This window comes from Argopecten irradians, chromosome 3 (assembly GCF_041381155.1).
Source record: "Argopecten irradians isolate NY chromosome 3, Ai_NY, whole genome shotgun sequence".
Taxonomy (NCBI): domain Eukaryota; kingdom Metazoa; phylum Mollusca; class Bivalvia; order Pectinida; family Pectinidae; genus Argopecten; species Argopecten irradians.
This window is the reverse complement of record NC_091136.1, coordinates 13,039,690-13,095,074: the sequence shown is the minus strand read 5'-3', so window position 1 is coordinate 13,095,074 and position 55,385 is coordinate 13,039,690. Positions and strand designations below refer to the sequence as shown.

Here is a 55,385-nt window from a genome sequence, read left to right as displayed (position 1 = left end):
GTGAATCCGCGTACTCACAAAAGTTTGCAAACAAAATTTCCTTTAAAAAATATTCAGAATAATGCTTATACACGTAATTTGATTTAAAACCTTAATCAGATGGTAATTAGGCATACATTTACGCGATTTTACTTATTTTTACAATATAACAAATTGAGGTGTGGCGCATTGATATCTTATCCAAAAATTCAGTGTGGCCAATGACTGTGCCGCTTTTAAAATTTCCTGCGAAAACGTTCTAAATGTATGACGTCAATAACTTCAAAGATTTAACCAATAGGAATAAGTGTAACAAATAGATTTTAATTACTATGCGATGTCGCTGTATTGTTCGTTGTATATAATAAAGTAGTTGCGGTTTCTTCTTTCTGTTATCATCACGTAACGATATTGATATTTTAGATCCAAACTAGTTTATACATTCTTTCTCTTTGCTTGGCGGTGATTTCATAAAAAAACGCACAGGCATTTTTTCTAAATACTGTATCAACATTTCTGATAATTAACGATTCATATTTTAAAATACTTCATTTGACGAAGGTATTAACTGTTTAGGAGTTTGTTAGAGTTTGTTTGTTATGAGACTGCTCACATTGATACTTTGAAGCAGAACGTGCATCAATAGACACACATTGACAATTATCTTGTAAATAATTCAATTTTGCTTGTTACGGGCATATTCATTGACTTAAAAAAATACTTTATCAGCCCATAAAGGAATAAACGGCGTCGCCGTTTGTAACGTTGCTTCTTATTGGCGGAGAGGATGGCGTAATGATTTCATAGACAAAAGAGTCCCAAAATGAATTTTGAATATTGAAGAGATTATCTTTAGTAAACTGAATGATAAGAATTAATTTGAATATATTTTTATGTTATGGAGATATAACACAAAAATCTGAGTGTTTAAAAGTATTTTGTTCTAGTTTGCAATAAGTTTTAAAAATAGCCGCCATAGCCGTCTGCGGCAAAAACCGGTTTGGATTCCGTCCTGAAATAGCTTGTAATAGTGAGCCGAATTTCATACCTGTATCACAAAGTGCATTATTTTATGCTGAAGCCTCCGGACTTTTGTCTTTAACGGAAGAGTATAAACACGCAGAGTGTCTTTCAGCGTGAAATGCGTTCAACTTGACAGGTGGAAGTGTTTTTGTAGCATCATAAGTTGTCATTGGAGAGGCTTATTATATCTCCTTTTAGATACCTCCGGTCACTCGCTGGACATTCCGCCCAGGATGGACAATGCCGGACCACTTCACCAACACTGGTCACCAGTTGCCGTGACGTAATTGTCGCGTGCTCATGATGGCAATACAGCTAATGCCACACCCCCTGAAATGGTCGCTCGGTAGGGGATCTCACTGTCTCATGTTAACCAAATAAAAGAATACGGTCTTAACATCTGTCCACTGTCGGCCCACTCTTAACCAGCATTGGCCACCACCGGCTGACAGATTGAAGCTAAGGCAATGATGGATACGAAATATTCTGTGGTACGCATCTAAGTTTGCTTAGAAATAATCCATCAATCCATATCATATACAGTCGACTCTGTCTTAAGGGACCACTTAACAGAAATCAAAAAGAAAAATTTCTCTTGATATGGTTGGTTTTATTAGTTTTACGTCCTATTAAAAGCCAGGGTCATGTAAGGACGTGTCAGGTTTGTTGGTAGAGGAGGTCGGAGTACCCGGAAAAAACCCATTAAACGCACCAAAGCATTATTCAGTGCATGTTAATAAAATTATACAAACGCTTATCAATATAACTGGGTGTGCGCGGAAAGGAAGCGTGTCAAGTTTGGAGGTAGATAATCATTTTAAAAATGAGTTTTTCTTATTTAAAACGCAAATTGGAACCAACTATATTTTGTTCTGTAATGATATTGCAATATAAACCAGTAAAAAATATACACTGTCACATTTATGAGACAAAATTCAACACTATAATTACATAAACCATTCTTTTCAGCCGGTGGGAAAAAAGAATGAAAAAAAACAATACATGCACCTTTAAAAAGCAACTTTAAAAACTAGTTTATTGAAGAAAAAAATCTCTGGTGACGTTTTCCGTGTACGTAGTCGATTATTATTGAGCGAAGTCGGTTATATATATATTTAATTAATTCATGCATTTCTATTTATCTAATAGGCGAAGAAACATTTTCACCGTCTTCTAATACAGAGGTTCATTAATCACAATTATCATGTCGAAAATCTCGCCGGGTTTGTAATGCAGTCAGACTTATTTTGTGATACGAGACTCTAACGAAGCCATCCTATTTCACGATCCTCTTCAGCACAAATGATTTCTTTCCCGGTATCATTTATAGATACAAATTGCTAATAGTTTTCTCGTTTCCTTTTCCCGTCTGAATTTATCGATTGGCTGGTTCAGTTTATTAGAATTCCTGTTGACCTTTGGTGACCCCTGTTATTATGTTCCCGTTATGTTGACGATCATGAATATTCACGGTTAATTAGCCTGACCTGTAATTCACGCCGGGCATTACTTGGTATTATTCTTTATGATTGTAACATTTAGATTCATTACGAACAAAATTTTGCGGATTTACAAAATGATTGCCTTGTATGAAGCGGCGTTTTGTCATTAAACAATAAATGTCTGCATACTTGCGGTATATTTCTATCAATACGCCCCGTCGTGTAGTAAATTAATGTCAATATCGGTACATGCCAAAAATCCGAAAGCATTACATATTGAAATTTTGCGAATTTGGCCCATTCACTGCCCATCAAAATGACTTTCCCTAACATTTTTGCTTTAATGTTTGCAATTTTCACTCTTAGGCTTGTCTCGTTGTTAATGTAGAGTCAAAATTCGATCAGAAAAACTATATCACAAACATTTCACAAAATCCCTGCACGTTGTTTTTGCTTTTAAAGTTACGTTATTTTTAAAAATATTTAGCGATGTTGATATGAGTGTTATATACATGGTATATATATTTTTGTACCATCAATAGAATATCCGGAAATTGCTGTTTTGTGTATTATTGTATTCCGTCTCCGTATCTTGTTTTCTATGTAGTTGTTAACTTCCGGTTTCCGGGAGAATAAAGAAAAGTTGAAGACAAGAAGGTATTTGATTCTCTTCATAATATCCCTTCACATCCTCTCACATCGCCAAGCCAGTACATGATGGGGAATCTAAATTGGACATTATGTGGAGTGTACATATTTTTTTCGTGTTGTTAACCCGGCATTTTGCCGGTTGTGTGGATTCTTTTTAAAAAAATTATGTCGGATGTCAGGAAGATGTGGACCACGTTTTGTCCCGTGATTGACTTTTCTATTCCTTGTGTATCATTGCCATTATGAAAGTTACTTGACTGTTTTGATATTGAACTCACCATCATGATTCCTGATAAAGTGTTGAACATTTTGAAAACTTACTCGCTAGTTTAGACTGTTCTTTTGTTTTGAGTGAGAACACGGACAGTGTTTCCCTGACATTAAAATGGACAAAAGTAAGCATGCCATGTCGTGAATCCAGTGCCAACATTTCCAAGGCGAGTGACAATGTGCGAACACCTCCGGTTAAAATAATCAGGAAGCACAAATCACCATCCCAACTCCGGTATGACAGAAAACGAAGAAGGGAGTGGAAACAACGAAAAAGTTCTTCCCGAGAACAGAAACATGCGTTAACTGACCGCTCATCCAATCTGCGAGAATCTACTGGTTAGTCGCAAATACAACATTAAGATAAATAGTATTCATGTAATACTGTGAGTGTACCAGTTTGTGAGAAATTGGGTGCTAAATCTGAGGTTCAGCAGCCAGCAACTATTGCCCCAGTAATACAGAATGCTGATGTTAAACATAAACATGCACATAGTTCATCTGTATCTGTGACGTCTGCGGAACCATGCTTGGAAGCAGTTAAATCTGTGCCGACATCAGCTCCCGAAACGTATGTTTCCATCAACGGAAAGGACATGTTTGCATTTTTAACAGGAAAGCGACCAGATCTTCCCCAGAAGTTGGTATATAAGTAGACTCTGTAACACTTTCATTATAAAGTTTTTTGGTGACTCTTGGATTATGACATTCTAGAGCATACATTCATTTTTGATGGACACTTGTTCCCCAATGAAGCCTATAGATGCCTGGACCAAATTGACCATGAATGTTTTATATGGTTTTCGTTATATTTGCTGAAACAGAACTGTGTCCTATCTCGTACATTGTACTACTACGTGTACTTATGAATATCACTTATAGTATAACATAAACATTGGCTGATACATGATTTCATCATATTGATAATTTTCTAGTAATTAACTTGTGACAGATTTAAGCTCTAAAGCATCCTCTATTGTTTTGTTAATTTCTTTATATGTATAATTTGTTTTAATTTTCAAAAATAGAAAAATATGTCAGTTTAGCATACATGTGTGTGATTTTGAAGTATAACTCTGTACATTCAATTGATGGTTTGTGAAAAAAAAGGTGTTTTTTTTCTTTTTTTTTTTGCGGGGCGGATGTTATCATCAATAGAATATTGTATTCCGTCTCCTTATCTTGTTTTCTATGTTTAGTTGTTACCTTCCGGTTTCCGGGAAAATAAAGAAAAGTTGGGGACATGAAGGTGTTTGATTCTCTTCATAATATCCCTTCACATCCTCTCACATCGCCAAGCCAGTATATGAGCATAATACAATTTTAGGCAAAGTCTAACTGAGAGCGCAGCAGCTAATCCATTTTTTTTAAATGTGTAACTGAATAGAAATATGCCAGGTAAATAAAGGATATCCAACGACAAAAGAGTAATCTCTCCTGATCTATCAGTCTTATCGATATTGACATGTGTTTTGTTTGTATAGCTTATTGGGTGCGCTAAATAACTGTACTGCTAGAAACCATTTATAGAATTATTAATTATTAGAATCATAGCTTTGCTGAATTACTGGTATTGAGTTTATAACAAGAAAAACAATAATGAACACAGGATACTTCTACTTTCACTTTCTGCAAAAATACGTAACTGTGGCCACAAATTATATATCTCAACGTTATTCTACGTTGTCAGGCGGAAAATTCCGAAGAAATTGCTCACGTAAAACAGCTTTCAAGTTAAGATTCAGGACAAAATGCAATTGTCAGATTCAGGTAAGAATGAATTGGAAGGTTTATCTTTCACTAATGTTTTCATTTTGAATTTTTCCAAGCGTTACTTGTTTTTAATCACGCAAAAGTGTGACTTTGGATACTGTCTTGCGCGATGCTGGATCTTGTGTTGACTTCCTGTTTCCGATTTTTGACAAAGTTTTTACATAGAATAACGTTACCGAGACACCTCTATCACAAGAGTTCGCTGCGCTCTCTAAAATATCAAGTAATTGAAAAATATCCTACATTTCTAACTTTCTATGCGTGTGTCAAGGATCGGTAAATATAGATATAAACTTTATTTATTTTACATCGATTGTGAAACAAGTTATACAACTTATACAAATCAGTTTCGATGTTCCGAATGAAAGTGCTCGAGGGGACTTAGAGTGGGAGGAAACCGGAGTGCCCGGAGAAAACCCACGTGATCGGGTAGGTGAACCCCGACCTTTTCATGTCCGTGCTGGGGATCGAACCCCGGCCGGCAATGTGAAAGGCGAGTGGCTTAACCTCTACACTACCCGAATATTCGATAGTTTTCTTCCACCTCCTGTATCAATCATTTCTTACACTTTCGTCCACACGGAGAAATCCAAGAAAACATACTCAAATTCAGTTGATTTCCCAAACTACTGCGAGTTGGTGTCCAAAACATATTAACAATTTAACATGCAAAGTTCAGAGGTCATACGGTTATATAGTACAGGGGTCGTCTCCGCATACTTTCGTGCTGAAATCCAAAGTTGATAATTGGCTTGCAGTTTATAATTAAAGTTTCTGTAAGGTTGCCAATCATTATTGGGCATATTGATAACATAAGCCATGTAATTCACTACATACTGAATTAAGCTGGATCCAAATTTTGGCGAACGATGACCGATATTAGGTACATTGGTTATTGATACGGTATAGACACACGATGTACCTAAAAACTTTCTTCATGGGCTTTCATTTAGTACTTCACGAAGTCAACCAATACTCAGAGTTTAGGATCTTTAGCCCATGCGACCTTGAATGAAAAAAAACTTGGTAGCCATTTATGTGACAGACGGCAAAACAGCGAAATGAATCTTCACTATTAACATAAATTACACAGGGAATCTTGCATTAACTTCATCTTAATGCATCAATATACATTGTTATTCTTTTTATGTTATTGTTTTTCAGAAACTTTTAATTAAACTTTTGTTTCGGGAGGGTAGTGGGCCATTAAGATCTATATTCCACTCACAGTCTTTTTCTCCCCTTTCTTGCCTTCATTATTCCCCTCCTGTCTTAGTCCCTCCCCCTATTTATGTTAAATCTTGTACCGTATTCACCGTAATTGACGCACAGGCGCTTAAGAATTGTAACAAAGCGGGCGCTTATTAGTGAACCAAAATTATGTTGTGGACGAAAAAAACCACCGCAATATCTTTTTGTACTCATGACACATTAATCTGTTGCAGTAAACATGCATTATCATGTCATGTTTCACATTACAAGACACACAAATTCATGTAATATGGGATACAAAGCCGATGTCAGAGGAAGACATCACATGTTGTAAAACATTGTTAAGTCCATGGGATGATGGCGTTAAATTAACTTCAATTTCTTCTCTAGAAAAATAGGGAGGGGCGAATACGGCCTTGTAAACACGCACGTTCTAAGTATTGTTTTCTTCTGAATTCGTACATTGCAAGAATTTGTTCTTTATGTATTAAATTGAAATAAACTAAAAAAAAATGCTTGATTCGTTCTCTGCAGATGGTCACTCTCTGGCCCCAGGGCACTGACCATCGTCCAGATTTATTTCTGCCCTGTCCAAGTAACCCCTCGTAATTAGGTATGGTGAGAAGTTACATTTGCCGAAAGGAGACGCCGTGCTGATTTTAACTGGAAACTATACCGTTACGGTTTTACCACAGGGACCTGGCACGAGTTTCTAACCAACAATAAACTATATATGTATATGTGTAGTATGGTATCGATAATACATACATATCTACTGTTGGTTACACATTCATGCCAGGTCCATGTGGGTTTTACATGCATTCAATTCATTACTTTTCAGCAGAAACATATATACATAAGATAATTATTTCGATGTTTCAGTCTAATATTTCATTTCCAATGTGTTTTACCACAAAACATTTTGATTCTTAAAATTAAAACTTGATTTTTAGTTTTTTGGTTAGTCAATCAAAGAATTAATTGATTAATTATTTGATTCATTCATTTATTGATTTTCTTTGATTTAAAATTTGATTTTGTTTAGTTTTTGTTTTGTTTATCACATGTACCACTTACATGGTTGTGCTTTTTTTTATTTTTTTAGGCAAAATATTTGATGGTATTAACTTCAACTGAAGTTCGTATGTATGCTTATTCTATTTGTGAACTCCAGAGTATTTGTATTATGTAACTGTTTTTTATGTGCTAGCCTTATATATAGACTTTTGATACGTATATATCTGTTATTACAAACTGTATGTATCATTTGTCTCGTCTACATATGTTTGTAGCTAATTATTATAAGCATTCTCCGCTATTAGATAATGGCGAAATGTAGTCGAATATCTAATGGTATTTTCTTGTATTGATAGATATGTATATGTGTGTGTAACTTGTGTATGTTAGAATGTTTCTTTCTTTATTTATGTATTATTTTCTGTAAACTCTTCAATATTGGAGGAAATAAAGGAAATAATAATGCATTCAATTCATTACTTTTCAGCAGAAACATATATACATAAGATAATTATTTCGATGTTTCAGTCTAATATTTCATTTCCAATGTGTTTTACCACAAAACATTTTGATTCTTAAAATTAAAACTTGATTTTTAGTTTTTTGGTTAGTCAATCAAAGAATTAATTGATTAATTATTTGATTCATTCATTTATTGATTTTCTTTGATTTAAAATTTGATTTTGTTTAGTTTTTGTTTTGTTTATCACATGTACCACTTACATGGTTGTGTTTTGTTTTTGTTAATTGTTTTATTTTAATACGCGTGGGTGTGTTTACGGTATACGTGTGATTTTAACACATATGTCGATAGTGGCGCGTGCTAATTTCCCGTAAACAAACACTCGATACCATCTGTGATCTAATTAATCAACACGTAATTATAAACACAAGACGGATGGGTTGTTTGTCTAACTGTCGCTCTCTCTGTCTGTTTTATCACTTTTATTTCAATTCAATCCTTTTATTATTTTCGGTCTATCAGTCAGACAAATATTGAACATAAATTTCAGTATGATGATTACAATACGTAAACCATACACAGAATGTAATATATACATGTAGCTATATAGGTAACTTACAACATATACTTTCATCTAATAAATGAATTGTCTTTTAATTAGGGTCAATCTAAGCAAACTATATAGATAGATTTAAATTATTTTTGAAAAGCTTCATAGCCAATGGAAATCAACAAGATTTTGTATCCTTGTTTAGGTCACAAACTCTGATAGAACTGTACTGCATGTATAATATATTATCATCCGGGCAACTATTAATGATATCAAATTGTATATATAGTCCCTCAATAGAGAGACTTATAATGATAATGATGTTTTCAACATTATTGAACTTAAACAGAGAACATCCAGTTAACCTTACTCGTACATATAGATTACTAGGTATTCCTCATCTCCTCCCATTTCCATCTGTAATCTTATTTTTTCCCCTATTCCGTCTTTTCTCCTAGTTTTTACCCTTTTCCGCCCTTTATTCTAGTTGTTACCATTTTCAGTCTTTTTACCCTAATTTCCCCTTTTTTCTGTCTGTTATTATAATTTTCACCCGTTTTGGTTTTTATCCTAATTTTCAACTTTTTCTGCCAGTCTTTCCGTCTGTTTACTATATAAGCATTGCCTCTTTTCCTTATGAACTTTTTCTAAAATATGTTTTATTTGTAGAGGTAAGCTGAAACCGATCTGATCGCTGTGACACAAACTGTCTAGAAAAAATATCTTGGATTTTGTTACTTAAATGAGCTCTCGTGGAAACTTACTGTTTAATCTTAAAATGTATGTATATCTAATAAAATATATCACTCAATTGATGAGCGCGTCAAAGTACCAAAGATGTTTGTCCAATGGCCACGAGCTACTCAAGAAAACACCCGTGTCGGTTCTAGACGTTTGCACTCTATTCATTTAGACAGAGTGTTCTATTTACATTATTTACTATTTACTGAAAGGCAGAGTAACTTAATCTGTTCCTGGTTATTATTTTCAAATCATCTTTTCTAATTTTTCATTTTAACTGACAGCTAACTTATTTCCTCCCTTCGAAAGAAATAACTACGGTACAGTAAGAGATTCCTAAGCGGGAAACAGACATTATACCGCTGAACATATTACAGTATGTATAAATATCGCGTAATTTTGAAATATTTAATAAAAATATGTTTGATTTTTTAGTGATTTTCAACATTTTTTTCCCAAACAGACGGTTGTGATTTGCATTGATATGAAACCACTGGAAGAATATGGCATTAAAAGGAATATGCCTTTCTCAGAATTATTTCAATCACATAATAATACATTCTGTAATCCTAATTACTAAGTCACTTTACTTTGTTTGACTTATGTAACTTGGTTGTGATCGATATTTAATAAAAACTCATTGGTACATGGGATATTTTACTAGAATATTTCAGCTAGGTTTCAACAAAATACCAAAAGATTTGTATCGACTCATCCGGGCTCTGTTCATGTCTATATCCGACTCTATTGTGATCATAATGTATACCTACATATATACAACATGTACTTACGTCACCAGTTAGTTTGATACTACAGTAAATCTGACATTTTCTGAGTGTGAAATTGTTGTTATTTGTTTTTAGTGATGTAGTTCATTAATTTTGATAATTTTGTTCTATGGCCCTGAGTTGTATCTATTAAACATACTATTACATGTAAACGCGAGATATTTAAAATTAAATACGAATATAATTGTGTGCCGAAGTTTCTTTTTTTTTTAAGAAATTTGTGTTGTATCACATTAATTCGCTTTATTACAAATAATTTTCCACGCACTACTCTGTAGACTTTTGGTAAAGGAGGCGGTGCCGATATTTGTTTTTAGTCTGAAAGCACACAGAAACAATACGTTGAATTTAAAAGTACAACATCTATTTACTGGTATATATGTTTTAAGCTCGATGTATATGTACATTAAATTCCCACAATGAGTGCATTATTTCTGAAGTTATCTATTTGTAGTTGGTAGATGATGTACATAGTCTATCTCGGATATGCCCCGGTATTGGGTTTTTGTTCCATCATTGACAAAGTCTGCATCTGACCTGTTTGTGTCGGTAATTATCCTACATTCAGACGAGAACTCGTCAATACCAAAATCAATTGTATTCTAATCGACCGAGGCTCGGTATCAGATAGAACGAAGGCCAAACTACATACAGAGGACAAAAATGGTAGCGCGCCGAGCCTCGTCACGCCTTCATGAATATGGCGGTCGCTCCTGATCATCGGCGACCAATCAGAGAACGGTATGGCACGCGACCCGATAATGTGATACCAATGCATAATATTTTCAATAAAAACAAACGTGATTGGTTAAGAAAACCAAGGAACGAATCGGCCCTCGGAATCGGTATAAATATAGAGAAAGAAAATCATATTAGTCACTTAATTTTCAAACATCATCTCTTAGAAACGACACTTTTTACACAAATTTCCGACCCATCAAAATGGCAGATGAAACACGGGTGTCTTTGGGTGATGAACGTAACGACAAGAGAAAAGTAGACGATTTCACCGCCCTGTACAACCTGGACGCTGCCTCGACAGCGAGGAGTCTAGTCGACAACGGTACGTATATTCTTATACTATCTCATTAGACAAAACCCCACGGCAAATTAAATTTATTCACACAATAATTCATTTTAGTAATTAACCCAATTTTCCAGCATGGCGGTTAATAGAAGAAGGGGGTGAGCATTGAAATAAAAATTATGGATTAATGACGGGATGATCAGGTAAAGCACTGACAATGAACAGACAACAAATTTTATTACTTATTGACGGAGTAATGTGATTTTGTTTACAATAGCTCTAAGTAAATGAGTACTACAAGACTTCATTACGGCGGACACCGACTGAATATGAAATAATGCAAGAGTTGATACAATTGTCAGCAATTTGTTGGCGTTAACCGCCTCCGACCAGCACAGGTAATTTGTACTAAAGCCATAATTTTGTTTTCTCCTAACCAAATTTACGGCTCCTGAATGCTTTCAACGACTAGAGTTTTTCACAATAAAACTACCCAACATGATTAAGACACGATCCTAGGAACGTCCCATTTCTTTAATATCGTCAAATTAAGGAGATTTTCGCTTTAGGTGTCCGTCTTAAGTTTATACAAGTGAAGCAGTTTATAGTTCCGTCAGCCGGATTTACCAGGACGGAATAAAAGTCCGGAACACCATTTAGTTTTACTTCGCATAGTGTGGATTATCTACTCGGTGTAACTTTTATACTTCTTATATTTTATTTTGCTGTTTCGGTAAGTTTGAATTTTCCACAAAATATTCTATTTTTTGTCGTACAATATATAGCTTTGCTTTATCAAGAATGCATTTAGCTTGAAATTACCAAATGTGCAATCACATAAATAAATAGATATTTAAATATTTGAAATATACATATGTTTCCATACATTTTTTATTTGCGCGTAATGCAAAGGATTTTCGTTGCAAAGAAATTTTAGCTTTTTCCGTTAGAAAAGGATTAATATATAATTGGCAAAACTTGGGGAAAATCATCAAATCATAGTTTTGAAAACATTTGTGATAGAGTATGTTGAAACAAAAAGTTATAATGTCTAGAACATATGTCATGCTTACCTATAAGTTATAACAGAAAAAATATAAACAATCTAACTTTTTGACTTTCTCTGAATCGAAATGATAGTCGGCATAATTTAAAAAAAAATGATGATTTTGATATAAGCACTTCATCATTTAATAGTTGTTAATAATTTTAATATTTCTATTTTGTTAAAAATGTATATAGACAATTATCATTCTTTCATAAGAGATATATTATTTAATGCCGTTCCCTCTAATTTTTTATTTGAAAATTTGAATTATTTGGTCATAACAAACTTCGGCATTTTAGTTTAAATATTTGATAACGCGCCCTACTTGTATGACTCTATACGCTTGTAAATTTTAGTAAAATTTTATAAGATATATACGTTATTTTTTTTACTTACGTACTATATCAATGGGATAACTATAGATAATATGAATCTATAAGACAAACGATTATATTAAATTGTTTTGATGGAAATAAAACCAGTAAAACCACTCGGTTTTCGAATGCTTTCAGAAATACAGAGAACTGATTTTGCAAAAATTACAGTACAAATATTAACAATTAAAGAAATAAAATTTACATGAAATGAAATGATTTTGATTGTAGAAATTATTTAGATACCCTTTTCAACTACAGTATGTTTATCATTTTACGTATACATTTGATAAAGTTTTTGGCATGTTGAGTTCGCCGAGAGTTACTCGGGCTTTTGTCCACATAACTCATTATTAAAATGATTTACATTTTACTGTTTCATATTTCAAGTTGTTTATTAATGGCAAACTATAAGAAAAGTACAGAATAAAGCTTTATTCATCTGTTTTATACCGTTTGAAAACAGCGAATTGTCATTTACACTGTTCTGCGACAATTTTACCACACATACACATATATAATTATTGAAATGCTCCACCGCTGACAAAGCATAAACAATACTAATCGTTTGGACAATAATTTGATCATGTACATTTATGTATGTCTAATTAATACCAAAATAATATAAAAACTTTTTTTTATTTTATTGTCTGTGCAATCCTTACCTTATTTCATATAGGGCATACTGCCATGGATTTTTTTCGGAATGCATTAATTACTTTAGATCCTTTATTTATTTTAATGTAAAACAAGAAGAAAATTTGCAATGACGGTAAAATTGTTAATTACATAACTTTTGTTATTTTAGAAAAATACTAATTCGTCTGATTCTGTTTTTGATATATAAATATCATCATCAGTATGCTGTGTAAAAAAAATAACATCAAACACGTATATATTCTTTAAACTTTATAACTAGAAACACTCACATTAGAAGCTTTTTAACTTTAAAAATCCTTTATTTAATTTTCTACTTGGGAAATAATTACAGATGTCAAGGAAAAATCTGAAAGTTAGGTACTTCTTTTAGCTCCGATCAGATAGATAAATAGTACAATTAAATTATCTATGTCTCTGCTCATATGAAAAAAAATAGCGTAGTAGCGTACACATGTATACACAGCGATAGTTTCATTTCATTTCAAAATATTTTATTATCAATAACAAAAGTATTACATTTATTCATACAAGAAGGTATATTATATATTAAAAATATTGTATTGGACAACAGGCTTGACCTATAGTCTTTTTCATGGTAATTTGGTAATTTGTGGATTTCTACGGAATTTTGTTTATCCAAATAACCGTGACTTTTGACATAAAACATATGGTTCGAGTGTTTTGTACCCGGTAAAAAGTGTCTGTCACAATTTCAGTCATCTGGGCTAGGATCAAACGTCAAAAGTGACCGTCCAACTTTTTTTTGTCATGAATCGAATTGCCACATCGCTGTTGTAACATGGTCACTTTCAGGTGAAAGGTCACACATACAGATCGACCACCTGACTTTATCTTAGGTGACAAAACAGCAGTTTCGTTTGACCACGGCCGAAGGTGTAAGTGGACACAATCTTTCTCGCCATCTGTTATCACCTTCACACCTCAGCCGCAATGACCAGTGGTCAACGTAAATAATTTAGATGGTGTCCACCGACAACCCCGCTCAATCTGTTATTTTATGTAAGAACACAATACAAGTACTACGCATACTTTTATGTATGGAAATAGTAAATATAGCTTTTAGAGAATCGCTTGTGTGTGGTGCATTTAGAAAATATAATATAAAAGTAACATAACAATGTAAAATTGTAACTAACGCATGATATTCAACAGCGAAAGGAATTTCTCATGACGAAATTTACTTCTGGTTGACGGCTATGGATATTGAAATGAATACGGGTGACGAAGGACTTTTAGATTTTGATATTGACAGTTTTGGTAAGCTTGAAAAAAATGAACTAATACTAAATTATGATTTATTATTATTTATCTATTTGATTATATTTTTTGTATTGACCTATACTTATCACAGTTGATTTAAAATGTATCGTTTTTCGTGATGCGTATTTTTACTTATTCACATGTTTTACAATATACATTGTTTATACATGTACGTAACTTTTTTTTTATCACAGGTCAGGAGGGAGCATTTAAAAAGATAAAACATGAGCCCGGATCGGGCTCAGCCATTGGTGCCGTGGGGACGGGCCACAACCCGTCATCCTGCCCCACCCCCGCGCGCCGAAGACACAGGACAACATTTACACAAGAACAACTACAAGAACTAGAAGCTGCATTCTCCAAATCACATTATCCCGATATTTACTGCCGAGAAGAACTTGCACGTATAACCAAATTAAACGAGGCTCGGATTCAGGTATGTGACATGTTTGATTATTTGTATGTGTTATTTATTATTTAGAAAAATAAGTTCCATTCAGTTCTTTATTACACTAAACCAGATTATTTACCCGTGGTGTAAACTGATTATAAACAATACATCAAATACACTACTAAAGTATATAGTCCTAACGAGGTATGTTATATAACGTTCATACATAAATTCACATAATTGAAAATAAACATATATTCTTTATTTACGATAAAACAACCTTTGTTTATTTTCTATTATCACACCAAAATATTCTCACCATATTCTCACACCAATATTCTACCACATTTATACAATATTCTACCACATTAATACAATATTCTACCACATTTATACAATATTCTACCACATTCTACCACATTTATACAATATTCTACCACATTTATACAATATTCTACCATATTTATACAGTATTCTACCATATTTATACAGTATTCTACCACATTTATACAATATTCTACCATATTTATACAATATTCTACCACATTTATACAATATTCTACCACATTTATACAATATTCTACCATGTGTATACAATATTCTACCACATTTATACAATATTCTACCATATTTATACAGTATTCTACCATATTTATACTGTATTCTACCATATTTATCTAATATTTATCAAATATTCTACCATATTTTACCAATATCCAACCATATCTATCCAATATTCTACTATTTTTATCCAACATTCTACTATATCTTTCCAATATTCTTCTTATGCAATACCCGATATTCTACAATATTCATACAATATTCCATTGCCCAGTATGCTACCATATCTATCCAATATTCTACCATATTCATCCAATATTCTAAGTTGTATAGCATCTACATTAGCTCTCATCCCTAATTGTTTTATCACAATTATTTTTTCTCTGATGTTGTGTTTTGTCTAGCGGCCTTTTCTGATATGCTAAATTAATTATGCAAAGACAATAACGTACGATATAATCACCTAATATCTTAAATTGAGTCAACTTAAAAAAGCTATAATCTCTCACAGAAACTCAAATGTAGTTTTTCTATATTTGCCGCTTGATGAAAACTCCATATATATTACTATGATATTAACGTCTAAAACTCTATTACATTAAAATACAACGCATCAGATTAAAAGAGATATATTTCGTAGACCATGCATATAGATCATATAATTTCAATCAAAAGATACATTCAATAAATGAATTATTAATAGACGATGAATACAGTCTATCAATAAACTGCTTAAAATATAATAATAAAAGAAATAAATTTTATCACAATATTTATAAGCATTAGAGTACTTTAAAATAGATATTTTTTCAATTTATCAATAATAATAAACTTTGTAACTCATGAATACTTCACTACGATATTTAAAAAAAAATACAGGCAACGTCTCAAACATATATGTAGTTGCGTTTCCATCTATAGAAAGTTGTTTCCACATATGAGAATATAATGGTAATTGTTCGAACGATCGGACTGTTGGGTCCATCTGATGGCGTGACGTATCCCCACCAATTAAAGACCTTGTTAATCTAACAAATGTCCCAATTAACGTATACATTGATTTGACTGCATCCCCGATCTCCCGTGAACTCAAGTCTGTCGACATATTATCGGAAAATGTGAGGAATCCTCAGAAAGATTCCAGCTAGACAGATGGATGTTTGATGGGGAGTCCTACCCTTAGCAGCACCCAGTCAGTACTACCGTTACATTCGTGCTTCATTGAACTTAAAGGTTTGTGTTAAAAGCGTGATTTTGCGCCGCTAATGACCACCCACCAGTTCCCGAAGTACTCGAAAACTTCTTTGAAATGTTTGTTTTGTTCTTCCCTAGCCAGAAAGATGCACAATATCCACTGAGTCTCAAAAACGTATCAGACTTCCAACTTATGGTCTCTAAATTGTAAAACAAAATGTAATATTAGTAACCATGCCTTAGCAACTATAAAACCTATTAACATTTACCTTCAGTTGCAATATATGTTTCGCTTTCAACGTGTTAGATCTATGTATGTTATGTAGCAGTTATCAATTTCAATTTTCAATTTATAGTCGGCTTTACATATCCTTTACTTGGAATCCACATGTGTTTTCCAACATTATACGGGTTTTACATGAGTTCTCTCACATTTCATTATTGATTTTACATGCATTTACTTAATGTTTTAATTTTTTCTACTTTCACCATTATTGTCCAGTATGTACAAAGTGAAGGGTCTAAAGCAAGAACACAAATTTAGAATAAATGTGTTCATATTTTAGTCCCTTCAGTTTGTCTTTGTGGACCACCTCCATCTGTATGATTGTCCAGAAGGTACTGTGCCTACCAATAGACAATGACAATAATTTTATTCTCGTAAACAAACAAACAGTAGTAGAAAATATAAAAAAAGGACATATACATTTAAACAGTTTCAATAATGAACTAGTGCAGTACATATTACACATCTACTATAATTTACACATGATAAACTGGTTATATTAATTAACTGAATTAAGTCTGTCTTGTATAATAATTATAATTTTGTAAGTGAAATAATTTCATTGTCGTCTACATAATTGAAAAGAGTATCAACTTAAAAATTATTTGGTCTTTCATGATAGTATCTAGATATAAATTTCTTTTTATTAGATACTAATTGATCATCAGTAAAGTTGAATAAATAATGGAACTCGTCTCCAATTCAATTTCTTTTAAGTTACATATGCTACAAAATCTGACTCGCGTCAGACCGGGTCGATTGGTTTTGATGTGTTGTTAATTAAAGGTGTTTTTTTTGAAGACATTTTGCATATCAAAATAGTAACCTCTTTCTAAAATGGGCAAATTCAAAGTACCCAAATTACACTAACGGGTACAACGCTACTGCCGAAATCAAGTTATTTCCATTGCAATGCAATTCTGATGATAATTAACCTTTTAAATATTACCAATAGAAATCAAATAGATAGAGCTACATTGTATAATGCGCTGTGCCTCTGATTGTAAGGTAAAATAAGTTAAATTCTGGCTTTACTCAAAGCACAGGAAACAAGTTATCAAAATGGACGCCATTTTTTTAAAATTTCTTTCATCAAAACTATACAACAGACAAAAGAGATGTTTTGAAAAAAATCGTTCACATGATAACTTGCTAAAACTTTTGACAAAACTTATTTCACAATCGAACGATATATAAACGAAGCAGTGCTGCAATTGATATTCAGATTAGTTAGATTATAATTGGCAAAGTACATAGGTAGAACTGGTTACAATCACATCACTGTTTGACACAAACACTAGTTATCAAAATATTTTACCGATAATTTTTATACTTTGAATGAAAATGAAGGTATTCTTTCTTGAAATAAAAATGTTTCTGAGTGCAGTACGGTAGCAAGTGCACTCATGTCATTTCAAAATTTCAAGAAAACGATGAAGTTGTTTTCTTAGTGATGTGATTATTTACGTGCCCAATTAAAAATAAATAAAAACTTTAAAAAAACTGCGTTCGCAGCAGTAAAATTGCCATTTTCACTGGTCTTATAATTTTCAAAAAATCCTAAAGACACAGAAAGCTTTGAGTGTATTGTGTTTTAAGATTTTTTTTCGTTTTCAAGTAATGGTCATTGTTGAAAAATGAAAAACATAAAAATAAAGTCAAATCTTTTAATAATTTGGTTTTCTTTTTACTAAAATTAAATTACCCAGTTGTATAAAGTAATGGTAATGATGATGACCGCTTAATATGTTAAATTGTGTTACGTCATGATGCATGATAATTATCGTTATCTTATTGAAGTAGAAAGCTAAGTAAATGGATGTGATGCTCATAAACTAAAATTGGATTTTTAAGTAAGACGTTAGATAAAATTGACGAAGGCTTACGCAGAAATTATTATTCATTCTAAGTAAAAAAGGTTAATACATACATTGCATTGCGGCTTGCACATGAAATAATATTCTAAGAAAAGCTTGTTGAAATGGATAATGGCCTTCACAGAAAATAATTTTGATTCTAATAAGAAAATAATTAAAGTAAATGAGAGTTTACACAAAACATATTATTTGATATGTGTAAGAAAAAAAAGAAAAAATTGATAAAGGCCTACTCAGAAATTGGTGTCTAATTTAAGTAAGAGAGCGCTAAATGAAGGAGAGCTTACGCAGATACATGTATTAATATTTGAGCAAGGATGAAAATTAAAATAAATGAGTGCTTACACAAAACAAACATTGATTGGTCTAGTCAAGATGGACAAGGACCTACAGATACTTTGATCTAAAAACACATTAGTTAAAATGGATTAAGGCTTAAACAGAAAATTATATTTAATGTAAGTAATATAATGGATAAGGGGCTTTTACAGAAACACTAAGTAAAATCATAGTTAAAATGGATATGAGCTTACACAGAAATGATTATCTTGAATTCGAGCTTAGACAAAAATTATTATTTGGTCTAAATAAGAAAATGTAAAAAGGGATGTCAGCTTTCACAGAAATTATTTTTTGGGTAATTATGACATATGTAAAATAGATGTGAGCTAACACAGAAGTATTATTTGGTCTAAGTATGAAACTAAGGAAAATGGATGAATTGACAAAGATTTTTTTAATTGCTTATTTTTTAACATGAAATGGTCAAAAATTAAAATTGAAAAATTGAAAAATTTTCTAGAATATATTTTACAGATTTTCTTTATTTCTGATACATATTTGTCGATACATGTCGATAAAGGTAAATCCTGACATTAGTTACAGTCTGGGATTTGCTCTTAACTAAAAGTCATATGCTTTGATATAATGGATGTGACAAGGCAGCTTTTTATCTATGCATTATCTAGTTAAACCATATTAAACACTATAATGGCACTAGCAGAAATCCGAGTAGGAGGTCGGTGATAGGACAGAGATAAAAGCATGATACCACGCTGTTTTCAACGCGACTGAAACAAGAAATTTGTGCCCTCCGGTTACATTCGGTGGTTATGAATAACGTGAACACTGTAAAGGAAAGCTAAGCTCATCGTTAAGAGTAAAAACCCCGAAATAGCTTGGAATGTTGACAGATGTATTGGGTATCTCTGGGGTGAATGTCTCGGATCAAACATGTTTCTTCCTTTTTAAGTAATTTAGGTTTTCTCTTGTCCTTCAAAGCTTATTTGTGTAAAATTAAGATGCTCCGGAGGAAATATTGAAGGAAAGTTTTTTTTGAAATAACTTCAAATGGAACCATCTTTGTTTTCTTTGGGGAAGTATTGCAAAAGCAGGTTAATCTGTTCTGAAATATAATTATCGTTTCTTATCCATGTATCCGCATTCCGATTCTTAATCATCAAACAATTGATACGACTATTGTTTTGTTGCTTTTCTAACCACAATGATAAAAACAGATGTACTAAGGGTGACTGACTTCCGAAAGTGCTACTTCCGAAGGCCGAGTAGTCTAAAGGAATTGTATGACGAATGTAAATCTGCGAAAAAGAGCTTTTACGTGTTTTAGACCCTATTTAAACTAGTGAGAATTTGGTATACCTAAACATGTATATCACTTCCTAGGTGTACTTGACATATCTAAGTTATCTCTTAATATATGCCATATTTGTCTGATGTAACATACAGCCGCCATTTGCATGACGAGGTCAAAAAGGACTCGATGTTTATGCTTTTGTAAAGTCGAATCTGGCCAAACTAGCGCTCCTTGTACATTTTGTAATTTTGTAAATTTAAACATACTGGTATGGCTACTTGGTGACAGAAATATTTACCGAACCCTGTGGACTTACTTAACTGAAGTGTACATTATTTTGCATATTTTTGCCAAAATTTACAAGCAACTCAACAAATTAGAACGAATATACGTAACCGTCCTACTATACCTTCTAAAGACGATACCATTTTCTGTCTAAAAGTCTTTTGAGTTACAATATTGCAACTACTCAACTATCTACGATTCAACTGTAGTTCCTAATGTTTGTACTAATGCATACACATTTTTTTATCAATTTTGTTATGTTGTTGTACACCTTCGAAGTGGTATATACCACCAGTTTAAACAAGGCTAAAACCTTTAGGGTAATCTTGAATCACGCACACGTATCTAATATTAATGCTAATCTATGTAGACGGAAATGCTGTTTAGCATTTTCCTAGAAATATTTATTTTGTGATCCAGTTTCAATATTTGAAAGACAGATAATCAAATGAAGGAAAGAGAAAATGATATGCAAAAGAAGCATCTATCTGGTAAACACAACTTCCACAAGTTTTTGTTGTTTAAAACAGCAATTATTCATTAATTAATGACGTTTTGTTGTCCGTAGATATCGGGGGAATTCTACAAACAGCTTTGAAATGTAACTAATTTTCAAACTAACAGGCGTTCAGACTAACGGTCTTCGGAATATAAGGATGTCACCATCTACCAAGAGTTGATAAACAGTGACATAGAAATGAAACTGCAAAATGTAACTTTATTAATTACGAGCTAGTGTAACGCATTTAAAAAAAAATGAAAACGATATACATGTTCATAATATAAGTCATTTTGCAGTGATAGAGTTCTTCTTCAGCACCGGTTCATTATAGTGTCTTTACTACAAAAATAGCACATGTATCATTCACGACGAGGTTGAAAATATCACCATGTACACATCATTTGATGAAAAATATCCATAATTTAACAAATAAATTTTGAGTATTTCTTTAGAATAAAACTCCTTCCCCATTATCTTCAGTGAATTACGAGATATGGTGACGTCATATTAGTAATTAAAGTTAATAATTAAGTTTATTAATTAAGGATATTTTGAATTAAAGTATACGGAACAATTTTTATCCATAAGCAATTAATCATAGGTATTTTTATTTAAATTTTTCAAATCAAAAGTAACAAACCACCAAAGTTTCTTTATTAAAACGTAAAGATATAATTGCTTTGGAACACATTGCTATGGAAACCGTGACATTATAAGGATTTACTCAGTTGAATAGTTTCATCATTATACTTATCATTTACCAACCATATTTCTAACTTACGAAATAGCAAATTCCAAAAATATCATGTTAAAGATACCATTAATCTGTAGTATGAACCATATCAAATGGATAATAAAAAATAAACAATAATGAATAAATAAAACGAAATAAATTTATGAAATAAAAAAAAAAAAAAAAAGATAAAATAATATATAAACATATATACTACTTTGCTCCTGAAATCTGAAGAAATTCAGTAGAGAAGCAATTGTATGCAAGAGGCTGTCATTTCTTTAAAGACTCCCCTGTTTTTCATGCGTACATGTAGGTCTAACGTTTGACAAGCCGTTCCCATTTTTCATTGTAAAACTCCCAGGGACACGTACTAGCAATTTAGCTATCGCGTATTATACCCTGAAAAATAATTTTACACCTTGTAAATGATGTTGTGATGGTTTTTCCGAATTTGTAAGCATGGTTAATAGTCGAAGTGTTTGGCATGTCTACCTTCAGGCTCTAAATATATTCCTATAAATATAGAATCTAAACTCTCTTTTTTATTTTATTTTAATATAAGTGCAACGGGATGCCATTATTTTTGTGCTCAGAATAGACTCGTCATCTACAAAGCACAGTCAAGATCATACCATGTGGATGAAAATATCTTAAGATAGCATGGATATAGATAAAAACTTTTGAAACATTATGCTTTTAATTTATCTCAAAAACAACTCGATATTAAATGTTGTGAAAATCATAAATTTTTCTTTTAATATTTTTCTAATAGAGTAACTGGTATAATTGTTATTTTCATTTTGGTAATGGTTTAATTTTACATTATTACAATTTACATTCTAATCTTTCTATCAGGACATACTCAATCATTCTGATTCTATCAATGTCATTCACACTGTCTTGGTTTGTTCTCAAATGGGATATTAAAAATGTGTTAACTCGTGAATTATATAAGAACTAACAGGGACTGTAACCGATTGAAATATTCACCATGAACTATATTCAACTTTACTGTAAAATATGTAAGGTATCTAAACGGTTTACAATATGAAAAGCAAGGAGAAGTTTCAGCGGTTGGGGCCTTACCTGCATGGATAATCCAGAATTCATTTATGAAGAAGAGAAATAAAATAACGAAGATGTTAACATTACACGTTTACGTTTTTCTCACTTTTGTAGAATACTATATAAATTGAATAACCTATAACTTAATAATGTTGTTGGCATATCTTATACGATGTATTAACAATGTACTTTATTTTTCTAAATCTATTGTATAGGAATTGATTGCTTCCCTAATTCCACCCAAAATACATCAGTCTCCTTTTACTGAACTGATTTTGTTTAATTTTTGTATATTATTTTACATGACAATATTTTTTTATACAATTTCCATCGAAATAATTTATGCTTGTTACCATTCAATAAATATAAGAGTATTTTCAGTGCTAAATGTCCGTTTCTAAAGCTCGTTGGTGATCGGGCGCATGCACGATATTTTGGAAACAGCAAGATTACATATTTCATTTTATCTGTCAAATTTGTTATCTTAATTTAGTTTCCCCTTTTATGGTGTTGCAACGCGTATTTAATGGTATGTTTTACTTACTGTCGTTCTGGTAGAATTTTCGTTTTAATCGATACTTAACAAAATAATTATCAGCAACAGACTATGCAGAAAGAAAACTCAATTGAAGAAAATATACATGATACAATTAAAACATGACTTCATGTGATATCATAAATAGGGATTGACGAATCTGTTATTAAACCGCAAGTTGAACACATGATGGTTGAATGAAATATTTTTTTACATGAAATAACACTCCCTTCCTTTCGGAATAAACTAAAATAATGTACATTGTATAATCATATACTATAAAATGTCAAACAACAAGTAATACGGTTGTAGCCTCTAATTTCTGTTTAAATTCTAAGAAACGTTTGTTCGCTGTTTTTGGTACATTAAATTCACGAGAGCGCTATATGCTTGTTAGTCGTAGGAGCAACAAGACTACGACATTATATATAATCCTTATCTTAACTAAATATATTATTATATTCCGTGTTTATAACAATGCATGTGATTAATTGAAACAGATCACAATGTCAGGAAATACTTTCTTTCGCGTGCGATTTATTTTCGCGAATTTCGCAGTCTAAATCAATTCGCGAAACTTTACTTCTGCGAATTGAAATCTTCCACAATTCTTTCACAATTAAATGCAAATGTATTTCCATTTAAATTCAAATTCGCAAAAATAAATCCCCGCGAAAATATTTTTGAATGGAATGCGCAAAATTTAGTAGCCGCGAAAGAATGTGTGTTTACAGTAAAACATTGTCTTTCCATCTGGTGTATGTATGTGTTTCATGTTGACCGCCCATTCCTTTTTCACACGCAGTCATCTCCCTTCATATTATTCACATAATTGGCAGCGAACAAATATAGATAGGTATACAATTGTTTATCTTTGCAAATTCTTAATTATAAAACTAGATAAAAATGAAAACTATTTAATGGAATTTTACGTATTTAATGAACCATTTCTAGGAGTATCTAAACGAAAAATGTTCTCGCTAAAAAGGTCAACCTGCTATATTAGAATCGATGTATGCGAGCGTCTCTGTCAATTTTGTGTTTTGTTTCGGTATTTGCGAACAAAAAATTGTTAATAACATTTGAAGATATTGGTTTTCGAAAGCAATATAGACTTCACAGTATATATCAACTTTGATATATATAATAAAGTATTATAGAAATAAAACTCATCGACATTCCTCTAGTACTTTTGCCGTTTCTTGATGGCTCTTCAGGAATATAAATGTTCATTACTTAAAAAAATATTATATACGTTTACGTGACACCAAAGCGGTAACATTTCTCATCAGCAATATTAAAAAAATGAATCGCTGATCAGGGTTGGTGTAATAAACAATTTATGGCCAATGTCAGGAGTTATGAAGGCTTATTATTATCAGAAATAATATTTCCCACAGGCAAACCTCAGGGAATATCACACCTTTGTGTAAATAAACCTTCATATCACCCTGCCTTCGGGACCATAAATGCTTGGGCTAAAGGAATGTAAAGTCTGACCATCATTTAGATGAGCAACATTATGCATTGTTTATATACATATAACGATAATTTCAAAAATATAAATATTATCTGACATACATTTTTTTATTTTTAGATGTATCTCACAATCATTCCGAATTCACTTGCTAAAGATATACCTATACTCCTGATATAGGTTCTGTCTACTTTGCCTCAAACATTTGTTTTGATATAGTGCAGAGATGTCGTACTCGTTTGACCAATTAAAAAAAAAATCCGGTGATATGATAAGTTGTTTACATCTAGCCGGCGATCGATTAATTCTTATTTTATATTGTCGTTGAATATTTTGATTGCATTATAAATCAAAGTGCATTATAGAATTTCTTACTGTCAACTGACATTAACACAATACATTAGATTTTTCCATTGGAAGCCTAGTATTATCAGGTCTTCATAACTGTTATGTTTCGTTAATACAGATGATCCACAAAACAAGTTCAGTTAGTAGAAAAAAAAATTAAGATAAATAATAACAAACACATGAAATAGCGCCTTTACATACTCGTTTAAGGGAATTGTTTATGCTCGTAGGAAAAGAATCCGTATTTGGAGAAGGTCGTTACATATAAATAACCGAAATTAAGACAGTGTGTCTCATATCTCAATTATCCGCCTTTTCCATGCAAGAGTAATATTAAAATATAAAAATGCATTGAAGTTATTGAAGATACTAACATGCCCCTCTCCTCCTCTTTGTCTTTCTTTGTCTTTATTATGAATTGGTAATACATTATCTATTCTGTCTCCGTATCCATGTTTGTACGTTAATGTATGGAAATATTTATAATATCATATTATATTGTACATGCATATTTATGTAAATAATTATTTGTAACTATAAGTTGTGAAAACTTGTGCCTAATTCTCTTTGTTAAATTTTGACAATAAAAATATGTTGAAACTTAAACTACAAACAGATTAAAAGAGAAAATAATGCATAGACAAAATAAAGTAGAATCCACGTATAGATTGACAACTTTCCTTAATTAAGCCGTTTCTATAGACACATGGTTTCCATAACAAAAACACTAGACTGCAAACCATATTATACTATTATTCTTTTATTCCTTTATTTATTTTTCTTTTTACCCATGCTATTCATTAAAACATATTTAAAATATAATCAATATGCTAATAACTGCATATAGCGCATTTATTCCTTAACATAATATAAAATCTTAAATGAGTATTCATTTCATATATTGTAATGGATTACATGTATGAGATGTTTTTTTTTTTTTTTTTTTTGTATTTTTTATATTTAGGTATTAATTAGTATATTATTCATTGTTTAAAATTACGCATTGATTACCCCTCCAGAAGAGTAATATAGTGTAATATAAGTCACAAATAATGATATAAATGAAATTGTGTAGAAGTCTTAATACATGGCCTTTAACACGAAGAATCTGTATTCTCAATTTTACAAATATAGTTCCATAACCCAGACATATGAAATCACACTTAACTATTGGAGAAAACGTAAAAAGAATCAAACCATAATTGAGTTCAATGTTATCTTTGCTCGTTCGAAATTTATAGAAAAACGTGTAGCAAACAATGTATTACTAGAGAACGGTTTACCGGAACCTACAAATTCAAACTAAAAAAAAAAGTCGGCTTCCGGTCTGTAAGGCATTAGCAGTATTTAGTATCTATAGTAAATCGCATTTGTTCTCATTTGGAGATGGCAATGAAACTAAAGCAATTTCTATAGATACGACCCTAACCATTCACCCTAACATTAATTTACCAACGCTTCCCGACGCCTGGCCCAATTGCGAAATGTTTAAACGTGTTTGCAGCCATTTTTGATATAACGAAGTTGCCATGCCGCTATATAAAAACATTATCGTACGGAGTAGCTTAGGGGGAGATTTGAAATTGAATTTCGTAAATGATTCAGGCGAGAAGCGATTCTGAACCCGGTATTTCCTTTGATGAATTTTTATGCGTTGTTAATGCAGCCTGCGACCAGAGTGAGAGGATAGTCCATTAACGGCAGTGTCAATCTCGAGAAGCGCCGCTAGTCTCTTGGGAGAGCCTACTAGAACAAGCTAGAGACATTCTGTGTACCAAACAGCCAGGATGGCAGAATCGGCAAATGCTCTTGATTTGTCTCTAGTCTCACGGCTCATAACGCTTGCAAATTTGTATCTTTAGGCAGTTTTGAGTTTCAGCATTATAAGACGCGATTTGGTCTCGGCGGTGTTCAGTTTGGGAGAATTCGGGCGAAAAGCAATTCAAGCTGGCACCGAAATCGTTAGGAGGTTACGTTCAAGCCCTAAGCCGCTCAAGTCATTTCAAACATTGATGTAGAAAAATTAACATCCATGATCCTTGTGACTGGTTCTGTGTCGATCATTCGCCGTGCGATGTACCAACCACAGGGTCACTGTAAAGCCTCTCTTTATTAGTCTAGGTTTCAAACGAAAGAAACTTAAAAATGAAATTTCGAAAAATAAAGAAAAAAATGTGTCAAACAAACATGGAAAATATTTGAAAATCAGAAGAAAGGTGAAATGACATTGATGTTGAAACTTAAGTATTGGTAGAAAACATTCTGTCAAATATATCCAATAATATTCCTTATAAGACATATACTTTGCAGTACATATTCGTTCAGGTGAACACCAAACGGCCTTAAAAATGTGCAAGGACAGGTATCATGTTTCTTGAGTACACATGTTTTATGTATGATTTTCAATTAACTTCGTTATACATGATGTATTTGTGGCGTTTCTGTAAACAATGTTGATATAAACATGTAACAGGAAATTAGAACTTGTCAAAGTGAAATGGGTCATAGGAATATCTTCATATAAGTACTGTATATACATGTACGAATGGAATAATAAATATACAGTACAGATTTGGAGGTAGATAACAACTGTGTTATATAAACAGGGTTCCAACAGGTACTGTTTATCATGTTTATCAAAGTCGAGTTAGTTCGCATCATATATCTTAAGCAACTACTGTTAAAAATGCAATTTTAAAAAAGTACGAAGTTAAGGTCGGAATCAAGAGTGTTAATGACCAATCATTGGTCGTATTGTAACACAATGTTAAAGACCAATCAGTTGCGTCGTATGTGTAACACAGTTTTAAACCAATCAGTTGCGTTATTGTAACACATGTTTAAATACCAATCAGTTGCGTCGTAGTGTGTAACACAATGTTTTAAATGACCAATCAGTTGCGTCGTATGTGTAACACAATGTTTTAAATGACCAATCAGTTGCGTCGTAGTGTGTAACACAATGTTTTAAATGACCAATCAGTTGCGTCGTAGTGTGTAACACAATGTTTAAATGACCAATCAGTTGCGTCGTAAAACACAATGTTTTAAATGACCAATCAGTTGCGTCGTAGTGTGTAACACAATGTTTTAAATGACCAATCAGTTGCGTCGTAGTGTGTAACACAATGTTTTAAATGACCAATCAGTTGCGTCGTAGTGTGTAACACAATGTTTTAAATGACCAATCAGTTGCGTCGTAGTGTGTAACACAATGTTTTAAATGACCAATCAGTTGCGTCGTAGTGTGTAACACAATGTTTTAAATGACCAATCAGTTGCGTCGCAGTGTGTAACATAAATGATAGCCAACTGTTGTGTGAATGATCGTGTGATTTTTCCATTGTGAAACATATATAGTTACGGGATATAACATGTATATTACTTATTTAGATGCTACAATTCATGTTTTGTATATGCCACTATTCCTGTATGTTAGGGTATCGTCAGATTCATAGAACATCACAGGGATAATATGGCCACTTCAGAGTTGTGAAAGCAAACGGTTGCTTTTTTTGTGTGTGTGTGTTTGTGCTTGTTTTTGTTTTTGTTGTTTTCTGTATGTCGCGGCGATATCTTGGTTACTCTTCCCAGCAAACAGATCATAGATTTTATATAATCATATACATATCTAACTAACCTTATATCATTGTATTCAGTATTGCATTGTATTCTGTTTAATGAGAACACTTTTTTTAACATTAAGCACGGCACATATGCCTAGTCAATTGCTTCCTGCTGTGTGTCATTATAGTACCTTACTGATTATGTCGTAATATTAAAGAATATTTATATCAAAATATTGAACTACTAGCGCGTACAATTGTCTGTGATAATTATGTATATTGTGCCAAATAGATACTAGAAAGTTTAATTTGAACCACTTAAGTACATGTATGATTAATAGAAAGCATTGTTTTTCCAATGTAAATCATCCTGTCCACGTAAAATTGCTGGGTGAATTTGCGACCCGCAATTTTTAGCGAGAATTGGACCAAAATTTACTAAGAAAAAATAATGTGCTAGGATGGTGTCGTCATCTATCTAGTCAACTTTACTTTTGTTTTAATTCTTAATATATGTTTTGACAAATTGTAATCTTTTCTGCTTACATCGCAAAGATATGTTTTCAATGATATAAGAAAACGCTTGCGTTTCCAATGCATTAAATAATTGACCAGAATATGCAGGTACTAGTAGTTAGAAAATGGTGATAAAAGCCTGTCTGTATGGCAATGATGTTGACGCGCTGGATACAATCCCAGTTAACTGGCAGGCTTTGAATGCCATTTCCGTCACTTTGCGGTATGTGGTGACATCCACTCGGCCAACATTGAGAGAAGTTGTTAGGTGATAATGTCCTTATTGTAGGTATGCGAGGGACGAATTGACGACACGCGCTAGCCACGTGTTCGACACGAGGCACCGGGTTACACACGCGTATCCAACTGAACAGCGCAAACACGTGTTTCACTAGTATAGAGAACAATTAAATATTACGGGTATTAAGGTATAAATAAATTGATAAAAACAAAACGGACGTCTTTCCACTTGATCGTTCAGCCTTGTTTGGCGTCTTCAGACGGACAGGTGTTTATTTTTAATGTCGCATAATAAACAAAGATGACGTCATTAATAACAATACTAATGACGTCAGTAACAATATCAAGTACAAAATTTTGATAACATTTGTACATTCAACATTGTATTCATTTATACTAGGTATTACTAATTTTTAATAAACATTTCTTCTTATGTTCGCTGGAAATAAAAATCACCACTACACCCTTCATGTTAAATTTGATCCGAATTTTATTCTTTGAAACATTATCGAAATGATATCTGTCAAATTCTAAGGTACATATACGCACACTACATCTTAGTTTCAAACAATTCGATACGCCCTTGTGTTCACCAACCGTGTCCTTGTCTGTGTTTAGGGTAAACGTTATTTTGTTTAAATTGACGGATATTTTACTAGCAGCTATTACTCATGGGAGAGTGAAAGTTGCTAGTAAGACATGTATCGACTTTGTCATCGTCCTTTACATATGTTCTCTCTCCTTGGAACTTATTTTATCATTCATGTATACTGAAAACCAACTTAATGACGTGTGCGAATTATTTTCGCAAATTTCGCGATCAAGGTTAGTTCGAGAAAGTTTATCTCTGCAAATTGGTATCTTCTAAATACTTGTTCAATTAAATTCAAAGGTATTTCCATTCAATTCTTAATCCGTGAAACTTGATCTCCGCGAAAACCCTTTGAAAAGAAATTTAGTGACCGCAAAAGAGCGTTGGTATACAGTGCCATGATTTTTTTTCGGGACGCAATTAATTATTTTTTAATACTTTTATCTTGAATTAAGATAGTAAATTCAAACTTTTCACTGGTGGTAATAGTGTACAGTACGTAATTCGTTGTAACTGAAGAAAAATGCAAATTCGCCTGCTTCTGTTTCTGACAGAGAAATAAAAACCGTTCGTTAGCGGTGGGACATCTTTAATAATATTGTTATTGTAATAAAACTGTTATGTACTAATATACACCGCTCATGGACATGCATCTCGAATCTTGATTTTATTATGATAGGTTCATGTTATAAATTCAATATTTTTTTCTGAAATACATTTGTTAGAAATGAGTGTAGGGTATAGCAAAGTATTATTTGCTTAGTTGCATTTTATTTTTTCGTAAATTGACGACTCTATTGAGAAATGCAAGTACATGGAATGTAAAAATATGAAATTGAGATAGGTTTGTAAGGATCATTTTCGCTCAGAATTATTATACATTAATTACAATTAACATGGATTTCGGTAACTCTTCGAATTTAGATTGTGTTGTGAGTGTATTAATTCGCGAACGTTTATCTAGAAGTGACGATGGCTTTATTTTAGAAAACTCGCGAAAGCTTTGGAATACCGATGGACATTTCGTAACGGAAAATATGGGTGATAAATAGCGGTTCGGCTCCTTGATATGTAATACTCGGGGAACTTAGAGGAGGAGAGGGTAGCGATGAGAGTTTTAATCGATTTATCAGCAGGTGTCCTTTATACAAGCAGACAGTAATGGAGGAAAACACGACAAAGCGGACTAATTGCTCCAATACAGGCCTACCTTAGTGGGCAGAACGGGAATTTATTACCACGGTAATCGAATTACCGAACATCCGTTAGTTGGGAAAAGGCTGAGAGAGTTGTGTCTGTTTAGAGTCCCACCTTGCATGGGCTGGCGGTCTATCGTGCGTGTTCTCGAACTGATGGGAGCTCCCTTGTCGGGAAAACCTCTAAATAGTCACTTTCTAGCCTTGCATGCAAGATATTTGGTATCGTTGTTGTATTGGCAGAGAAAGTACGGGTTTTATAATCACAATTACTACAGTTCACCACTGATGAATCTGGCGTTCGCGGAGACGGCCTGGTAATTGAAATCAATTCATCGTCTTGGCGTGATGCGGACTCACTCGGGTACGCTATTTCCTCGAAAGCATACTCAGAGTTGGCGAATGTCGATTGTTGTAGGCAGTTCTACGCGCTTCAAGAAGCACCCTTCTGCTTCATTAAACGCTATGGAATGTTTTTATAACACGTATCATCACTGTCTATTTGATTTCAATTAAGTATGCAAAGATCCTTCTATCATGTCGCTAGTTCTCTGCTTCCGTACCGCACGAAGTCGCTTTGTCCAGATTTCTTTTTAAAAGAATGTGCGTTATGTGACTGCAGTTTAAATGAACCAGTTGTAATGTCAGTGAAAACACGCAACAAAACACATTGCACGATCTTTTTATGTAGTTTTATCAATTTAAAAATACACGTTGACATCTTTAATAAAACAGTCTTCGTCTGAAAACACAGCACGGGGAATATTTAGTAATTCTTCCTCGAAAACCAATTGCAATGCTCTTGAATTTATTTCAGTCTGACACAGGGCTGAAGAAGGCAACGTCATTAGTATGACTATAATGTTTAGCCCCATGCGGAATACCTTTTGTGCTATGGATGCAGACAGAATTAATACTTCATTACATGGTCTCGGTAGTGATCCCACCCATTTTATACAGACGTGATAGATATAGTAAAACAACGCAAGGAGTATACAGTGTTTGTTTTACATAGTGTATACAGAGTACATACTATATATTATTTAGGTATGAACAACACACCAGAACACGCATAATACATTGTGTATTGACAGGAGTTAAATCAAGATAAAGAAATATCTTATTGTATTAGGATATTTGTAAAACTTTAAAATTACAGGAAAAGGTTAATATCTAGGTCAGCATTATGATCAAATTTGTCATCAATATGGTATTTTTTTTTATTTGCACGCATTTACTGCATAGAACTAGTCAACATGATCTGTTTTATTTTATCTATATAATCAGACTAGGAAATAAATTCAAGTAAACCAAGTTGGCGCAAGTAACATAACTTAATAAATATTAAAGTTGTTTTGCCGTTGGACAAGCAAGGAACATTTTTCCTTTTTGAAGTTATGCTAACACAAAATCGACGAGGTCAAGAAGAAAGAGGCGTATCCCAATAAAAATATAATGGGGTAATCAAGTTGATCAGTATATTTTCACGAATTGTAACATACCTACCTAGTTCATTTTGTTTGGCATTGATTTAATCGGCGTTTATGTATAACTATGGCAATAAACCTGATCTTTGACATTTTTGTACAGGTGTGGTTCCAGAACCGTAGAGCAAAGTACAGGAAGCAAGAGAAGCAATTGGCCAAGTCATTGTCCCCAGTCATTAACCCAGCGTGTAACGGTATGATGAGAAACATCTACCCGAGCAGCTCCCGGCCTTACGCCGCCTACCCTACACCCACTAACATGAACACCATGGCACGATACCCTCAGATGAACACAACGTATCCACCAGTCGCCCAGTTCGGAGGCATGAGTAGTGTGCCCACAGGCAATATGGCGTCAATGCCCCGACAGGTTCAACAGTTTCAGATGACATCAGATTATAACTTGGTAGGTTGCATTTTATTGATAAGGTTCCGTGAAAGTCAACAAATCATCTTTTTTTTCACTTTTCCTCTGTGTGTGTGGTTTTTTCTTATTTGTTTGTTTCCTGTTTGTTTTATTTTACTCTATCCATCCTCTATTGAACGGAACAGTATGTTCTCATTTTCATAATCATCCTTAGAAAATCCATTATTAAATCGTGTGAGTATGCTAGAAAATTATTTTTATAATCGATTTCTCTTGGACTTTTTTCTCTATATTATAGTTCCTTGTTAATGACAGATTGGTCACTTCGACTGCTAGGATAAACTTAACGGAGATATAACACAAACAAATTCTAAGTGTGCTCTAAATAAACCAGGAAACGATTTATGACGAGATTACATTCAGATTGTTGTGTTATGAGAGGATAACATACATTTCCAAGCCAATGAAAATGTTCATTAGTATCGGAGATACATGTATAAATTCAAATATCTACTAACATCAAGAATAAAACATATTAATACACAACTTACAGAACAGACTTTTGTCAGAAGGGTAATTGATAATTGGAACCCACTACCAAATGATGTAGTAGAGTCATCTACCCTTAATTATTTAAAATCTAATTTCAACAGTCATTGGCGCAATCAATGCATCGTTCAAAATCTTATTCTAGTTTTACGACGCTGCGCAACCACAAATTTTAAATGTAAATAACCAAAACGTGCCACAATTAGCGAACAGCTAATGGTGTCAAGAAAAAGGTAACAATGGTAACAACTGATTTTGATACCTTGGTTTATTTCAGGAATCTCACGAGGACGACTGGTACAATAAAAGTTTGACAGCGCTCCGGATGAACAATGCTCATCATGGATTGTCTAACTCGGTCCTACAGTATCAAGCGTGACTGCCAGAGGCGCCTACTTATTTATAGGACAAATCGGCGCCAGGCGCCACAATTATCGATCATTATAGATCAGTAAAAACAGTATTAATATTTATCTCGTCTGACGAATCAGAAAATACGAAAAGATTTTTATTTTTGAATCGTTATCGGAGAAATTTACTTCACACCAGTGCTTGCCAAAGTGACATTTTCTAGTGAATTAGGACGATTGTAAATATTTAGAGTTTTATGTCTTTTTTCAACTTTATTTTCACTGTGGCACCCGAGTGCCATATATTGGTGTCTGTAGATATGAAATGTATACTCTCTGACAAGCTACGACACGTCCATGTGAATAGTATTCTAAACTCGTTACGCATTACAAGGCAACTGATAACGGCAAGATAAAAATGCAATATTATTGTGTTTGTAAATGTAATTATTTGATGCATATATGATACATATTCATTGTTTATATACATCATTATCATATTTTAACTATATATAAATATACAATGTACATGTGTAGTTTCATTTTGAGATATTGTCACATAACGTGTATAAAAGCAATAATTGACGTATTTAACATGTGTAATTAATTTTTTATTTTTGATGAAGTCACGGAATTATCATAACTATCAACCATTACAACAATGCTTTCCTAGCAAATATCCATAGATATTACAGTAGAGCTGATTTTAACCAGATTCAATAATTACAAGCATTGAAACCCAACAAAAATCTATTCAAAGTTTTAAAAATTGCACAAGTTGTGAATGAAACCTGATTATTTCTCAACTTCAGGCGAATCTAAAATGGAGGTGATATCTTTGAGGAAATTCCCTGATTTTTTATACAGGTATCCTGTTTCGTACGTGTTGTACAGGTACCAACAGCCAAATATGTGCATGTATGTGTCCCCCAAATCTAAGTAGACAATGTTATCTATATGTAGTACAAGGATTAATAAGCGACTTATAAATCTTTTATGTGGTATTATACTATTTCATACGACTGTGGGTGCCATCTTGGAAGTAAGACTTCAATAAAATAAAAGTTAAAGGTATAAATAGGTACAACGACTGAGCTGAAGTGACCAAACGTTCTGGAAAAGTTATCTGCTGACAACACGCACCATGCAGATGTACCCATGTCAAACCTGAGTCTAGTCTCTTAAAATTTAAATCGACTCATGCGGAAATAATATGAAATATTGTGGTGAACACGAGGTTTGACAATATCCTTATCTTTTACTTTCGCTCATATAAAGTTGTGACAAGAGATCCAGGAGGGATATATATAGTGTTCTCGTTCGGTGTATGGAAGAATTCGCGTCTCACAAAAGTTTGCGAACAAAATTTATTTTATAACTCGTGACATCAATGCTTCTAATTATTTTTTCAGACTACCTGATAAGATTAAATACGTTTAAACATCCATTCCATTGATTTTCAAATGGATTATATATTTTCTAAATCAAAACGCAACGTAAAAGTCTCTATTGTGACGTCATGATAACGTCAGGTATTTGCGCCATTCTAGGAACTTGTAATAGTATGAAGAGAATCTGCAAATCAGAATGTCGGATTTAGAATGAAAACAAATGATAATTGATTATATAATTGTAGCCATGCAAACATGCCTACGTTTTATACTATTTCGCTACATCGACGTCTTCTAAAATATTTTAATGGCAAAGTGATGGGCGGTACTACATAAGTATGTACAATTCGTATGCATGCGTTTATGATTTTATTATGGTACAACAAAAACACAAACAAACTCATACATATTCTTACTTTAATTCGTGTCCTTCATACACATACATGAAATCAATGAGCAATTACATACACAATAATAGACACCCATACCAACATTCAAAAATGGAATGTGAGCGAGCAGATCAAATTGGAGTGACAAACCACTCTTACTTAACCTGTCTATTGGAAAGGTGGCTACCGTATTCGCAGTCTAGCGCCCATCTAGCGCCCATGGCGCTAAGATAATTGTAACAAAGACGGTGCTTATTAATGAACCAAAATGTCATTTGTGGATTAAAAATGTCAGCCATTTAAATCTACCTTTTACTCATGGTACATTAATCTGTTACAGTGAACATGTATACATGTATATGTCGTTTATAATTTTAGACACATTATTACGCACATGTTAAGACTCAAAAGTTCATATAATATATGATACAATGCTGGTGTTGGAGATATCACATGTTGTAAAACATTGTTAAATCCATGGGATGGGGGCGTTAATTACGGCGAATACGGTATATAGTTAGATAGGTAACAGGATATTAACATATATACTGTGGGCTTTTATTATTTATTACTTTAATTGGTATCTAATGAAATTTCCTGAAATATAAATATGGCATCAACAGTATAAACTTGTAAAATTATCAAAACAATATTTCTAAGTCCCAAAGAGCAATACTTTAAGTGTGGAAGTTAAATAAGATAAAATTCAAAGATTAAACAATTACATCTATAACAGGTTTATATTTCACTACAAGTCATTAAAAAATTGTCACTTTCATGTTCGATGATGCTAAGACATGGAAATGACACAGACAGATGTGTACATTTACAATGTACATGTATAATCATGAATTACATTGCATCACCTACTGTTTATAAAGCTAGTGCAATAAACAAGGAAACAATTCTATTATTAAGAGGACATCAGAAGAGAGGGGCGGCGCTTATAGGAGGAGGAGGAGCACTAATTACAGCGAATACAGTTCTAATACTAATAGATTAAAGCATAAATAACATTCATCAATATTTTTATCGGATTTTTAAAAAATATACTTTTCAAAGTTTATAGCAAATACAAATAAAATCTAGTCGAAATAAAGCACTGAATGATTGTGAAAACATACATCTTGATAACGAACTGAATCCTGTTATACCTGGCAGTCATTAATATTATATTTTATACGGATTTCACTTATATATGGTTGAGTTGAAAAATTAGTAAATGTTATTATCTGAATATTTATTTTAATGGTGAACCGAAAATCAATAAGCTATTAATGGGTCTATGGGATGGTCCCCTGTAATATGACACGTACCATTATCTCAACATATGCCTTTTTATAGTGACTTCACATTTCAACAAGAGGCCCATGAAGTTCGAGAAATATTAACTTAAATTAGAATGTCTCCCCAAGGTTCAATAATATTTATTAATTCAACAGGCATAAACTCCTTAATAGTATCTTCCAATAAGTCTGAGTTTCACACGCATCAAAATTTCACTAATTTTAGTCAACAAATTAAGATTCATAAGGCTAATTGGGAAATGTAAATTACTCAAATTATCATGTTCACATGAAAAAGTTCACGCACGATGAAGAATTAATAAAAAAACTGATGACCTGAAAACTCACAAAATCACCAAATTACAAAACAATGAAATATCCAACACCTATTCTAACAAGAGGCCCATGGGCCTTAACGGTCATACGACTGTTTATACAATACGACACAATACAAGTATACAGGAATAACTCATTCTTGCTTGTGACAAACATGTTCATTAGCTTAAAATTTACTTTATCAGTCAATAAAGGGAAAAAATGATGTTTCTGTATGTAAAGTTACTTCCAATTAGTTGATTCAATATTGTAATGATTAAATAGACAAAAAAGTCCCTCGACAAATTCGGAAATCTAAAGAGATTAGCATTATAATGTTAAAGAGATTAGTATGATAAAGTAGATTAATAGTAGAATGATAACAGAGAGAAGTAAAGCTATTTTAAAGTAAAATAAACATGTTGTAAAAAGAATAAAGATAAAAATAACATCATTTAAAAATTATAAATGATCAAAATGTATAACTTTATTTAATATGAAATGTAATGAATACATACATTTGTATAAATTGATAATAAAGATAAGGTTTCAATATTTAAGTTTTCCATATTAAAAACTAATGATATCCAAAATCAGCTTCTCTCTTCAATTCAAATTAATTGTGATACCAGCATCAATCATCTCGATACTCTAGGAGACAGAAAATATACCTGTAATAAGTCATAGCAATAAAATATCAATTAATAATGTGTACAGATCCAGCTGTTTATTTCTTATATGACATCTAGGGGTTGTCTGATGGCTGTGCCTTTCTCTGGGCCTTAACGAACTCGGCGTACGTGATGTAGCCATCCTTGTCCAGGTCATCTTCCTTAAGTACCATTTCTACAATGTTAGTAAGTTCCTCGTCACTGAACACCTTCTTATTGGCAGCTTGTTCCTCTGGGCTACCTTGCTCATGGTCATCTGTATAGAACATTAAAGTAATATCTTTAGCAACAATACATACATTTCATTTAGGCATTGATGTCACTCTTTTTAACTTCATCAGGGTATGAAAGAAATTTTGTTAGAAAATTTTGTGAATTTTCTCACAAAAGGTTGCAAATAAAATTTATTTCATAACCCGATGAAGTTATAATTATAATTTACAATTATGTTTTACTTGGTAAAATACAATATGTACGATTCCACTGATTGTCCAAAGAATTACTTTTTCCGAATCAATACGCAACATTGACAACTCTATTGTGACAAAATGATAAAGTCGGGTTTTCGCGTAATTCTCGGATTGTTTTGTTCATAGTAGTATGAAGAAAAAGAATCTACAAATCAGAAAGTCCAATACAGTATGAAAACAAATAAAATATAATAAATTATACCAAAATGATGAAAAATGGCCTTTGATAAACACAAGGAAGTAATCTGTCAGTAACTAAAGACAAGCAAAATTTCCATTCACAAATGATATGGAAACCAGCAACATAACAGACCTGAGACAGATCACTTCAGTACTTTCTAAGTAGTGGTAATAAACGTATAACTATCAAACTCAAAGATGGAGGCTTGCCGAACTTTGATTTCCAACTAAGGTCCTTGCAGAACCATATTCAAATTTTAGCTATCAAAATCCAAGATGGCAATGTTCAGGATGATTGAAGAGTTAAAAAATCATGTTCCATTATCACGAATGTAAGATTCCATTTATCACATAAATACTATAACTAGTATTTATCGAAATATAGACACTTTCAATTCCTTTTCTATAAGACTGACAAAAATAGGCTTAGATTTCCCTTCTACCAAGACAATGGGGTGACGTCATATATTTTGATTATAATGTCTTTATCACCTATGACTTCAATAGTGTTATATCTGCATTTTGATATCTATGACAAGTCTATATGGCATGACAGAATGGGCCAGTTATGTGAAAACGATTGATTATTACATAATAAGGCTAGTTGCAATATCAAATTACTACAAAATGAAAACAATGTGTAAAATATATACATATAAAGTGTACAATCATATCATGACAGAGAGCCTGACGAAGAAGACCCGCATTCAACCTATAACAAATAAAGCCAGGCAGGTCTCAACTCTAACTTGTCAAAATATTTCCTCAAGAGAGCACTCGATAAGTGTAATTGATTCTGATAGCGGAGGAGGCCAGGTCCATGACTGGTGGTGCTTTGTCCGCCCTTGTTACCACAATATTCCTACTTCTCTCAGCACGAATTATCATGCCGAGTAATTTGCATACCTTGGTCTAGTCCCGAGTGGCTTGTAAGCCCACTGGTATTTATTCAACCAACTCACAATTGTCAATAATTAAAGGCCAGCCACCTGGCAGTTTCTACGACGGAGGCGTGGTTCAGTGGACACCAGGGACTTGAACAAATCAATGTTAGTTGGGATATTTGAGGCTGTTGAAAGCGTTGTCCACCAGAAAATGAAAGCAGATCAATAAATAACATTCTATAAAAGGAAATAAAATATGCTGCATTGCCATGAGCTAGAGACATGGAAAGGTGGAGCATACCGAAGGGAAGTGATGAGAAGGAGGGCATTAGAATGGAAACATTTTATCATCATCTGATCAGGTCTGTATGGTGGTGGGATGTGGACATAACTCTCTGACAGATGATTGGCAGATCTGATCACCATGGGAGGATCTACAGTCTAAAATACGCATAATATCTTTAAAGTCGTCCACAGTCTAAAATGATACACATACTATGCTTTAAGTCGTCTACAGTCTAAAATAATACACATACTATCTTATAAATCGTCTACAGTCTAAAACAAGAGCTGTTGGAGAACAGCAAAGCTCGCCTATTCAGAAGAAGTTGATGTTCAAGTATTTACTATTTAAACATGGAAATATGACAAATTAACAGACTCAAAAAAACCTAAAGGGCCCCAAATTGGTTGTATTATCACGTTCAGCATCCACACACATTAGGAAAATAAAATCATAAACATTTATGATGACTTATGCTTAAACAATTGACAAAATAGAAACTTGCTCAAAAACTTTAACATGGAAATATGACAAATTAACAGACTCAAAAACCCCCCTAAAGGGCCCCAAATTGGTTGTATTATCACGTTCAGCATCCATACACATTAGCATATAAAATCATAAACATTTATGATGACTTAAGCTTAAACAATTGACGAAACAGAAACTTGCTCAAAAACTTTAACGTGAAATGGCATGGAACGCCAACGCTGACGCCGTCGTGACAACATTAGCTCCCCCTATTCTTCGAATAGGCGAGCTAATGATACACATACTATGTTTTAAGTCGTCTACAGCTAAAATAATACACATCTCTAGCTATCTTATAAATCGTCTACAGTCTAAAATAATACACATACTATATATATAAATCGTCTACAGTCTAAGATAATACACATACTATCTTATAAATCGTCTACAGTCTAAAATAATACACATAATATCTTATAAATCGTCTACAGTCTAAAATAATACACATACTCTAGCTATCTTATAAATCGTCTACAGTCTAAAATAATACACATACTATATTATAAATCGTCTACAGTCTAAAATAATACACATACTATCTTATAAATCGTCTACAGTCTAAAATAATACACATAATATCTTATAAATCGTCTACAGTCTAAAATAATACACATACTATCTTATAAATCGTCTACAGTCTAAAATAATACACATACCAACTTATAAATCGTCTGCAGTCTAAAACAATACACATAATATCTTTAAAGTCATCTATAATCTAAAATCATACACACAATATCTTTAAAGTCATCTACAGTCTAAACTCAATTTGAAAAAGAAAATAAACAAGAGCTGTTGGAGAACAGCAAAGCTCGCCTATTCAGAAGAAGTTGATGTTCAAGTATTTACTATTTAAACATGGAATTATGACAAATTAACAGACTCAAAAACCCCTAAAGAACCCCAAATTGGTTGTATTATCACGTTCAGCATCCATACACATTAGGAAAATAAAATCATAAACATTTATGATGACTTATGCTTAAACAATAGACAAAATAGAAACTTGCTCAAAAACTTTAACATGGAAATATGACAAATTAACAGACTCAAAAAAAAACCTAAAGGGCCCCAAATTGGTTGTATTATCACGTTCAGCATCCATACACATTAGGAAAATAAAATCATAAACATTTATGATGTCTTAAGCTTAAACAATAGACAAAATAGAAACTTGCTCAAAAACTTTAACATGGAAATATGACAAATTAACAGACTCAAAAAACCCCTAAAGGGCCCCAAATTGGTTGTATTATCACGTTCAGCATCCATACACATTAGGAAAATAATATCATAAACATTTATGATGACTTAAGCTTTAACAATTGACGAAACAGAAACTTGCTCAAAAACTTTAACGTGAAATGGGACGCCAACGCTGACGCCGACGCCGGGGTGACAACATTAGCTCCCCCTATTCTTCAAATAGGCGAGTTAATAACTTAATACTTGTATTTTGTTTATTTTAATAATCATTGTTTTGAATTTTAATTTTTCAAGGAAAATGGATGAAAAAAAACCTTAAATAATTAGGCATTTTAAATATAGAAAAACACAAGCACACCAACATACAGTTTTATTGCATATTTTTGTTGGTCAATAACCCCTCTTTGAAAAGAGACATAAAAAAAGAAACTGTATTCACAAGAAATGTTTGACCTCTCACCAGAATACTTCTTCAATTTTCGGTAACTTGTTCTAAAAATATATGCTCCACGGAACATTAAACTTATTCGTAAACATTTTCCAGTAGTAAGTGGTAGTTTTCACGTCAAGTTCAGAAACATTTGAGATAACACAGATCGAGGAATTATTGCATTTTAAAACTGGAAAATCAGCAAAATTTCAGCTGATATCTTGTGCTGACACACGTTAATGTACCTTTTGGATTTATAAACTTCATATATAAGCATTCATATCCATTCAAATCATTTTGAAAGACAGAAATGTCGAAAATGTTGATGTTTTAGCGTTACGAGGAGGCAATCGCTTTTATCTGAAACTTTCACAAACGTACATGGTCCTATAGTGTCTACCTAACTTACCACAGACGAAAGGCAATTTGAAAAGCCCACCATCTGATGATCATGAGCGAAAAAAATCTATATAGAAATCTATAAACAAAATCAAGGTAAAACATGCATGACTTTCAATAATTCCGGCTGGTGATGAGGAGAACCACACCTTAACGGTGCATATATTACAACTTACCAAAAGATGAAGGCTTTAACTTAGTACTCCACAATTTCCCTTTACATTTCAACAAATAATTTATGTTAGCTCTCTTAAGCAAAATTATGTTTTTGCAAACTATTGACGATACTTAATAATTAAAATCATTCTGGTGGTTTCAGTGACCCTATACAAGGCACTCCAGTTAATCACATTTCCATTATTTGAATAACTCCGCTTTTCAAATCCTAAATTTATTTCAGTTTTATTTTGAAAGGCAAAAATTGGAAAAATATGCTTTTACGTTGTTTTCACTTTAATCTGCACAGACATAATATTATGTTACTTGTTATTTTTTTTCCATGAATCAGAAAAGATCTCCCAGACTTTTATTTCAACACCAGCACTGACTCAAAAAGTTTTCAATAATGTTTGAACATAACAAACCTGTTCATGTTTGAACGTAATTTTACAGTCTAGATTCAATACATGCAATGAGTTGTAACCATACCATGAAATGTATATGTTATACAGTCTAGCTTCATTAGTAATGGGTTGTAACCATGGAAATGTGTAATATGTTATACAGTCTAGCTTCATTAGTAATGGGTTGTAACCATGGAAATGTGTAATATGTTATACAGTCTAGCTTCATTGGTAATGGGTTGTAACCATGGAAATGTGTAATATGATAAATAGTCCAGCTTCATTAGTAATGGGTTATAACCGTGGAAATGGGTTATATGTTATACAAACTAGCTTCTATACTAAAGAGTTGTTACCATGGAAATGTGTAATATGTTATATAGTCTAGCTTCATTAGTAATGGGTTGTAACCATGGAAATGTGTAATATGATAAACAGTCCAGCTTCATTAGTAATGGGTTATAACCATGGAAATGGGTTATATGTTAAACAAACTAGCTTCTATTTAAGGATTAAAGTCTCTTTCTGGTGGTTCTATCGAAGGATAAAGTTGAGTAGGGTATCGATATTTGGAATGGACCGCGAAGCGGTCCATGAAACAAATATCGATACCCTACCCAACTTTATCCTTCGATAGAACCACCAGAAAGAGACTTTAATCCTTATATTTACAGTCTTAACTATTATTTTCATAGCTCAAAATTTATCGTTAATAGTGTTTATGGCATTTATAAGACTAAAATTGAATTATATCGTTTGGTTCCGACAGGCATTGAGAACAGCCACTCGAAGTGGTGGAAATTCCCGCCAATTTATCAATGAACATACAAATAAAATGAGTTCCGTCTGATGAAGCATATATCTGGGGTTTCCCCGGTATGGAACTATAAATCGTTTTATCTATATGTTGTTAAAAACACCATGGTGCAAAGCACTTTGGTTTTAATCTTTTACTTCGTATTATTACACACGCTTACATAATTCATAACGTGGCAGGATATTTAACGTAGTTGTGACGCGGCGTCCGATTCAAACCGCCTGTGTCAAGGAGGTGTGACAAACAGAGAGTTTCTTCAATTTTGTGATCACTTAGTTCTACTTACATTGTAATCAGTTCACGTTTGAAATTACTTGAATACACGGATGTTTACATAGTTCCATGTCATTATTTCCGGATTTTGGAGATTTTCAAATGTATCGGACGTCGTTTCGAGGAACATGTACAACGTTTACCGCTCTCAAAATTGCTTATATTTATATTGTTGTTTCAAACACTTCAATAAATGTTAGAGATACCTATTACAAGTATTGCAAAGTTACATTGATATTTTGAAACACCCAAACGTACATTGTGTATGTAAGGCCTAGGCTACTCTCGCCGATTCACAGTAGATAACGTACAGGCAGGGGTCAATCTAGGTTTTGGGGGAAACTACCCTTTTTCAAAATAGGGGAAAACTTTGGCGAAATATAGGGAATTTGAATCTTCTTATTTTGGTCAAAAATTATATGCTCTCATGTCTATTTTTGTTTTCAAATTCAATAAATTTAGAGATATCATCATATTGCAAAGCTACAATTGAGGTTCCGTTTCATTGATATTTGAAACACCAAACTACATTGTGTATGTAAGGCTAGGCTACTCTCGCCGATTCACAGTAGATAACGTACAGGCAGGGTCAATCTAGGTTTTGGGGGAAACTACCCTTTTTCAAAATAGGGGAAAACTTTGGCGAAATATAGGGAATTTGAAATCTTCTTATTTTGGTCAAAAATTATATGCATTTTGACAAAAATGTACTGTATAACAACTAATTTTATTTTTTAGATTAAAGTAAAGCAAGAATTTTAAGCTTAATAATGAAAAATTTGAGTTAATCATAAAATATGCAGTAGCTGTATGATAAATATGAAGAAATTTGCAAACAAAAGTAAAAAATGATAATGAAAAATAACTCATGGGGAAGTTTTGTTACAAAAACGGTCATTTTTTAGCTTCAAATGGGAAATTTTTTAAATCTTCAGGGGAATTTTAGGCCAGAGGGGAATTCATTCCTTGAGGGGAAATAATTTACCCATAAATGGTAATAAATAAGAGCTAGATTGATCCCTGACAGGACTTGTCTGTCCCCAGAGGCGAACAAAAATGCATTATCGTGCTAGGTCGTTTTGGTTAAACTTATGCAACTCAAAGACTGATGTTGTCCTGACATATCTTATCCATTTACGTACAACCAAAGATGTTAAAAATACAATGTTACACATAGGATGTAGATCTACATGTTGTAGCGAACAACACAGACTCACCGATACACAACATGTAAACATTGCGACGTCATCGGAATGTGCAAAACTATACATTGTACAACATTGTTTATTTATCATACGCACGGAAGTTGGCTCAAAGAGGTACAGATGTAACATAAACAATGTAGCTTTTCTACATATGTATTTACACACGTACATTTACATGTATATGCGTTAAAACCTATTTTGATACATGTACATGTTCATCGAACGTACGTTCGATACTGAAAACACCAAAAGTTTCTGATTTGGACCATCATAAATTCATCAGCACGGCTCCAAATTGCGCGTGACGCGTGATACTCAATCTATCGAGAAATAAAGTTGAGTAGCCTTTGGTTGAAATCAGCGGGGTTTATACTATCAATTCACCACTGACTGTAAATATACTAAAGAGTTGTTACCATGGAAATGTGTAATATGTTATACAGTCTAGCTTCATTAGTAAATATGGCTTCATGAGAAATTTGCAAACAAAAGTAAAAAATGATAATGAAAAATAACTCATAGGGGAAGTTTTGTTACAAAAACGGTCATTTTTTAGCTTCAAATGGGAAATTTTTAAATCTTCAGGGGAATTTTAGGCCAGAGGGGAATTCATTCCTTGAGGGGAAATTTACCCATAAACGGTAATAAATCAGAGCTAGATTGATCCCTGACAGGACTTGTCTGTCCCCAGAGGCGAACAAAAATGCATTATCGTGCTAGGTCGTTTTGGTTAAACTTATGCAACTCAAAGACTGATGTTGTCCTGACATATCTTATCCATTTACGTACAACCAAAAATGTTTAAAAATACAATGTTACACATAGGATGTAGATCTAAATGTTGTAGCGAACAACACAGACTCACCGATACACAACATGTAAACATTGCGACGTCATCGGAATGTGCAAAACTATACATTGTACAACATTGTTTATTTATCATACGCACGGAAGTTGGCTCAAAGAGGTACAGATGTAACATAAACAATGTAGCTTTTCTACATATGTATTTACACACACGTACATTTACATGTATATGCGTTAAAACCTATTTTGATACATGTACATGTTCATCGAACGTACGTTCGATACTGAAAACACCAAAAGTTTCTGATTTGGACCATCATAAATTCATCAGCACGGCTCCAAATTGCGCGTGACATACTCAATCTATCGAGAAATAAAGTTGAGTAGCCTTTGGTTGAAATCAGCGGGGTTTATACTATCAATTCACCACTGACTGTAAATATACTAAAGAGTTGTTACCATGGAAATGTGTAATATGTTATACAGTCTAGCTTCATTAGTAATGGGTTGCAACTATGGAAATGTGTAATATGTTATACAAACTAGCTTAATTAGATATGGGTTGCAACTATGGAAATGTGTAATATGTTATGCAAACTAGATTCGATAGTAAAGGGTTGTTACCATGGAAATGTGTAGTATATGTTATACAAACTAGCTTTGATAGTAAAGGGTTGTTACCATGGAAATTTGTAATATGTTATACACACTAGTTTCGATAGTAAAGGATTGTTACCATGGAAATGTGTAATATGTTATACAAACTAGCTTCGATAGTAAAGGGTTGTTACCATAGACATGTGTAATATGTTATACAGTCTAGCTTCATTAGATATGGGTTGTAACCATGGAAATGTGTACTATGTTATGCAAACTAGCTTCGATAGTAAAGGGTTGTTACCATGAAAATGTGTAATATGTTATACAGTCTAGCTTCATTAGTAATGGGTTGTAACTATGGAAATGTGTAATATGTTATACAGTCTGGCTTCGATAGTAAAGGGTTGTTACCATGGAAATGTGTAGTATGTTATACACCTAGCTTCGATAGTAAAGGGTTGTTACCATGGAAATGTGTAATATGTTATACACACTAGTTTCGATAGTAAAGGGTTGTTACCATGGAAATGTGTAATATGTTATACAAACTAAATTCGATAGTAAAGGGTTGTTACCATGGAAATGTGTAATATGTTATACAAACTAGCTTCTATACTAAAGGGTTGTTACCATGGAAACGTGTAAAATGTTATACAAACTAGATTCGATAGTAAAGGGTTGTTACCATGGAAATGTGTAATTGCTTTGGTGATTTCTGTTCCATCCAGCTTATTGTTGCTGTCATAATCATGTAATTTGAAGTAGTGGAATTCTAACTCTTCCTCTGTCATTTCCTCTTTGGGTTTGTCAATCACATCTTTTAAATGTTCTTTTATGTGTCTGAAATTCATAAATACAAATGTTTAAGGCATTATATATATTTTAAGTTCAAACATTTCATAAAATGTCATAGATGAAGAGTACAGTATTTCCCCCTATTTTTCCCTCATGCACGAGGGGGACCAGAGCCAAATTTCGTATAAACTCTGTTCCCCTTCACTCAAGCATGTATCTGGCCCAATTTGGTTAAAATCCATTTCTTACTATACGAGTAGTAGCTTTTTAAATACAAGTTCAAGGAAGACGAACTAAGACAAACAGAAGATGGATGGCGTGCCCTTCCAGCCAGGTAAGCTAAAAATCTTTTCTCCAAACAGTTATCAAATGACTTGTCAAAGTAAGTTATAAAAATTATGAATTTTTACCATTATAAACTGTTTTTATTTACATATAATCTATAGATCATGAAAACAGAACACCATCTGCTATATAGCAGTGCCCTTTTGGCCAGGTCAGCTAAAAGTGCAAATACGTTAATGTTCATCTGACAGCCATTTGAAGTTTGTAAAACAGGTATGCTTTGGTAAATGCATATATGTATGGTTTTTTTTCTAAAAATTAATGACATCAAGATGAGTCATCTTCATACTCTGTCAGTATTACAAGGCTTGATATTAACCATTGCCCAACTGCCCCGGGCAGGTCAGACCTCCTGTGGGGCAAGTCAGTTCAGTCAGGTGGAGATTTTAGAGATATGTCATTGATACTTGTTTAAGTTGATGTAGAGTTAACATCAGTCATTAAAGGTGCTCCACCATTGACGAATGGTATTTTTTTCTGCATCAAATACAGAAGCAGAGATATTGGTATTTTTCTTCAGTTACAAAGGTTACTTACTTTACACTATGTCTATATAGAATGAAGTGCTGTTTACACATTCACTAAAAACAAAATGAATTATTATATACATGTACATTGTATATGTGTGTGTGTTAATTAGACATATATATACAAGATTTAACATCAGTTATTGTTGCAATGATGAGTATCGTTTATGCTGTCGGCATCCTCGATACTCCAGGGGTTCCGATCACTTACGATCTCTAGATCTACACCCTTGGACTATCTCATAGTAAAACTAGTCATTTGATGGACATCAAAAGAGCCGTATCAAAAGAGCTGTATAACGGTACACTCCGATTGACTGTGTGGCTTTGAAGTTGGGCGTCGGTCTCTCTGTAGTCTTCAAAGGAAATCTTTGCTAGTCTGTGATTGATCAAATGTTTTCTGCTGAGCTGCCTTCAATTTCACTATGGAGAAGGCTTATATAGGCATAGCCTGCTGCGCAATCCCTATTAAATCATTCGATTTAATAAGATATTTTGAAATGAAATTTCACTATGAGATAGCCCAGGGGTGTAGGGATCATAACTGATTGGAACCCCTGGATTATCGAGGATGTGCTGTCTACAGTATATTCAACAAAATTGGGCAAGTGAAATTTCCGGTCCAAACGATAGATTTTTGTGATCATCTACCAATTACGGCAAGTTTTTAAACAAGAAGCTCACGGCTAAAAGGTCATCTGACTATTGGCACATAATACAACACCTCAAAGAATAACGTAGTGACAAACAATTAAGGCAATACAAAGATCTTTTTAATAGAAGAAGTTCAGTTTCTGATATATCTGATGAATTTAACCTAGGTCAAGATCATTAATTTTAATATACATGTTAGCCCTTCTGGCCAACAAGCCTCAAGTCCAATATCAGGTCTCTAGGCCTCTTAATTATTCAAATCAGTCGCTTTAAGATTTAAGCCTATTTGATCCCTGTAACCTTAAATGAAGGTCAAGGTCATTCATTAGTACAAACTTAGTCAGAAAATCTTTGAATCTTTATACAAAAAATGAATTTAATTTTGTCTTTCATGCTTTAAAATTGAATTACATGTGTATTACCTCTTGTTATACACAATGTGTATCTGAGTGTAATAAAAGAATTGAAATAAATTGAGTATCCCTTCATCCCATCATGTCACAGGTCAAATATTAGGGTTCCAGGCCTGTTAGTTCTTTACAAGATGTCATTTAATTGATACATTTGATGAGTTTGACCTTTAATGAAGGTCAATGTAATTAATTTTTATATGCATATTAGCCCTTCATGCCAACATGCTACAAGTCCGATATCAGGTCACTAGGCCTCTTAGTAATTCACAATCAGTCAGTTAATGCTTTTAGTCTATTTGACCCCTGCGACCTTGAATGGCAGCCAAAGTAATTCATTTGAACAAATTTGGTAGCCGTTCATCCCAGCATATGCTACAGGCCAAATATCGTTACCATTGGACTTTCGGTTATAGAGAAGAAATGCACAAGGTCAGACCCTTTGGGTCAAGATGACCTAAAGAGATATACCGTATGTGAAACTAAAACAAGAGACCCAGAAGGCCTGTATCACACACCTGGTTAATTCAGTATTATCATTAATTATGTGTGATAATGAGTTTTTGTCATATTTACTGAATTTACCAGGCAGCTTAGAATCTGACACAACAGCATCATGTATTGCAGCTGTGGATTCAATTAACATGAAGCTGCAGGCTTATACACTAACTTTATTATGTTGAAAATTGAGCCTATCAGTTTCCCTAATTAAACATAATGAGGGTCTGGCAAGAATCTGGGGACCAAAAATCCTGACACCGAACTAATTTATACCTGATAATAGGTTCATTTGTTCAAATATAAGTTGATCCTAACAGAGAAATGAAACAAATGATAGTTTATTTTGTTTTAAAATAAAATCATAAACATGGGCCCAATGGGCCTTGAATCGCTAACCTGTTATCTAATAAGGCCAAAACTAAAATATTGTTTGTTTGCCTAAACCCTACCTACCCATTTTAAACCCTCCCTACTCAAATTATTTTTTTGAAGTTTCAAACTTTCAATTTTATTTTTTTGACATATTTTTAAAACTTGCTTTCATTGATGTCAGAATTAGATCTTTATATCTTTTACATTGGTATTTGCTTGTCTTGCTACTTATCCTTGACACTCATTGGATATGTAGTGAATCATAGTAAGTGATGTATATCAATTTTGCTTGAAAAGAAATAGAGAAAGCAATTAGAATAAACTTTGTAATTAAAATAAAATATTTTTCTAACTACCTACCTAGTCATAAAGTCTTGGGTAGGGTTTAGGCAAACACACAATTTATTAATTCCGGCCTAATCATGGTGCATACATAAGAAGGTCAATCAGAATTTCTATGTTAAAATAATTTTAGCCTATTCAACCCTTGTAAATTTGAATGAAGGTCAAGGTCATTCATTTGAATAAACTTGGTAGCCCTTCAACCCAGCATGTCTCAGGCCCTATATCAAAATCCAAGATGACGACCTGTGTGCTAAACCGACGAGTAAAGCCTTCAATTTCACATGTGAATCACGACGTAATAATTGACCATGCATCTGATACATATAATATATAATTATTTTCATTATTGACCCTGTCTTATGTGACCACCTGTCTTACGTGACCTTATTTTGAACTCCCCTTGGAAGGTCACTTAATACAGGATTGATTGTATATTGATTTTTGACTTACTCAGCATTGTGAACTTGTTCTTTCTGCCTAAACCCTCCAGGTGGGTGTCCCCCCGGAGGACCACCAGCCTGCTGCATGTGTTCAACATTTACATCCTCATAATGACCAGTGGCCTGTACATTCTGTTGTTGACCGGCCTGGAACTGGAGGTTCTGACCTTGCTGACCCTGATTGACCTGATGTTGATGTGCCTGTTGTTGCATAGGAGGTATACCAGGTGGGGAGTTCAAATGGGATGTCACATGTCCAATGCAGATGCTCAAAAACAGATATTGCCAAAACATTTTGATATCTGAAATAAAAGGCATATACCGGTATATACATCATTACAGTAAAACAAGGTAAAAGTAAGACAAACTCTGGGGACCTCCAAAATCACTTTGGTATAAATATATACACATATCACAGACATTTTGTTTGAGAATGAAAATTACAAGGTTATAACCTTGTATTCATTGTAAGTGTGTTCTAGCTCTTATGAACGTGTGTTACTGTATTACCTTATCAATTCAAAGATAATGATCCGTTTATACAAAAAAAAATCCTTTCGCTCAAGGAAGCTACAGACCAAATTAGAATCCTCCTTAAGGTAAGGGAGGGAAGGGGGGCAAATTAGATTACAATCCATGTACAAATCTATGACTAGTATAGCGATTTGGCCTTATACTTGAAAACTAAAATTACCATATTCGACCCAATAAGTGCCTATGGCTGCCGTTTGCTCTACTAAATGTGTATACGGCGGCCATTACAAATTTGTGAAATAGAAGGGTCTCGGAAGTATTTCATTGTGCAGAGTTGTTTAATTTCATAAATGGAATATGTAACATGGGGGCAGTGGAGTACATAAGATCCAAATGTATAGGCATGTGTACGTTTTCCAAGCATTGCATGGACGATATGTAAGAAATATGCCGCTGATGTAACGTAGGCCAAATCTGTCCTACGATTTCACATTATAAGAGGTACCGCAAGCTGACTATATATTAGGCAAAAAAAAAATAAGAGCCTAATAATATAGGTAGATTTAGCAGCTAGAATACTGAGCTACCTGGTCACCTATGAACGACCAAGTCCAATCCCGCTACACTCCTCCCTCCTTCTCGAAGTCTTCGCCCTCAAAGACATACGAGACCCTTCCAAACACCACCACTGTGGGTTATTTAGCTGAGTGCAAATTCTGTAAAAGGAGAGGAGAAAATGTAGCGGCCAGATCGGGATTCAAACCCGGGACCCTCTGAACAATAGCCGAGTGCTCTACCGACTGAGCTACCTGGTCACCAATGATCGACCAAGTCCATTCCCGCTACAATCATTTTTGTCATTATCCCGAAGAAGAACAAAATTAGTGAAAGTGACATATACAATACCATAACAAATATTAAATTATTATCAAATATAGATAAATAAAGAATACAACAAAAGTAAGAAAACATGAAGAAAAAGAATTGTAAGGTTACATAGCGCAGACTGAAAATGTAAATATATAGACTAATATTGATCACTTGACAACATACAATACATCACACACTGACCAACTGCGATCTAATGTAAACTCGGCAATATGGCACTTTCTGTATGTCACGATATTCAACCGATACTACAACAACAATACAGTATGCATTTGTTTTCATTAAAAATCAGTATGCATAATATCGTTGGAAAAAGAACCAATACTTTCATGTGTAAAAAAAAATCTCTAAAATCGTTGTAAAAATAATCAGTGTCGAATATTTACCTAATCAGCTGTTACACGTGTAAGTTTACCAGCCGCTTTAGACAGATGGTCTTCTCTGACAAACGCTTCAACAATCTAGCTTACGCTCTTGTAACAGTAGCCATTTGTGTAAAGTGTTTACAAGACTATCGATTGGGGTTAAACTAAAATGCGGAATGACGGAGCAGCGGATAAAACTAAAATACGGAACTGTTTAACTCTCATGGAAAAATTAAACCGGATAAGGGTTTTTATTAAAGTTTCTGCAGTTAAATCATAATCCATATCTTTGTAAATCCCAGATACCTACATCAGAAACATATGTGACGGCGACTGACAAAATGACGTTATAAATCAGTGGCGTAGGCAGATGAAACGTAATGGGGGAGGGGGGGGGGCAAAGGTCCTCAATTTTTCGTACCTCCCCCCCCCCCCGCCACTCACGCTCACATTATTACATTTAATCCTTGTACATATCTAAAGACAGTGGTGTCGTTAACTGAAAATTAATGAATACGCAAATTAGCGTACGGGTTTGGGGGGTACGGGGGTATCCCCTCGAAAATATTGCGACTTAGAATGTTAACAGTTAGAGAGTTTTACAATGTATTTTGATGATTTTCGAACGCCGAAGGAGTTTTTGGTGTTTAGGGGATGCGGGGGTCACTCCCGGGAAGAAATGTACGATCTAGAATGGCAGATATGAGTTTTACGATGCATTTTGTTGAATTTGAGAGCGCCGAAGGCGCAAGATTTTTTATGTTTTCGGGGTCGCCGGAAAAAAAAAATTACGAATTAGAATGGCTGAGATGAGTTTTACAATGAATTTTGATGAATTTACGAAGACGTGAGATTTTGTTGTTTAGGAGGTCCTGGGTTCTTCCCCGAGGAAAGATTTTACGATTTAGAATGGCTGAAACGAGTTTTACGATGCATTTTGTTGGATATGCGAGCGCCATAGGCGCGAGATTTAGTTTTTTTTGTGGGGTCTTGTATTTTTATGATTTTCAAGCGTTCTTAACACGTTAATTTTTCGATTTAAAGTTACCTGCATTTAGAAATAATAATTGTGAGTGTCGTCATACCATTTTGCAACCCAGCTCGATCTGAATATACCGGATTCACACCATCGGCATATTGTTGTGTTACTCAAAATAATAATGAATTGATTGTCTTGCTAAGACATATAAACAAATTAATCTATTAAGAATCATTTTTTGAAATAGTATAATCCCTTGATAGACATTTTTATTCTAGTTCGTGTGTATTGAATTTTCATTATCAAAGGTTTGAATATTATTGAATATGATCGTTTAAGGAAACGCGCCGAGCAGTGGAAAATTTTCTAAAATGAAGTACAAAAATGTGCAGGAGGACCATTTTTTTCTTTCAAATGCGCATTTTTAGAAGAAAAAACCCAACATGTTTGCCCCCCCCTCCCCCCCCCCCCTGCTACGCCATCGATTATTCCCGTAACAATATATCTAGAATCGGCGCACGTGATGTGCTATCACGATACACTGATAATTATAATACTAGAAAGCATGGTTATTGAGTACATCAGTGCAAACTGTGAATATCAGAATTTACGCAGAGAATCCTGCATTTGGTTGGCGTTATAATGTCCTCTTAGGCCAGTAAAGGCCCACTACCTTTTCCACACGGCTTTTAGTTTTTACAGCGGAAATGTAAAAGGAGACTGATAAATTTGATTCACATAGGTAATTAGCTTACCGTTAATAATTACCGCGTGTCGGTTGAATATTTTACGCCAGACGGCAAAACAGCGAAATTACGCACATTACTATCACATCACATTCGGTCATTCCCCAAGTCAGCGTGAGTGGCCGTTCCTTATTTATTGGGCGCTTCGGAGGACGGTATCTCGGTACTGAATCGGGCGATTTTGATGCGGTTTTCAATTTTTTTTGTCAGGAGATAGAATATGATAACATATCAAAATATAATTTTCCGTTCCGTACGTGTACACTTTATCAAATGTATGAAGCAGAATTTTCAGTTTGCAATCAACCGACAGTAATTGTCATGAACAAAAAATAAGGCGCTTAAAAGTATAACTTTAACATTTTTCATCTGTTATATTTTTTCCCTGATGCTTATTATCTCTATTTGAACATGAAAATAATGAGATAGTTAAAAAATATCCAGGAAACGACGTCGTGCGACTACCTAAAAATCCCAACACCATAGTATTTTAAAACAAGGATTTATAAGTGACGTCCTTGTTTAAAACAAGGAAAATAGTTGCTGAATGAGATACTTTGACATACATGTGACTTAAATCAACTAAATAATGTTTGAAATTTCCTGAGTTCAAACATTTTTATCAAGTCTAGACATTTATTAATCAAATCAAATAACAGGAGGTTGTAGTAACTCAAAAATGATACATCTGCATGTTGAAACACATGGCTAGACTCCCAGAGATACATGTATAGACATATGCACTGTTGACATGTAAACAAATAATGAAATGTAAAGCTAAAGGCACTTATGGATTCAAGCACACGTTAGAAAATTTTAACACATATATAT

The 55,385-nt window shown here is 33.3% G+C and overlaps 2 protein-coding genes across 3 annotated transcripts; one reads left to right on the top strand and one right to left on the bottom strand.

The window, feature by feature from the left end:
* The first annotated feature begins 10,827 nt into the window (after window positions 1-10,827).
* On the top strand, window positions 10,828-35,700 carry LOC138317587 (homeobox protein unc-42-like). Its single transcript, XM_069259363.1, has 4 exons — window positions 10,828-10,972; window positions 14,494-14,735; window positions 32,851-33,153; window positions 33,941-35,700. The coding sequence occupies exons 1-4, from the start codon at window positions 10,852-10,854 to the stop codon at window positions 34,040-34,042; spliced, it is 768 nt and encodes a 255-aa protein (XP_069115464.1). The 5' UTR covers window positions 10,828-10,851; the 3' UTR covers window positions 34,043-35,700.
* A 107-nt stretch (window positions 35,701-35,807) lies between these two features.
* On the bottom strand, window positions 35,808-52,976 carry LOC138317586 (multiple coagulation factor deficiency protein 2 homolog). Of its 2 annotated transcripts, none has more exons than XM_069259361.1 (4): window positions 52,851-52,976; window positions 51,113-51,404; window positions 47,399-47,553; window positions 35,808-38,321 (listed from the first exon to the last, which is right to left on the bottom strand). In XM_069259361.1, exons 2-4 carry the CDS (start codon window positions 51,394-51,396, stop codon window positions 38,140-38,142), a joined length of 621 nt encoding a protein of 206 aa, XP_069115462.1. In that variant the 5' UTR covers window positions 51,397-51,404; window positions 52,851-52,976; the 3' UTR covers window positions 35,808-38,139. The 2 variants fall into 2 exon arrangements, with proteins under 2 accessions (XP_069115462.1, XP_069115463.1); XM_069259362.1 differs by lacking the exon at window positions 52,851-52,976 and adding an exon at window positions 52,164-52,286.
* Between the last annotated feature and the right edge of the window lie 2,409 nt (window positions 52,977-55,385).

Bases quoted from the DNA above. Each gene is read 5' to 3' on its own strand.
- LOC138317587 (XM_069259363.1), top strand. From the start codon at position 10,852: ATGGCAGATGAAACACGGGTGTCTTTGGGTGATGAACGTAACGACAAG. The intron at 14,736-32,850 runs GTATGTGACATG...ATTTTTGTACAG, and splicing joins TAAACGAGGCTCGGATTCAG to GTGTGGTTCCAGAACCGTAG. The intron at 33,154-33,940 runs GTAGGTTGCATT...GGTTTATTTCAG, and splicing joins TGACATCAGATTATAACTTG to GAATCTCACGAGGACGACTG.
- LOC138317586 (XM_069259361.1), bottom strand. From the start codon at position 51,396: ATGTTTTGGCAATATCTGTTTTTGAGCATCTGCATTGGACATGTGACA. The intron at 47,554-51,112 runs GTAAGTCAAAAA...TATGAATTTCAG, and splicing joins GAACAAGTTCACAATGCTGA to ACACATAAAAGAACATTTAA. The intron at 38,322-47,398 runs GTAACAACCCTT...TGTTCTATACAG, and splicing joins AGCAATTACACATTTCCATG to ATGACCATGAGCAAGGTAGC.